A 70,769-nucleotide genomic window follows, 5' to 3' on the forward strand; every position below is an offset into this window, starting at 1 on the left:
TAAAGACATTAATTGTCATTCCAATTCAGCAATTGGAAAAAGGACATGTATTTTCAATGACTTCTCCATAAACTGAAAAGTAGAAGATATTTATTTCCAAAGTTGTACATTTCCTGAATTGAATGCCTTCAAATTGAATGGACCCCAACCACCCCTGTTATATCTCATTAAATCGTAATTCTAGTCAAATTATTGAGCTTTTTGAATGTGAATTCTGACATCTGTGATATATCTTACATAAATAATTAAACATCCAAATTATTGTTTGATTTAAGGTTACATTACAGAGAATTCAGCTTGGCTTAAATCCAACCAGTCCACTTTTAGAGTAGTTTTTTGCTTTTGTGGATTTGGAAAGAACAAGTGGGTCTAGTCTCTTTTGGGTCTTTCTATATGAGTTCAATGACTTTCTGATTGCAGCCCTTTTGATTGATACAAAACCTTTCATCCATGTTTGCCCGTGGTAGAAGTGGTCAGAAAAGGACTTTTTCAACCTGAATACCAACACATTCAGGAGATAGGTCTAGATGTACTCAAAGTTGACCCATTTTGCACACCTTACCATGAGACATCCTTGTCTTCATCACTGATATCGTGAGCCCCCCTCCCCCCCAGCCGTAGTGCCTTATGAGTGGTAGGATGTGATTGGCTGACACTAATAACAGCCTGCCACATAATTGCGAGGACATCTATATGATTCCAGCTAATATGTTTTTGCTGAGTAAAAGTTCATTTTTTACAGGGACAGTGCACATTAATCAACGTTTCAGTAAAAGTGCCGGTTTTAGCCAGCCGGCTAATTTTCAACCGCAGTCCCTGGGCAGGTTATTAAAAACAATCACAATATAGACAATAGCAACATAGGACAAGCAAGACATAGCATACAGACAGAGCAACATAGGACAAGCAAGACATAGCATACAGACAGAGCAACATTGGACAAGCAAGACATATCATACAGACAGAGCAACATTGGACAAGCAAGACATAGCATACAGACAGAGCAACATTGGACAAGCAAGACATATCATACAGACAGAGCAACATTGGACAAGCAAGACGTAACATGCAGACAGAGCAACATTGGACAAGCAAGACGTAGCATACAGACAGAGCAACATAGAACAAAAAGCAGCAAGACAAAATTCATAAAAGCAACAAAGTGTTTCCACACCTCACAAGCTACAGACAACAGACAACATGGAAAGCGGCAACACACAGCTAGGGACCATGTTCACAAATCTGATTGACCTTAAGCCATGTCTTCAAGCATTTTGTGAAAGTGTGATATGTGGTGCAGTTATGTGTGTCTGATTGCAGTGTATTCCAGACATGAGAAGCTCTCACAGAGAAAACGGATTTACTAAAGGTGCTTTTCCTTAAGGGAACTATACAGTCACCTCTCATGGCAGACCTTGTGGATCTGCTGCCATATGTTTGGGTTTTCTGTTTAACAAAACTACTGAGTGGAGGGAGAGCCAGGCCATTTAGGATCTTGAATACAAGACATGCGTCGGTGTATTGCACAAGATTTTCCCAACTCAGGAGCTCATGCTTTCAAAGGATGTAACAATGATGATGGCTATTGGGCTTCCTATCAAGCACTTTGAGAGCCTGTTTGTAGACAGACTGAATAGGTCTTAATGTTGTACAGCAAGCTTGGGCCCAACTAGTCAAGCAGTATGTTAAGTGCTAAGGAGTATCATAGATTTGAAGTACAGTTTTGCTACCTCTGTAGTCAAACAATTTCGTATATATCGGAAATTAGCTAGGTTGAATTTGGTTATTTGAATGACCTTTTTCCACATGCTTTTTAAAAGTATGATGCCAAGGTACTTAAAGGTACTTAAGATCAGATGATACCACCTGGAGCTTCTCCCCTGACACATAGACATCTGGCTCAGTAGCATCTGTTGCCCTCTCTGTGAAGAACATGCAAACAGTTTTTTTCACATTGAGATGCAAACACGAGTCACTGAGCCACTTTGTAACCTGGACCATTACAGTAGTGAGTTCTTGTGCAGCTTGTTGTTTGCTCTTTGCATGCACATATATCACTGTATCATCTGCATACATTTGAACTTTAGACCCAGTACAGACAGAAGGCAGATCATTAATGTACAGGCTGAACAGGAGGTGCCCCAGTATTGACCCTTGGGGCACGCCCACATCATAGCTAAGAGTGGGCGACAGCTCATTGCTCACTCTGACACACTGAGTACAAATCAAATCAAATGTATTGGTCACATACACATGGTTAGCAGATGTTAATGCGAGTGTAGCGAAATGCTTGTACTTCTAGTTCCGACAATGCAGTAATAACCAACAAGTAATCTAACCTAACAATTCCAAAACTACTACCTTATACACACAAGTGTAAAGGGATAAAGAATATGTACATAAAGATATATGAATGAGTGATGGTACAGAATGGCATAGGCAAGATGCAGTAGATGGTATCGAGTACAGTATATACTGTACATATGAGATGAGTATGTAAATAAAGTGGCATAGTTTAAAGTGGCTAATGATACATGTATTACATAAAGATGCAGTAGATGATATAGAGTACAGTATATACATATACATATGAGATGAGTAATGTAGGGTATGTAAACATTATATTAAGTAGCATTGTTTAAAGTGGCTAGTGATATATTTTACATCAATTCCCATTATTAAAGTGGCTGGAGTTGAGTCAGTGTGTTGGCAGCAGCCACTCAATGTTAGTGGTGGCTGTTTAACAGTCTGATGGCCTTGAGATAGAAGCTGTTTTTCAGTCTCTCGGGCCCTGCTTTGATGCACCTGTACTGACCTCGCCTTCTGGATGATCGCGGGGTGAACAGGCAGTGGCTCGGGTGGTTGTTGTCCTTGAGGATCTTTATGGCCTTCCTGTGACATCGGGTGGTGTAGGTGTCCTGGAGGGTAGGTCGTTTGCCTTCAAGGTAGGATTTCATCCATCTCAAGGCATCAGGGGAAAAGTTGAACTTGGACAATTTTGTAATGAGAATCTCATGGTTAACAGTATCAAAAGCCTTCCTTAGGTCCAGAAACACAGCCCCAACAACGCCCCCTTTGTCCATCTTGGACTTCACATTTTCCAGAAGAAAGCAGTTGGCCGTTTCTGTGGAGAGTTTCGCTCTGAAGCCAAACTGCATGGAGTGTAATGTGAAGGGGCTGTTGTTGAGGTGGGCAATCAGTTGTTCTGCTACACACTTTTCAACAACTTTTGACACCACAGGTAGTATACTAATGGGCCTGTAGTTACTCACGTCAGCAGGGTCGCCTGATTTAAAGATGGCCGTTATTATGGCCGACTTCCATACCCTTGGAAACACCCCGAGACCAATAGATGTGTTGGGGACCTTAGTAATGTGGCCAATGAGTGACTCTTTGTAGTTTTTAAGAAAGGTAGAGTCCAGCCCAAACACATCTTTGGCTTTAGAGTTTTTTAGTGAGCTAATCACCTTGTTCACCTTTGACTCAGAAACCTCCCTTATGAAGACAGGTTGAGTGTCATTCACTAGCACTGAGCCCAAGAATCCAGTGGAGGGGTTCTGTGTCAGTACCCTGACAGAGTCAATAAAGTAGGAATTGAAAGCCTCTCCTATTGTCTATAGCATTAGACAGCTCTGTACAACCCATGGGTTTCTTTAGGATTCTGACACTTAAGATGCCTCTCAAAACAAAATCATAATTCAGTGATTATTCCCCATAGTCCGCACTTTAACCTCAGTCGTTGTATCACTTCCAATCCAAAGTGCCGGAATACAGAGCCAAAACAACAAAAAATGTGCCGCTGTCCCAATACTTTTGGAGCTCACTGTATATGAATATTGTGGCCACTCGAATTTAGTCTTCCGCCTCGCTCTGACATGAGGAACTGAAAATAGAAAAGTGCTCCACTTATCCTGTCTGGGTTGGCCTATTGTTTGTCGGCCATTGTTGTTTCAGGTGCTGGAGCCATTCACTTGTGGTCTGATCCAGAACAGGGCCATGTCTCAACGTGACCTGTGCTCCCTCATCAAGTACCAGGTCATCCTGGCCCGAGAACAGTTCAGTAACAACCCTCCGCCCCCAAGTCATAGTGCGGTATACACACAGACACGCATATATATATCAATATAGACACAGACAGGCATATATATATCAATACAGACACACACACACAGACACGCATATATATATCAATACAGACACACACAGACACACACACACGCATATATATATATATATATCAATACACACACAGACACACAGACACGCATATATATATACACAGACACGCATATATATATATATATATATATATATATATATATATATATATATATCAATACACACAGACATGCATATATATATCAATACAGACACACAGACACGCATATATATATCAATACACACACATACACACAGACATGCATATATATATCAATACAGACACACAGACACGCATATATATATCAATACAGACACACACACAGACACGCATATATATATCAATATACACACAGACACACAGACACGCATATATATATATCAATACAGACACACACACACAGACACGCATATATATATATATCAATACAGACACACGCACAGACACACATATATATATATATATCAATACAGACACACACACACAGACACGCATATATATATATCAATACAGACACACACAGACACGCGCATATATATATATATATAAATACACACACACACGCGCGCACGTACACACATACACACAGACACGCATATATATATATCAATACACACACACACAGACACACATATATATATCAATACAGACACACGCATGCACATACACACATACACACGCGCACACGCGCACTGGCACCACGCATGCACATACACACACACACGCACATTGTCATGGAAATGTCCTGTATTACCAAATCATGAGAGAGCAAACCACACACAAGTCAGAGTATATTATAAAGTCCCATCTTTAATTATATATGAGCTTCACGATAGCCCTGTGACTCTCAGATCAATTCAGTGTCTATAAATGAGTTCTCTGAGAGTGCTTACAAAACAGTTCTTAGTATCATTTATAGCCAAGACACACCCATCTCAACTCACATGACGAATAACAGATCTTAGGAACATTACACAAAGAAAGATTTTACTTGAGAGAGGAGTATTCCATAGCCAGACAGCATTGGCTATACATTATCGTTCAGTTTGGTTTCCTAAACGAAGTTCCTATCTAGTTCTTGGTACCACTTAGGACCAAAACATTACCTCATCCAATGGCATATATCAATTGTCAATTATAGATACTCCCATCTCAAATATAACCCCTCCTGGACAAGATCACGGAGAGGAGTGACTGGCACACAGACATTGTGTAGCCAACTTACTGATTCCACATTAATCACGTCATCCCTTCACATGGTTTAGGAATAGTTACAGACACATTCACAGATAAGACTAACCTGACCTCTCCCCTCTCTGGGCCCCAAGTAACTGAGCCCTAGCAGAGAAGGGATAACTGCAAACTGCAAACTGCCAACAGTATTATTCAAAAAGAAGACATTCTAATGACAATAAATAAGATAAAACATCTTCTTTATCTGTTACCTAACTAATTCTGATTCCGCTACCACAACATACACAGACACACACTGCCACCACGCATGCACACACGCACACGCACTGGCACCACACATGCACATACACACACACACGCACGTACAGACACACACTGACATCACGCATGCACATATACACACACACACACACACACTGCCACCAAGCATTTGCATGCACGTACACACACACATACACACAAACACACACACTGCCACCACGCATTCATGTACACACACACACACACACACACTGCCACCACACTCAGATCGAAAGGTATGCCTTGTTACACTATATATTTCGAACCTATGTGATCATTTTGTACTTTAGTCAATTAATGCTCTTTTTCGGAGCAGAAATGTCCTCAGGATAACCCCTATTCATTTTCTGTGATCAATCAACACATTACCACGTTGCATGGAAATATAATGTCAAATGTCAAATTATGTCAAGGAGCACGTCTTGGTGATCCTTGGTGTTGACAGGGGTCTCAGCACAGGTTGTTTCCCAGTACCATGACTACAAGCTGCTGCTTCAGCTGGGCCTTCACTTCCTCTTCCTCCAGGGAACCAAAGGCAGGAGGCACGAGGCACCCCCCCCCCCCCATTACTCTAACGTAATGTAGAATGTGTGTCTTGCTAATCGCACCCTTAAACGGTTATTTTCAGGTCTTGAGAAAGCAAAGCGTATTCTGTAGGATTCTCACAAAAGCTCCAGGAAACCGAAGAGGGTACCTCAAAGATTCTCCCACCATTGGTAACTACCTCGTACCAAATAGTGCATAGTGATGCTTGTGTCAATGAATCTCAAAGATACTGACGGTAATTACAGTTGTAACAAGTCATTTTCAAATTACCTGTTCAACTGTGGGCTGTAAAATTAACCTTTTAGACTCTTCTCCTAATTGTGAATGCTGCTTATTATGAAGGGTGTCTTGGGCCCTGATTGGCTGGATTGGCCTGTATTAACCTGATTGCCCTTTGCTTCCAGGCCGAGGGGAGCCCTTCATCTACAGCCACTCCAAACTACAGAAGCTGGAGGAGGAGGTGCTAGGACATTTTAAAATGTGGGCTGAGAGCTCTGGCACCAGTATTTCACTCTCTCTTATTAGTAGCAGCTAACTGCACTCGGTCCTTTAGCCATGAATCATCCTTTTAAGATATTTAACTAAAGCCGAGGACAACAGCAACAGCGAATGGCACAGTTGAAGCCACAGCTTGCTCCAGATCTTGTTTTTCCATATTTGTTTGAGTAGGGGTGTATGCATTAAATAAGCAGTTGATTGGTTGTAAGTACACACATGTACCAAGGAAGGTGCAAACCATGTTACCAAAAGTGAAAACTGACTTAATTTGCAACTATATGAAGTGAGTGCTGCTTGTCGCCTTTTTTCATTAGTTAGAAGTACCTTCTCTCTCTCGCTCTTCTTTGAATGGTCCAGGTTCTGGGTCCCTAAAAGTGAGAATGCATGTGATGATATTTTCATCATTCCACGAGGGCATGCAGGAGATCGCCGCCATGTTGAACCACCATCTGCCCTGGTCAAGCTCATGACCTTTATGGGCCTCGGCAGGATACACCCAGAAGGAGCAGCTGGAGGTAAAAATACAACATCTATAGTCCTGGGGTGGTCTACTGGTTAACACCACCGCCAGCAGCACATGTAGGTCTATGGTCCTGGGGTGGTCTACTGGTTAACACCACCGCCAGCAGCACATGTAGGTCTATGGTCCTGGGGTGGTCTACTGGTTAACACCACTGCCAGCAGCACATGTAGGTCTATGGTCCTGGGGTGGTCTCCTTTGGCAAACAAACTTGTGGCAAACATTCTACTGTTTGCTGCAAACTCAATATGAATATGCAAATTAGATCCGGTTTTTGGATACTGTGTTAAAATTGAAATGTTGTATATACATAAATCAAATCACATATAACTTTAAATAACTTGCTTCTCACAGAGAACTAATCATACTAAATGTATTACATTTACTAAACAACGTATTCAGTGTCTTAACAGATCAAAATAAATCCAATACAATGTTCTGATCCATCTCACAATGAAAACATTATGCAGAGTCCCACAATATTAACCTTAAAATCATCAGCATGCTAATGAAGAAAAGAGCAAAGACCCACATTTTTCCCAAATAAATAGTTTATTATATATTTTTTATCTTCCTACAACATTTACATGAGAGAAATGTGAACACTATGGAGATGTTGACCGTAGGATGTTTTAAAGGGGCAACTACAGAATTTACATGAACCAAGTGATAAGTGATGACTGAGCAATGAGCTTTCAACCAGTGGAAGTTTAAAAGATAATTAACAACATTTTAATATTTAAACCTATATATGTGAACCTTCACCCCAGTCTGAGGTCCTGAGTGCTCTGGAGTAAGTTTTCATCAAGGATCTCTCTGAACTTTGCTCCATTCATCTCTCCCTCGATCCTGACTAGTCTCCCAGTCCCTGTCGCTGAAAAACATCCCCACAGCATGATACTGCCACCACCATGATACACCGTAGGGATGGTGCCAGGTTTCTTCTAGACGTGACGCTTGGCATTCAGGCCAAAGAGTTCAATCTTTGTTTCATCAGACCAGAGAAACTTGTTTCTCATGGTCTGAGAGTTTTTAGGTGCCTTTCGGCAAACTCCAAGCAGACTGTCATGTGCCTTTTACTGAGGAGCGGCTTCTGTCTGGCTCTACCATAAAGGCCTGATTGGTGGAGTGCTGCAGAGATTGTTGTCCATCTGGAAGGTTCTCCCATCTCTACAGAGGAGCTCTGGAGCTCTGTCAGAGTGACCATCGGGTTCTTGGTCACCTCCCTGACCAAGGCCTTTCTCCCCGATTTCTCAATTTGGCTGGGCGGCCAGCTCTAGGAAGAATCTTGATGTTTCTAAACTTTTTCCATTTAAGAATGATGGAGGCCACTGTGTTCTTGGGGACCTTCAATACTGCAGAAATGTTTTGTTACCCTTCACCGAGATCGGTGCCTCGACACAATCCTGTCTTAGAGTTTAATGGACAATTCCTTCAACCTTATGGCTTTGTTTTTGGTCTGACATGCACTGTCAACTGTGGGACCTTATATAGACAGGTGTGTGCCTTTCCAAATCATGTCCAATCAATTGCATTTACCACAGGTGGACTCCAATCAAGTTGTAGAAACATCTCAATGATGATCAATGGAAACAGGATGCATCTGAGCTCAATTTCGAGTCTCATAGTAAAGGGTCTGAATATTTATTTAAATAAGGTAATTCTGTTTTAAATGTTTTATTAATTATCAAACATTTCTTTACATGTATTCGCTTTCACATTATTGGTTATTGTGTGTAGATTACTGAGGATTTTTTTGTTTTTATCCATTTTAGAATAGGTCTGTAACAAAATGTGGAAAAAGTTAATGGGTCTGAATACTTTCTGAAGGCTCTTTATACATCACATGACCAAAAGTATGTGGACACCTGCTCGTCGAGTATCTCATTCCAAAATCTTGGGCATTAATATGGAGTTGCCCCCCCCTTTGCTGCTATAATAGCCTCCGCTCCTCTGGAAGGCTTTCCACTAGATGATGGAACATTGCTGCGGGACTTGCTTCCATTCAGCCACAAGAGCATTAGTGAGGTCGGGCACTGATGTTGGGCAATTAGACCTGGCTTGCAGTCAGCGTTCCAATTCATCCCAAAGGTGTTCGATGGTGTTGAGGTCAGGGCTCTGTGCAGTCCAGTCAAGTTCTTCCGAACCGATTTTGACAAATAATTTCTGTATGGACCTCGCTTGGTGCACAGGGCATTGTCATGCAGACACAGAAAAGGGTATTCTCCAAACTGTTGCAACAAACTTGGAAGCACAGAGTCGTCTGGAATGTCATTGTATGATGTAGTATTAAGATTTCCCTTCACTGAAACTAAGGGGCCAAATCAAATTTTATTAGTCACATGCGCCGAATACAACAGGTGTAGGTTACAGGTTCACCTTACAGTGAAATGCTTACTTATGAGCCCCAAACCAACAATGCAGTAAAAAAAAAAAAAGAAGTGCAGCAGTAAATTAAAAATAGCGAGACGATATACAGGGGTACAGTACAGAGTCAATGTGCAGGGGCTCCGGTTAGTCTAGGTATTTGAGGTAGTATGTACATGTCGGTGGAGTTATTAAAGTGACTATGCATAGATGATAACAACAGAGAGTAGCAGCGGTGTAAAGGTGAGGTGGGGGGGGGGGGGGGGGGCAATTCAAATAGTCTGGGTAGTCATTTGATTAGAAGTTTAGGAGTCTTATGGCTTGGGGGTAGAAGCTGTTTAGAAGCCTCTTGGACCTAGACTTGGCACTCCGGTACCGCTTGCCGTGTGGGAGCAGAGAGAACAGTCTATGAATAGGGTGGCTGAAGTCTTTGACAATTTTTAGGGCCTTCCTCTGACACCGCCTGGTATAGAGGTCTTGGATGACAGGAAGCTTGGCCCCAGTGATGTACTGGGCCGCACGCACCACCCCCTGTAGTGCCTTGTGGTCGGAGCAGTGATGCATCCAGGCAGTGATGCAACCAGGATGCTCTCGATGGTGCAGCTGTAAAACCTTTTGAGGATCTGAGAACCCATGCCAAATATTTTCAGTCTCCTGAGGGGGAATAGGTTTTGTTGTGCTCCTTTCACTGCTGTCTTGGTTTGCTTGGGCCATGTTAGTTTGTTCATTATTTTTATTTTTTTTAACCAGGCAAGTCAGTTAAGAACAAATTCTTATTTTCAATGACGGCCTAGGAACAGTGGGTTAACTGCCTGTTCAGGGGCAGAACGACAGATTTGTACCTTGTCAGCTCGGGGGTTTGAACTTGCAACCTTCCGGTTACTAGTCCAACGCTCTAACCAGTAGGCTACCCTGCCGCCCCAATGATGTGGACACCAAGGAACTTGAAGCTCTCAACCTGCTCCACTACAGCCCCGTCGATGAGAACGGGGGCATGCTCGTTCCTCTTTTTCCTGTAGTACACAAACATCTCCTTTGTCTTGGTCACGTTGAGGGAGAGGTTGTTGTCCTGGCACCACATGGCCAGGTCTCTGACCTCCCTATAGGCTTTTTTTTTGAGAATAGCAAAATAGAAAAAGATGTTCCTTTTATCCAGGTGGGAAAGGTGAGTGTGGAGTGCAATAGAGATTGCATCATCTGTGGATCTGGGTCTAGGGTTCCTGGGATAATGGTGTTGATGTGAGCCATGACCAGCCTTTCAATGCAATTCATGGCTACAGACGTGCTACGGGTCGGTAGTCATTTAGGCATGTTACCTTAGTCCCTGTGCCCAAGAACACTATGGTGGTCTGCTTAAAACATGTTGGTATTACTGACTCGGACAGGGAGAGGTTGAAAATGTCAGTGAAGACACTTGCCAGTTGGTCAGCACATGCTCGTAGTACACGTTCTTGTAATCCGTCTGGCCCTGCGGCCTTTTGCATGTTGACCTGTTTAAAGGTCTTACTCACATCAGCTGCAGAGAGCGTGATCACACCAGCTGGAGCAGCTGGTGCTCTCGTGCATGTTTCAGTGTTATTTGCCTCGAAGCGAGCATAGAAGTAGTTTAGCTCGTCTGGTAGGGTTGTGTCACTGGGCAGCTCTCGGCTGGGCTTCCCTTTGTAGTCTGTAATGGTTTGCAAGCCCTGCCACATCCGACGAGCGTCAGAGCCGTAGTGCGATTCGATCTTAGTCCTGTATCGACTCTTTGCCTGTTTGATGGTTCATCGGAGGGCATAGTGGGATTTCTTATAAGCTTCCGGGTTAGAGTCCCTCTCCTTGAAAGTGGCAGCTCTAGCCTTTAGCTTAGTGTTGCTGGTAATCCATGGCTTCTGGTTGGGGTATGTACGTATGGTCACTGTTGGGACGATGTCATTGATGCACATATTGATGAAGCCAATGACCGATGTGGCGTATTCCTCAATGCTTTATGAGGAATCCCGAAACATATTCCAGTCTGTGCTACCAAAACAGTCCTGTTTCGCATCTGCTTCATCTGACCACTTTTTATTGATCGAGTCACTGGTGCTTCCTACTTTAATTTTTGCTTGTAAGCAGGAATTAGGAGGATATACTCATTAGTGATGCACCGATATTACATCTTTGGCTGATACTGATATCCAATATTTTCTTTTCCCCAAAAAACGATACAGATAACCAATATTTAACATTTTAGCGGCCTTTTAAGCATTCTAGTAAACACAGCGGTCTAAGGGACTACATCTCAGTGCAAGAGGTGTCACTACAGTCCCTGGTTCGAATCCAGGCTGTATCACATCCGGTCGTGATTGGGAGTCCCATAGGGCAGCGCACAATTGGCCCAGCATCGTCCGGGTTTGGCCAGGGTAGGCCGTAAATAAGAATATGTTCTTAACTGACTTGCCAAGTTAAATAAAGGTTACACACACACACACCACACCACACCACACGGACCAAAAAGTTATTTTGCTGGCATTTACGTGTGTCCCCATTACCAGTAAAACATATTCAAAACCTATTTCTTTCACTTACTTGCTGTGCTGTTTCGTTGTTCCTTTGTTCAGTCGTTTCATTCTCAACCAGGATTTCTATGGAACGCTGTTTGAAATAACACTATTTGATGTGTCAAATAAGCTTGTTGACCAATCAGGACATGAATATGACTGCACGTCACATAACAATTGAACACGTTCATACATTTTTTTGCGTAGTTATTACACATTGATTACACTATCACTCGTATTTCATATGTCACAACGATTCATCAATGTGCATGCTATGATGCTGGTAAAGTTGTCTCGCGTACCTACAGTGCTGGTCATTAAAAAAAAAGCTAGCTAGCTCATGGACGCAAACAATGGTCTTCCCCAAAAACATAGCTACACGATCTGTTTCAGTTGCTATAGTTAGCTATATAGCTAGGTGTCATCATCTAAAATAACCTTCATTTATAAGACAGTTTTTATTTGATTAATGGTCGGACCCATTTATGTGAAGTTAGCCACAATAAGGATTAGCCACAATAGTGGACTTTGCAGTTAGCCTTCAAAATACAAGTATGGCATAATTCTACTATTTGTATTCATTTGCATCACTGTCAATGAAATACTTTTATTTTGAAGGCAAACCGCAAATTCCCCAATTGTGCCTAATCCTTATTGTGGCTAGTTTCACAACACATAACCCAGTCCGGTCGAGCATCACTAGCCTCACTAGCCAGATAGTTTCATCTGGCTGCTTATAACATTAGCTTTGGGCAACAGGGTTAAGTAGCTGGCTAGCTATTTATTTTCATGAACTGAAGTTCAATTTCAATAGGTGAACAACAAGTGGCAACCTAGCTAATACTTACTCACAAGGATTCCTAAATCATTGCTAAGAATAATGAAAATGACTGCAGTTTCCACTGGTCATTATTTTCAGGCTGGTTGTATTGGTGCTAGCTAGGTACCAAGCTAAAGCTCACTACCCCAGAAGTTGCGGTCAAACAAATTATGCTTTATTACCAACGCAGTATTGTAAACACATCGTTCGTGGCCGGTGTTTGCTTGTTTGCATACTTTTTTTGTACAGCTTTGACAGTGCTACTATATTTTCTTTGACACGCAAAGACCCAAACGGCATTCCATAGTATGTATGTCGTGAAGCTAATAGCAGTGACGCTATTACTGTGTAACTCCAGTAGGGCAACATCTGAAAAATAGCGCACTTGATAGTGTGTACCGGTGCTCAACCAGTCGGCGAAAGCCAACATCACCCACGACAGAGAACGGTTGATTGTCAAGAGCAATGAATTCCATTATCTTGGCTTTAATGGGTTTCGCCTTTGAGTTGTCTTGTTGAAATGTTGTTATTTTTTCAAATGACTGCTCGTCTTATTGACTGCTCGATCCACACACACTAGTTTAGGAATGCTGTGTTGCACGTACAGCGCAACATTTTACATGGTGTCATTACGTCATGTACTTATGTTATATAGGTATGCACGTCAGCTTTGACATCAGTTTTGCACATCGGCTTTAAACTAGACATCAGCTGATACCGATAATGGCATTTTTTGCTAATATCGGACAATTCCGATATGTTCATCAGATATATCATATATCCCTAATAATTATGGTCAGATTTGTCAAATGGAGGGCGAGGGAGAGCTTTGTATGCATCTCTGTGTGTGGACTGAAAGTGGTCCAGTTTTTTCCCCCTCTGGTTGCACATTTAACATGCTGATAGAATTTTGGTAAGGTTCCCTGCATTATAGTCCCCGGCCACTAGGAGCGCTGCCTCTGGGTGAGCATTTTCCTGTTTGCTTATGGTGGAATTGAGTGCGTTCTTAGTGCCAGCATCAGTCTGTGGTGGTATGTAGACAGCTATGAAAAATAGAGATAAAAACTCTCTAGGTAGATAGTGTGGTCTACAGCTTATCATGATATACTCTACCTCAGACGAGCAAAACCTTGAGATTTCTTTAGATATCGTGCACCAGCTGTTATTTACAAAAATACATAGTCCGCTGCCCCTTGTCTTACCAGAGGCTGCTGTTCTATCCTGCTGATACGGCGTTTAACCAGCCAGCTGAATGTTGATAATGTTGTCGTTCAGCCACGACTCCATGAAGCATAAGATATTACAGTTTTGAATGTCTTGTTGGTAGATTCATTTTCCACATATGTCATTGATTTTATTGTCCAAAGATTGCTTGTTTTCTGGCAGAATGGAAGGAAGTTGGGGTTTATTAGATCGCCTATGATTTCTCAGAAGGCAGCCCCGCCCTCTGGCCCCGTTTTCTCCGCCTTCTCTTCACGCAAATGACCGGGATCTGGGCCTGTTCCCGGGAAAGCAGTATATCATTCGCGTTGGACTCGTTAAAGGAAAAAAAATGTATTCTGCCAGTTGGTGGTGAGTAATCGCAGTTCTGATGTCCAGAAGTTATTTTCGGTCATAAGAGACGGTAGCAGCAACATTATGTACAAAATAAGTAAAAAAAAACAAGTTACAAATAACGCAAAGAAACGAACAAGAAAAACACAATCGGTTAGGAACACGTAAAACGCTGCCTTCGGTGATCTCCAGATCATTATTCCTCCTCTACTAAACTTGGCACTATGCATTCAGGCAGGTAGCGTTCTCCTGGGATCCGCCAAACCCAGATTCGGAATGCCAGATGGTGAATCCTTTTTACATGCTACGCGCTTCTGCACTCGGCGGTCTCGTTCTGTGAGCTTGTGTAGCCTACCACTTTGCGGTTGAGCCATTGTTGCTCCTAGACGTTTCCACTTCACAAAAACAGAACTTACAGGTCTAGCAGGGCAAAAATTTGACGAACTGACTTGTTGGTAAGGTGGCATCCTATGAGGGTGCCACGCTGAAGGTCACTGAGCTCTTCAGTAAGGCCATTCTACTGCCAATGTCTGTCTATGGAGATGTGCTCAATTTTATTCACCTGTCAGCAATGGGTCTGGCTGAAATTGCTGAATGCACTCATTTGAAGGCGTGTCCACATACCATTCATACTGCCAATGTCTGTCTATGGAGATTGCATGGCTGTGTGCTCGATTTTATTCACTTTTCAGCAACCGGTGTGGCTGAAATAGCTGAATCCACCAATTTGAAGGCGTATCCACATACTGCTGGAGATACACTATATCTTTCTGCTGACCTAGTAGAAATGGCTTTTGTGGGCTTAGTCGACAGTGCAGTAATAAAGAAATGTGTTTTCTGTCAGCTCAAAAGGATTTGGGTATCTCTTCTTCCACGGGATCTGATCCTCATTGACAGAAGGTAGAAAAGGTACACAGAGGGTCAGCCTTGTGTGTCACACACCTGGGTCGTAGCCTAGTCATTAGGAGCAAAATGGAGCAAAACTGACTTGAGCCACGGGGCGGGACTACTTGAACTTGTTCAGTAGGAAACACTCATTTCGTTTTCCATTGCAAAATGTTGTGCTACGCTGTGCCCTATTGAATAAGACTGTGAATGGAGCAGGAACAAAGCGCTGTAGCGATGGTTGGTGTACTAGTATACTTGCTTCCTCTATTATCAAGGGCTAAACGCTCAATGGCACCAGCATGTTTTGATTTGTCATGTCGCTTTGAGGCAACTAAGGTCCCCATGAGATGCCTAGTTTGTTTTACCAGTACAAGATCCAATTCACACAGAGCACAAAACATCTGATTCCGTACAGCAGTATGTTATAATACTAATTTCAGTAAAAGGTAACTGGAAAATATTTGTACCATTTGCTACCACTTGCTCAACACCTCTGACGCTGTCCAAATCCCGGGAATTGGGTCGAAGATTAGTGTGGAAAGACGGAAAGTCCTGTGCTTAGGCTACTGGGTCAGTTTTCGACACATAAGGGAGAATTTAGGCTACAGTGCCATGATCGGATGACTGTACTTGTATAAAGAAAGAACTAGACCACCTGCTGAAACAAACCTAGCGCTCTTAAGGGCTGAATATCAGCTATTGTCTTTGAATGAAAGGTAAATGTCAGCATGTGCTTATCTCTCTGATTATCATATTTTACTAATGATACAAATTATCCTTAGCATGGTGGGGAAATAGACGTTGGTACATTGTTGTAGGAAACGTTGTTTTCCGTTGTTGCTAAGGATCTATTTCATGCGAAACATCACAGCTATTTCAGAGCGTTTCCTCCACAGGTTAACAAGACGACGTGCCAGCCGGTTCTCTTGTTTGATACTGAATCACCATGGAGATTTGGGCCAACAAATAAGCCCCCATGTTCTGTGGGCTTGTTCCCTGTCACATTGTCAACATCACAAACAGGTACATTTAGACGTATTTGTGGTCATCCATCTCACCAAAGTGTTATTCACAAACAACTTCACAATAGGCCTTGCGTTTATAGCTCACAATGAACTGCTGTTTCAACTGTTTGAAATGGAAATGATCTGAATGGGGGGTACCTTGATTTCACCACCGTTTATATTTCCCTCAGACCAATCCGCTATCCTTATAATCAATTTTCCAACGGGGGGCTTTCATAAGAGGAGCTTGACTGCCCTATTCTCTCTCTCTCTCTCTCTCTCTCGGCCGATTGACTCTCAGCACATTCAGAGGTCCGATGACATTATCCAGGGCTTAGTTACATGGCCTAAATCGTAAAGGCCTTTGCGTTCGTTCGTTCGCCTGCCCTGCTCTTCTCTCCCCTCCTGCCGCCACCTTTGAAACCAATGACGATGGCAAGGTGAACCTCACCTTTAAAAATAATGACGAGGGCAGGATGAACCTCACCTTTAAAACCAATGACGAGGTGCAGTGGTCTAAGGCACTGCATCGCAGTGCTAGCTGTGCCACTAGATTCTGGGTACAAGTCCGGGCTCTGTCGCAGCTGGCCGAGCCTGGGAGACCCATGAAGCGGCGCACAATTGGCCTAGCATTGTCCGGGTTAGGGGAGGGTTTGGCCGGCATGGATGTCTTTGTCCCATCGCTCACAAGCGACTACTACGGCGGGCCGGGCACATTGCACGCTGACACGGTCGCCAGGTATACGGTGTTTCCTCCGACACATTAGTGCGGCTGGCTTCTGGGTTAAGTGGATATTGTGCCAAGAAGTAGTACGGCTTGGTTGGCTCTCGAAGGGAGCCGGGAGTTGCAGCGATGAGACAAGACTGTAACTACCAATTGGATGCCACAAAATTGGGGAGAAAAAGGGGTAAAAACATTTTTTTTTTACAATTATAGAAATACTTTTTTTTTAAAAATTTTTACTATGACGAAGGCAGGGCGAACCTCTCCATTAAAACCATAGACGAGGGCAAGGCACAACTCCCCATTAAAACCAATGACGAGGGCAGGTGAACCTCTCCTTTAAAACCAATGAAGAGGGCAGGCAAACGTCTCCTTATAAACCAATGATGAGGGCAAGGTGAACCTCTCCTTTAAAACCAATGATGAGGGCAGGGTGAACCTCTCCTTTAAAACCAATGACGAGGGCAGGGTGAACCTCTCCTTTAAAACCAATGACGAGGGCAGGGTGAACCTCTCCTTTTAAACCAATGACGAGGGCATGGTGAACCTCTCCTTTAAAACCAATGACGAGGGCAGGGTGAACCTCTCCTTTAAAACCAATGAAGAGGGCAGGAGAAAAAAAAAAACATGTCAAAGGCAAAGTAACCCTTTTCATTTGAAGCCCTCTCTCTCTCTCTGTGGCTCGGTGCACCAACACGCTACATTTTTCATCCCCCCCCTTTTCTTTTATGATGGAGAAAGAGAGAGACACACACAGGGCAGGCAGGCAGGCTTTCTCTCCCCCGCTTATGTAACGTTTCTCTGAATTATTACATAAGTCTAGGAAGCTCTAAGTAGGCTAGGCCTGGGTGACCTAGATATGCACGAACAGGCTGAGCTAGAGAGAGGAGAGGAGAAGAGTAGAATGGAAGAGATGGGAGCCTGACACCTTGTTGCATCTGTGATGAGCATAGAGGGGCCTCTCTTCTCCTAACATGATCTTTTTGCTTTGTTTCCCCCTTACCAATGAACGCCAGAGATCGTTGTTTCCCCTTACCAATGAACACCTGTCACGTTGTATAAATGATTGGAGACAGGCGCAGGAATACGTAGTAAGAGGTTTTTAATACTCTACCCAAAAATACAACATGCCATGAAAAGGTACAGGGACGAAACCCAAAACAAACACGTATACAAAAATAATACAGGGATGTAACCCAAACAAAAGAGCGAGGAGAAACCTCTTATTACAGGTCTCGTCCCGTGTAGTATTGTGCAATTGTTACTATGGGTCTCGTCCGGTGCATTGTTTACGGGTCTCGTCCGGTACATTGTTTACGGGTCTCATCCGGTGCATTGTTTACAGGTCTCATCCGGTGCATTGTTTACAGGTCTCGTCCGGTGCATTGTTTACGGGTCTCGTCCGGTGCATTGTTTACGGGTCTCGTCCGGTGCATTGTTTACGGGTCTCGTCCGGTGCATTGTTTACGGGTCTCGTCCGGTGCATTGTTTACGGGTCTCGTCCTGTGCATTGTTTACGGGTCTCGTCCGGTGCACCGGGTCTCGTCCGGTGCATTGTTTACGGGTCTCGTCCGGTGCATTGTTTACGGGTCTCGTCCGGTGCATTGTTTACGGGTCTCGTCCGGTGCATTGTTTACTGGGTCTCGTCCTGTGCATTGTTTACGGGTCTCGTCCGGTGCACCGGGTCTTGTCCGGTGCATTGTTTACGGGTCTCGTCCTGTGCATTGTTTACGGGTCTCGTCCGGTGCATTGTTGACGGGTCTCGTCCTGTGCATTGTTATTACGTCTCTCATCCAGTCTATTTATTAATGCACAGGATGAGACCCGTAGTAACAATTGCACAATAATACACAGGACGAGACCCGTAATAGCGAGTACACAATACACACAGCAAGAAAGCCAAATCAACAAAGCACAGGTACTCACAAGACCAATGGACATGGGAACAATAACCGATAAGACAATGGTGAACAGATGGCACGTAATACAATTACTAATCAGGGAATTGGAATCAGGTGTGTGTAATGAGACAGTTCAGTGACTCCTAGAGGCCGGTGACGTAGACCTCTGGAACTGGTGCACAGAAGGGCAGCAGCACCGCGGGAATCCGTAACAACACCAGAGATCTTTGTTTCCTCTTACCAATGAACACCAGAGATCTTTGTTTCCTCTTACCAATGAACACCAGAGATCTTTGTTTCCTCTTACCAATGAACACCAGAGATCTTTGTTTTCTCTTACCAATGAACACCAGAGATCTTTGTTTCCTCTTACCAATGAACACCAGAGATCTTTGTTTCCTCTTACCAATGAACACCAGAGATCTTTGTTTTCTCTTACCAATGAACACCAGAGATCTTTGTTTCCTCTTACCAATGAACACCAGAGACCTTTGTTTCATCTTACCAATGAACACCAGAGATCTTTGTTTCCTCTTACCAATGAACACCAGAGATCTTTGTTTCCTCTTACCAATGAACACCAGAAATCTTTGTTTCCTCTTACCAATGAACACCAGAAATCTTTGTTTCCTCTTACCAATGAACACCAGAGATCTTTGTTTCCTCTTACCAATGAACACCAGAGATCTTTGTTTCCTCTTACCAATGAACACCAGAGATCTTTGTTTTCTCTTACCAATGAACACCAGAGATCTTTGTTTCCTCTTACCAATGAACACCAGAAATCTTTGTTTCCTCTTACCAATGAATCAAATCAAATGTATTTATATAGCCCTTCTTACATCAGCTGATATATCAAAGTGCTGTACAGAAACCCAGCCTAAAACCCCATAAAGCAAGCAATGCAGGTGTAGAAGTACGGTGGCTAGGAAAAACTCCCTAGTAAGGCCACAACCTTGGAAGAAACCTAGAGAGGAACCAGGCTATGAGGGGTGGCCAGTCCTCTTCTGGCTGTGCCGGGTGGAGATTATAACAGAACATGGCCAAGATGTTCAAATGTTCATAAATGACCGGCATGGTCAAATAATAATAATCACAGTAGTTGTCAAGGGTGCAACAAGTCAGCACCTCAGGAGTAAATGTCAGTTGGCTTTTCATAGCCGATCATTTAGAGTATCTCTACCGCTCCTGCTGTCTCTAGACAGTTGAAAACAGCAGGTCTTGGACAGGTAGCACGTCCGGTGAACAGGTCAGGGTTCCATAGCCGCAGGCAGAACAGTTGAAACTGGAGCAGCAGCACGGCCAGGTGGACTGGGAACAGCAAGGAGGCATCATGCCAGGTAGTCTTGAGGCATGGTGCTAGGGCTCAGGTCCTCCGAGAGAGAATTAGAAAGAGCATACTTAAATTCACACAGGACACCGGATAAGACAGGAGAAATACTCCAGATATAACAGACTGACCCTAGCCCCCGACATATAAACTACTGCAGCATAAATACTGGAGGCTGAGACAGGAGGGGTCAGGAGACACTGTGGCCCCATCCGATGAACACCAGAGACGTTTGTTTCCTCCTACCAATGAACACCGGAGACTTTTGTTTCCCCTTACGTGTTTTATCACATCATCTGCATCTGTCATTTTAATTGGCCTATAGATTTGAGTAGGTTAGGCAGATCCAAGGTAGGACTTGAATTTAAAGGGAAATTAAGAATCCAATTGACTAAGCCTTTGCGCAAGTAAATATGGGGCAAATAGGAATAAGACATTGAAGAGACATTAAATTCCCAAATATAATTTTGTCAGATGTTTTCAGACCTCAAAGTATTTACATGTCAAGGTGAATCCACGTCTCAGATCCAGCTAAATCAACAATGGAGAAGATTGGCACTATAACATTTCCAGATTTGTGGTGCTATTATTTTCCATTAATTTGGGGTGAAGGCATAAAGAGTGGGATATGGACTCATATTGACCTTAGACTGCTGGAGTGGGATATGGACTCATATTGACACTAGACTACGGGAGTGGGATATGGACTCATATTGACACTAGACTGCTGGGGTGGAATATGGACTCATATTGACACTAGACTACTGGAGTGGGATATGGACTCATATTGACACTAGACTGCTGGGGTGGGATATGGACTCATATTGACACTAGACTACTGGAGTGGGATATGGACTCATATTGACCTTAGACTGCTGGGGTGGGATATGGACTCATATTGACCTTAGACTGCTGGGGTGGGATATGGACTCATATTGACCTTAGACTGCTGGGGTGGAATATGGACTCATATTGACACTAGATTGCTGGGGTGGGATATGGACTCATATTGGCCTTAGACTGCTGGGGTGGAATATGGACTCATATTGACACTAGACTACTGGAGTGGGATATGGACTCATATTGACACTAGACTGCTGGGGTGGAATATGGACTCATATTGACACTAGACTACTGGAGTGGGATATGGACTCATATTGACACTAGACTGCTGGGGTGGGATATGGACTCATATTGACACTAGACTACTGGAGTGGGATATGGACTCATATTGACCTTAGACTGCTGGGGTGGGATATGGACTCATATTGACCTTAGACTGCTGGGGTGGGATATGGACTCATATTGACCTTAGACTGCTGGGGTGGAATATGGACTCATATTGACACTAGATTGCTGGGGTGGGATATGGACTCATATTGGCCTTAGACTGCTGGGGTGGAATATGGACTCATATTGACACTAGACTACTGGAGTGGGATATGGACTCATATTGACACTAGACTACTGGAGTGGGATATGGACTCATATTGACACTAGACTACTGGAGTGGGATATGGACTCATATTGACACTAGACTACTGGAGTGGGATATGGACTCATATTGACACTAGACTACTGGAGTGGGATATGGACTCATATTGACACTAGACTGCTGGGGTGGAATATGGACTCATATTGACACTAGACTGCTGGGGTGGGATATGGACTCATATTGACACTAGACTACTGGAGTGGGATATGGACTCATATTGACACTAGACTGCTGGGGTGGAATATGGACTCATATTGACACTAGACTACTGGAGTGGGATATGGACTCATATTGACACTAGACTACTGGAGTGGGATATGGACTCATATTGACATTAGACCAATTGAGTGCAGTGGTGTAATTAAAAAATATATATATTTCACCTTTTACCCAGGTAGGCTAGTTGAGAACAAGTTCTCATTTGCAACTGCGACTTGGCCAAGATAAAGCATAGCAGTTCGACACATACAACAACACAGAGTTACACATGGAATAAACAAAACATACAGTCAATAATACAGTAGAAAATAAGAAAATAAGGGAGTTAAGGCAATAAATAGGCCATGGTGGCGAAGTAATTACAATATAGAAATTAAACACTGGAATGGTAGATGTGCAGAAGATGAATGTGCAAGTAGAGATACTGGGGTGTAAAGGAGCAAGATAAATAAATAAATAAATACAGTATGGGGATGAGGTAGGTAGATAGATGGGCTGTTTACAGATTGGCTATGTACAGGTGCAGTGATCTGTGAGCTGCTCTGACAGCTGGTGCTTAAAGCTAGTGAGGGAGATATGAGTCTCCAGCTTCAGTGATTATTGCAGTTCGTTCCAGTCATTGGCAGCAGAGAACTGGAAGGAAAGGTGGCCAAAGTATGAATTGGCTTTGGGGGTGACCAGTGAGATATACCTGCTTGGGCGCGTGCTACGAGTGGGTGCTTCTATGGTGACCAGTGAGTTGAGATAAGGCGAGGCTTTACCTAGCAGAGACTTGTAGATGACCTGGAGCCAGTGTGTTTGGCGACGAGAGTGAAGCGAGGGCCAGCCAACGAGAATGTACAGGTCGTAGTGGTGGGTAGTATATGGGGCTTTGGTGACAAAACGGATGGCACTGTGATAGACTGCATCCAATTTGTTGAGTAGAGTGTTGGAGGCTATTTTATAAAGGACATCACCGAAGTCGAGGATCGGTAGGATGGTCAGTTTTACGAGGGTATGTTTGGGAGCAATGAGTGAAGGATGCTTTCTTTGCGAAATAGGAGGCCGATTCTAGATTTCATTTTGGATTGGAGATGCTTAATGTGAGTCTGGAAGGAGAGTTTACAGTCTAACCAGACACCTAGGTATTCGTAGTTATCCACATATTCTAAGTCAGAGCCGTCCCGAGTAGTGATGCTGGACGGGCGGCCAGGTGCGGGTAGTGATCGGTTGAAGAGCATGCATTTAGTTTTACTAGCATTTAAGAGCAGTTGGAGGCCACGGAAGGAGAGTTGTATGGCATTGAAGCTCGTCTGGAGGTTAGTTAACACAGTGTCCAACAAAGGGCCAGAAGTATACAGAATGGTGTCGTCTGCGTAGAGGTGGATCAGAGAATCACCAGCAGCAAGAGCGACATCATTGATGTATACAGAGAAGAGAGTCGGCCCAAATTGAGCCCTGTAAATACTTAAGTAAAAATATTTTAAAGTACTACTTAAGTTGGGGGTATCTGTATTTTACTATTTATATTTCTGACTACTTTTACTTTTATTCCACTACATTCCTAAATAAAAGAATGTACTTCTTATTCCATACTTGTTCCATTACACCCAAAAGTGCTTAGTAAGACAGGAAAATGGTCCAATTCACACACTTATATAGAGAACATCCCTGGTCAACACTACTGCCTCTGATCTGGAGGACTCATTAAACATGAGTGTTGGAGTGTGCCCCTGTCTATCCGCAAATACATTTTAAAAAACTAGAAAATTGTGACATCTGGTTTGCTTCATATGAGGAATGTTTTGATTATTTATATTTGTTCTTTTGATACTTAAGTATATTTTTGCAATTACATTTACTTTTGATACTTTAAGTATATTTAAAATAAATACTTTTAGACTTTTACTCAAGTAGTATTTTATTGGGTGACTCACTTTTATTTGAGTCATTTTCTATGAAGTTATCTTTTAATCAAGGATGACAATTGGGCACTTTTTAAACCCTTGACGGGGTGGGACATAGACTCATATTGACATTAAACTACTTTGGAGATTTGAACATTTCTGAGAAATTGAAATTCTGGTGTATAATGTCTCTTTCAGGCAGTTGTAAACAAACCGTTTAGTGGATTAGCTTTGTTTTTCTCTGTTTTATCCCCTTCTGTAAATAAGCAGTGTGATTGCTTAGGATATTATTAAATCAGTCAAACACAATGTCTGATTGTGCTGCATGAATGCACAATATGATTAATCTCCCCAGCAAAACAAAGATTTGAAGTGTGAAACAGAAACAAACTAAGCTGAACTTCATGATTATTTTACAGGAAGTAATGGTTTTTATGACGTATTCTAGCAAAGCATTTACCTGTTATGATTGAATCAGTCCTTCAAGGGGCAATCTGGGATTGGTACACCCATTTTTTGTGTTTTTAATTAATCATATACACTGAGTATACGAGACATTAGGAACACCTGTTTGTTCCATTACATCTGACCAGGTGAATCCAGGTGAAAGCTATGATCCCTTACTGATGTCACTTGTTAAATCCAACTCAATATTAGGAAGGTGTTTCTGATGATTGGTATACTCATTGAGTAATAGTATGATCTTAGTTCTGCTGTCCTACCCCATCAGAACCAAAAATATAAGCTTGTTTTGCTCCATTGTTTGTAAACACTGTAATTGTAAACAACCATCAAATATCCTTGAAGCATGGTTAAAACTATAATTTTAAACTCATTGATGGTCAGTCCTTGCATCCATAGCTCTGTCTATAAAATGTAGTGGTTCCATTTCTCAAGCCCTATCCCTCAGCTGTTTACCAAGACAGTGGCGTGGTGTTGGCTTTGTTGTTTGAACATACCTGTTGCCTCATACTTCAATTAAAACAGAATGGTGAGCATATCAATCAGGCTGTTTTACAAGGCTAGTTTATTGGGGCCTCATGTTGACAAACACTAAAATGTCCTGTATATTGTGTTCTCTAACCATAGCCACGTTTTGTGTCTCCCTTAGTGTAGTTCACGGCTATATCATTAAATGTGTTTGCCAAGAGGTGATCTACGATGACTCATGACTAAGCCACTTCCCCTATTGAGCTCACTCTACACCAGGGGTCCCCAATTACATTCAGCAGTGGGCAGATTTTCCCTTGACCAGATGGTCTGTGGGCGGGAGCATAGTAATAAATCATTTCTACACTGCAAAGAATCCCAAACAGATTTAGTATTTGACAAAAACAGCATAATTTCAAACCTTGATAATATTGGGATACGATCCCATACAGTGTGCATATCTATTTATGCGTGGGAATACTTGAGCAGTATTCCGAAATAAAAATTACTTTGAGCTCATTTCCTGGTACTATTACAGTCTTTTTTATTTCCAAGAACGAAAAAACTTGGGAAGCCAAATACAATGACCTGTGGGCCACCTATTGGGGAGCCCTGCTCAAGACGCTCTCTGTGTCAGCTGTACTAATACGGCTTGTTTTAACTAGAGTGGAAGGGGAGGCAACACTCCCACTACTGCTGTGCTCTGCTGTGCTCTACCAAGCATCAGGTGAATGCTCTTGATCCATTAGTGAGGCACCACAGTGGGATACTGTCCTGGCTGTCTTATCCATCCTCCATCACATGGATGTTGACATGTTGATTAAAGGACCAGTGTTGGCTGGCTAGTCAATTTTTCTCCATCCGTCCGTCCGTCCGTCCGTCCGGATGACCAGTCCAGACATCCCTAAACCAGAGAACATCACTGTCCAGACAGCATGCCCCAGATAGTGTTCAGAGAGGAAGGAGTCAATAGTGTCAAGGGAAAGTTTTACAGAAACAAATATGGCGGACCAGGTAAAACCAGTAGTGCTGCAGGAGTCTGCTCAGGTGACTTGGTTGAAAATCTCTGGCTCGTTCACTCCCTCCTTTAGTTTCCAGGGGAAGAGCATGTTCACACCCCTGGCCGCCGATCCGGAAGGGAAGAGGACGAAGATCTCGGCTCTGACTTCACCTTTGACCTCCAAGGGTCTCACCAATCCTAACATTGAGAACGAGGTGAGCTCCCCTGCCTGCTCCTTCCACCACCATGTCCCCTTCGTTCTCTGTCTTAAAGAGGGAATGCCAGGAGGCCTTACAGAAGGCCCGGACTCCCAAAGCTCAGGCAGGGGACCTAGGAAATGGTTCAATCCAAATGGGACACCGTTTGTGTCTTGACTCCATGTTGAACCCCCCTCATCCAGGTTCACTCCAACTAAATGTGTCCCCTACATACATTGCTTCTTGTAGCCATAAATGAGCTTGCTGCACCTTTTTTCAATATTTCAGGGGTGCCCTCCACCAGCTGCTGTCTTCAGATCTCGCCATAGGTTTTTGGTTGTGATTCAGATCTGGACTCTTTGCTGGCCACTCCAGAACAGTTCAGCATCTCTTCTTAAACATCGCCAAATTAAGATTTAAAAGAAAATAACACCCTCCCTACAATCAATTATGGGGGGAGGATCAATAATGCTGTGGGGTTGCTTTGCTGCCTCTGGTACTTGGGGAATTGAATGTGTGCAAGAAATCAACAGATTATCAAGGTGTTTTGAAATGCAATGTTCAACCCAAAATCTGTCTCTCTTTTGAAGGTTGTGGGTCATCCAGTTGGACAACAACTACAAACACATCAAAAGCACCCTGGAAAGGTTCAAGAAGAAACGTTCTGGAGTGTTCTGGAGAGTTCTGGAGAGTTCTGGAGTGTTCTGGAGAGTTCTGGAGTGTTCTGGAGAGTTCTGGAGTGTTCTGGAGTGGCCAGTGAAGAGTCCAGATGTGAATCACATCCATAACCTATGGAAAGGGCTGAAAAAAGCAGTTGCGTCGTGCCTAAGAACAGCCCATAGCCGTGGTATATCGGCCATATAACACACGCCCTCGTAGCTTATTGCTTAATGATACCATACGGAGTCAGAATATTGAGAGGTGTAATATAATCTACATATATAAGCCTTGAACCATAGTCTGTCTCCTAGCTACCTGTTGTCGGCATGGCAACATGCTCGCAGACTGCTTGTATAATATCGATTTTATTTTCATTTCCCATTCAGACTGGCCTCTTTTAGGACAGCACCTGTTTTCTCTGAGACACCTCAGGTCAGTCAGGAAAGCCACGTGTTTGATGAACCATTTATTAGAAAAGATTACAATACATGCAATATATGATAGTCTTGGAGTTGGGCTCTGCTCCTTTGGCGTAGCTCACTGCCAGAGCATGCATCATAAGATAAGATAATAATAATAATTAAAGGCAGAGAGCAAGGAATGCTATACCAATCCCCCTGTAGGAACCAAACACAGAACCAAACAGGTGGCTGATGGAAAAGCAGAAAACACAGATATGATTGGCTCCCTAGAGGTGCAGCGGTCTAAGACACTGCATCTCAGTGCTAGACTCATCACTACAGACGCCCTGTTTTGAATCCAGGCTGTATCACAACCGGCTGTGATTGGGAGTCCCATAGGGTGGCGCACATTTGGCTGGTGTAGGCCGTCATTGTAAATAAAATAAAAAATTCCCCCTAACTTTTCTTAACTGACTTGCCTAGTTCTAAACGAAGGTTACCTGGTGACATGGTGAGTAACACATTACTGCCACAGCATGGCATCAAGAACACCAGGGCAGCCATCAGAGTGTGTGCAGAGCCTAGCGGACTATATAGACTGCCGTATTAACGTAGAGGGATGATCTAACTGGTGCAATATCAACTGATGCTATCAGCTGATGCATCACTCAGGTTTCCTGTCTGAACCAGCTGCGTTTTTTGTTGTTGTTGTTGACAAACAAGACTATTCATCACACAATTGTATACATGGCTTTGCCCGAGACAAAGGAAAACTTGTGGAAAGTGCTTAAGGGTTCAGAATGGTCAGAGTGGTCTTCTAACTAAAGGTTTAGACTCATGTAGAATACCAATGATACAAATGCAAAAGTGTCTGAAAAATATTTATTTGTTTGAGAGATCATCCCCTGTGTTACCGAAGGTTAACATCTATTCAAATGATGATGAGGATGATTCTGTTGATTCATTGTTAGTTATATTTCCTCTCACAGTCAATGCTCCTCTGTGATGTCGATTTTACCGGTAACAAGTTACCAGGAATCTGAAGTAACAAGTTACCAGGAATCTGAAGTAACAAGTTACCAGGAATCTGAAGTAACAAGTTACCAGGAAGCTAAAGTAACAAGTTACCAGGAAGCTGAAGTAACAAGTTACCAGGAAGGTGAAGTAACAAGTTACCAGGAAGCTAAAGTAACAAGTTACCAGGAAGCTGAAGCATGCAGTGCATTGTTAGATAATTGCTGTAACCTCCTATCACCATTTTACGTGTGTGGATCTCTTCACCTCAGAATAAGGTGTGTGAACTTTAATACCTCAATTCTCTTTTACACTTTTACAGATCAAGCTAAGCATCAAACAGTCATTACAATGACTGTTGAACACGGTTTCTTCTGACCGTCAAAATAAAGTTTATATGGCTTTGACGATGTCTTCCCATTCTCTGTTCCAGTCCGATGATGTCCAACGATGTCCCTGCTCGGCTACCTTCTCTGTTTGTTGACGCCCTAGTATGGTGACCCTCTGCTCCAGCCTCTCTGACCTCTGTCTGTCTTTCGGAGGGTTCTGGAAACAGCAGGTAGAAGTAGTCATATAGTACATGACTAGGATAGTGTTCACTGAGCACGTAACAGAAGAAAAGCGTTTCTGGAACAGGGAGATACTATCTGACCTTGTTGAATAAGAATGCTCAGTTTCATTTCCTGTTGCGCAACGTGTTGACGACGTGTTTTGTTTTGGTGAGCCTGACCCAGCACTCAAGCGTTTTGATTTGGTCAAAGAGGCCACTGCTGGATCAAGAGGCTTGGGCATAACTGACACACACACACTCATTGTATCTCCCTGTGTGACAGGTTCTGAGGTCGTGGGAAGCCTTGCTGTGGCTGGCAATTTTAAAACGGTCTACAAGCAAAACCACAACATGGACGTCTTCTCTCAGGTACAGTTGTTTATCAGGATTTCAGTGGTTCCTATGAATCTTAGGGCCGGATTCCCGGACAGAGGTTAAACTTGTCCTTGACTAAGATGCACTTTCAATGGAGCTGATCAAAGATGCACAAAGAAACGGAGGGGCGAGAAACGTCCCCATCCACACTGAGCTTCAAGTTCCTCGGTGTCCACATTAGTAGTACGCGAGTCAGCTGTTTCTTCACCTGCACCCACCTGCAATTGCTAATAACCCATCCGCAACCGCCCAACTATGAAAGTGATCATTTGAGGCCTTGCAACCGACCCTGACACGCTTATATAGAAAATGAGCTGTGGGCTACAGTTTGAGATGGCGGAACGATTTTTTGACAGGGGGTACAGGACTTTTTTTTGTTGCCTGATTTAGATATGTTTCTGCTTATAATTTCCAAAATTTTGGAAGGCTATTTGTTAGTCAATTTACATGTAACTTCTCTTCTTTCACTATACAGAGCCTTAACTCTTTCCACATTTTGTTAGGTTACAGCCTTATTCTAAAATGTGTTTAAATCTTTAAATCTACACGCAATACCCCATAATGAAAAAAAATTATAATAATTGACATTTTTGCTAATTTATAAAAAGAAAAAAAAGGAAAATTACACATACGTATTCAGACCCTTTACTCAGTACTTTGTTGAAGCACCTTTGGCAGCGATTACAGCCTTGAGTTTTCTTGGGTATGACGCTAAGCGTGGCACACCTATATTTGGGGAGTTTCTCCCATTCTTCTCTGCAAATTCTCTCAAGCTGTCTGATTGGATGGGGAGCGTTGCTGCACAGCTATTTTCAGGTCTCTCCAGAGATGTTCGATCGGGTTCAGGTCTGGGCTCTAGATGGGCCCCTCAAGGAGACTTTTCCCAAAGCCACTCCTGCTTTGTCTTGGCTGTATGCTTAGGGTCGTTGTCCTGTTGGAAGGAGAACCTTCACCCCAGTCTGAGGTCCTGAGTGCTCTGGAGCAGGTTTTCATCTCGGAGCTCTAAGGACAATTCCTTCAACCTCATGGCTTAGTTTTTGCTCTGACATGCACTGTCAACTGTGGGACCTGTATATAGACAGGTGTATCTTTCCATATCATGTCCAATCAATTGAATTTACCACATGTGGACTCCAATCAAGTTGTAGAAACATCTCAAGGATGATCAATGGAAACAAGATGCCCCTGAGCTTATTTTTGAGTCTTATGGCAAAGGGTCTGAATACTTTTATTTTTAATACATTTTCAAAAATGTCTAAAAACCTGTTTTCACTTTGTCATTATTGGTTATTATGTGTAGATTGCTGAGAATTTAATCCATTTTAGAATAAGGCTGTAACGTAACAAAATGTGGAAAAAGTCAAGGGGCTGAATACCTTCCCAATGCATTGTATGTTGACCTAGAAGACTAAATAAACTGCTCACCAGAATAATGTCATAAAGTGATTCAATCTAGTTGACATCGTAAAGTTTTTTTCTGTCATCTCTGCTACTTTCGCAGAGCATTGACGTGTAGGGACCGGGGATAAAATTCAATAATTCAAAAAAAAGTTGAAAGATGTTCTATGCAAAATTGAAAACTGGTGAAAACAACCCAACATATTTCTGATAAGATTTCAGTTCGGCTTGAATGCATATTTTATGTGATTGAAATACTATCAGTTTTGATGATGCTGATAAATATAGCACCTCGCATTCTCTCAAGAGGCTGAAAGAAATAAATCATATTTTTCGACTAGGGTTGGGCTGTATCCAGATTTTCATACCGTCATACCATTTCTGTACCATACCAGGCTATACAGTATAACCAAATGTGCACCCAAGGGGAGCTATTTAAACAACAACAAAAATTATACTATTTGTTTGTTCTTTTTTTTTTAAAGGGTATTGAAAATCAAACCACCGGTATATGGTATAAAAGGTATAAAAGGTATATCGCCCAAGCCTTTTCTCCACTCCCTTTCCCAAGTCAAAATGTTGCCTACATTTGGTGAATCATTTTACTGCAAGAAATGCTTAATTCCAGAGGAGTTATTATTAAGGCTATGTGAGAGGTTATAGATCTACAGTCAGTGTCCAGATTTCAGTTTCCATTTAATCCATCTGAACGGTAAGCTACAGTTCCTTTGACGTGCCATAGGGCCTATTTGAAGTCCCTGTCTTGTGACACTAGAATTTCTAGTCAATCATCACCAAATCTTTCCCAAACATTACTATCAGGAATCAAGGTAAGACCCAGATGCAGACTGTCGAAGTATCAATGTTTATTGTGGCAACAGGGGCAGGCAAGGACTGGTCAAGGCAGGCAGGGGTCGAAAATCCAGGGTAAGGCAAAGGTACAGGACGGCAGGCAGGCTCAGGGGCAGGCAGAGAGGTCAGGCGGGCATGTACAGGGTCAGGACAGGAGGTCAAAAACCAGGAGGAAACGATAGGAGCTGACAGGAAAACGCTGGTTCGCTTGAATGAACAAGACGAACTGGCAACAAACAGACAGAGAACACAGGTATAACTACACGGGGGATAATAGGGAAGATGGGCAACGTCTGGGGGGGGGGGGGGGGGGGTTGGAGACAAGCACAAGGACAGGTGAAACAGATCAGGGTGTGACAGTACCCCCCCTCTAGGGACTCCACCTGGTGTTCCACCTGGGCAGATACCTGGTTGAATGGGGTGCTGGGAGTGAAAGTCGGCGATGAGGGCCGGGTCCAAGATGTCTTGAGCGGGAACCCAGCACCTCTCCTCCGGGCCATAACCCTCCCAGTCAACCGGGTGCTGGAAACTCCTGCCCCGTGTTCGAACCCTCAGGAGGCATCTCACCGTGTACCATCAATGACACAAGGGGGAGGGACGGGCCTAGAAACAGAAGACAAGGTGCAGTCACCGCTTGGTACGGCATCTGCAAGGCGCTTCACAGGGTGGTGAGTACGGCCCAGTACATCACTAGGACCGAGCTCCCTGCTATCCTGGACCTCTATACCAGGCAGTGTCAGAGGAAGGCCCAACATTTTTTCAAAGACTCCAGCGACACAAGCCATAGATTGTTCTCTCTGCTATCTCATGGTAAAGTGATTCCAGTGCACCAAGTCTGGAACACACAGGACCCTGAACAGCTTCTACCCCCAAGACATAATACTGCTGACCCTCTCTACTCTATGCACACACACACACAAACTGACACCCCAACACACACACACACACACACAAACTGACACCCCAACACACACACACACACACACACCAGTGGCGGTCATTGACATTTAAGATGAGGGATGATGATGAGGATTTTTTTAATGAGCATGGCCTTATTTCTATTACAGCATATTGGATGACTGTTGTTCATATTCCATTCACCCAGCTCAATGTAACATTGATTAGTTTTAGGCTACTACATGATACTCTAATTTCCCCTGTATAATTTTGTGTTTATTTCACCTTTATTTAACCAGGTAGGCAAGTTGAGAACAAGTTCTCATTTACAATTGCGACCTGGTAAAGATAAAGCAAAGCAGTTCGAGACATACAACAACAGACTTACACATGGAGTAAAACAAACATACAGTCAATAATACAGTAGAAACAAGTCTATATACGATGTGAGCAAATGAGGTGAGATAAGGGAGCTAAAGGCAATAAATAGGCCATGGTGACAAAGTAAATACAATACAGAAAGTAAAACACTGGAATGGTAGATTTGCAGTGGAAGAATGTGCAACGTAGAGATACAAATAATGGGGTGCAAAGGAGCAATATAAATAAATACAGTAGGGGGAGAGGTTGTTTGGGCTAAATTATAGATGGGCTATGTACAGGTGCAGTAATCTGTGAGCTGCTCTGACAGCTGCTCTGACAGCTGGTGCTTAAAGCTAGTGAGGGAGATAAGTGTTTCCAGTTTCAGAGATTTTTGTAGTTCGTTCCAGTCATTGGCAAAAGAGAACAGAAAGGAGAGGCGGCCAAAGGAAGAATTGGTTTTGGGGGTGACCAGAGAGATATACCTGCTGGAGTGCGTGCTACAGGTGAGTGCTGCTATGGTGACCAGCGAGCTGAGAAAAGGGGGGACTTTACCAATCAGGGTCTTGTAGATGACCTGGAGCCAGTGGGTTTGGCGACGAGTATGAAGCGAGGGCCAGCCAACGAGAGCGTACAGGTCGCAGTGGTGGGTAGTTTATGGGGCTTTGGTGACAAAACGGATTGCACTGTGATAGACTGCATCCAATTTATTGAGTAGGGTATTGGAGGCTATTTTGTAAATGACATCGCCGAAGTCGAGGATCGGTAGGATGGTCAGTTTTACAAGAGTATGTTTGACAGCATGAGTGATGATGAGGTGGCTACTACCGCTGATGATATCTGGAAATATAAACTTGATCAATTGAAAGTTTGGGTTCACAGCTCCAATCCAGATGTGTTGGTCATTACTGAGATGTGATTCAGAAAGAGTGTTTTGAACATTGATGTTGACCTTTCTGGTTATAATCTTTTTCAGCAAGACAGATCTTCCAAATGTGGTGGAGTGGCAATCTTTATCTAGGAACATCTTCATTGCTCGGTTGTCTCCACCAAATTTGTCCCCAAATAATTTGATTTGTTGGTTTTAAGCATTACACTTTCAAATAGATCGTTGTTGGCTGTTGCTTGGTGTTATTGTCCTACATCAGCACCGGCCTGTACCCTACATTTTCTAAGCTCTCTCCTGGCCCCTTACACTAAATCTGAATTTGTCCTTCTAGGTGACCTAAACTGGGACATGCTTAAACCATCTGACCAAGTCCTAAAGCAATGGGACTCCCTAAATCTACATAATCTTAGATTATTACCAATCCCAGAAGGTATGACTCCAAACAACCAGAAAAGGCTACTCTCCTTGATGTTATCCTCACAAATAATCCTGATAGGTATCAGTCAGGTGTTTCTGTAATGTGATCACTGTTTTACAGCCTGTGTTTGTAATGGCTGCTCAGTGAAACAACCTGTCCTGATTTTGTCAAAGACGCTTGCTAAAACCCTTTAATGAGTAAGCCTTCCTTCATGACATGGCCTCTGTAAATTGGTGTCGAAGACGCTTGGACCTTCTTTTTTTCTATTTTCAGTGGTATTGTTAACAAACACACCCCCATAAAGAAATTTAGAATTAAAAACAGGTTCAGCCCCTGGTTCGACCGTGATCTGGCAGAGTTATTCCACCTCAAGAATTGCATTTGGCGAAAGGCTCGGCACACACATACTTAGACTGACTGGCTCTCGTTCAGGCAAATGGGAAATAAGTGCACTCACGTCATCTGGAAGGCCAGTTCTCTCTCTGTGGGTCTAACCTCAAGAAGTTCTGGAAAACAGTTAAAGACCTGGAGAATAAACCCTCCTCCTCAGCTGCTCATATCCCTTAATGTTGATGATGTGGTTGTTACTGACAAGGAGCACATGGCTGAGCTCTTTTAATCACCACTTCATTAAGTCAGGATTCCTATTTGACGCAGCAATGCCTCATTGCCCATCCAACATTTCCTCATCTCCCACCCCTTCTAATGCGACTAATCCTGATGTTCCTCCCTCTTTTTCCCCTGCCCGTTACAAAGTTTCTCCCTGCAGGCAGTCACTTTGTCTGAGGTGCTAAAGGAGCTCCTAAAACTTGACTCCAAAAAAACATCTGGGTCAGATGGTTTCGAGCCTTATTTAAGGCTGCTGTCCCTATCATTGCCAAGCCTATCTCTGACCTTTTTAACCTGTCTCTCCTCTCTGGGGAGGTTCCCATTGCTTGGAAGGCAGCCACGGTGTGTCCTTTATTTAAAGGTGGCAATCAAGCTGATCTAAAATGTTATAGGCCAATTTCTATTTTGCCCTGTTTATCAAAAGTGTAGGAAAAACTTGTCAATAATCAACTGACTGGCTTTCTTGATGTCTATAGTATTATCTCTGGTATGCAACCTGGTTTCCGCTCAGGTTGTGGATGTGTCACTGCAACCTTAAAGGTCCTAAATTATGTTACCATTGCCCTTGATTCTAAGAAATCAATTCAATCAACAACAAAAATGTGCGGGCCTCCCGGGTGGCGCAGTGGTTAAGGGCGCTGTACTGCAGCGCCAGCTGTGCCATCAGAGTCCCTGGGTTCGCGCCCAGGCTCTGTCGTAACCGGCCGCGACCGGGAGGTCTGTGGGGCGACGCACAATTGGCCTTGCGTCGTCCGGGTTAGGGAGGGCTTGGTCGGTAGGGATGTCCTTGTCTCATCGCACACCAGCGATACAGTCTTATACTCAACTGGCCTCTCCCTGGATTTTGTGTTAAGCGCTCTACAACAAAGCTTTCTTAGTGTCCAACAAGCTTTAACCTTGTCCAAAACAAAGGTCATGTTGTTTGGTAAGAAGACCGGTGTGATTACTACCTCTGAGGGTTTAGAGCTTGAGCTTGTCACCTCATACAAGTACTTGGGAGTATGGCTAGATGGTACACTGTCTTTCTCTCAGCACATATCGAAGTTGCAGGCTAAGGTTACATCTAACCTTGGATTCCTCTATCGTAATCGCTCCTCTTCACCCCAGCTGCCAAACTAACCCTGATTCAGATTACCATCCTACCAATGCTAGATTACGGAGACGTAATTTATAGATCGACATTTATAGAGCGGCTAGAGGTTCTTTACCATTCGGCCATCAGATTTTCCACCAATGCTCCTGATAGGACAGACCATAGCACTCTTGTTACAGGAATTAAACTCCTCTGTTTTAATACCCAATTAAAATTAAACTCTCTATCAATTCATAATATTTGTATGACTCTTATTTGTATAAAATGGACAGAGACCAGTCTTAAAGTCAAACAGCAGCTTTTATTCACAAGAGTACTGCCCATTACACATTTTACCACAGGTTATAAACTGAAAATGACGTCATTAGTTTCAGTACTAGCCCATGTCATCTCCGCTGTAGTACAATGGCTGTATGGTTTTCACATGTCTCTCCCTATTTAAGATAATATATGACCGAGCCAAGGCCAGCTTGTGTAGATAAGCCTTCTAGCCAGTCTGGCTATAAGTTCATTCATTTCTACCATGGTACAGACAGTCATTGTTCTAATTCTTGATTATATTTACACACATTATATTCAGTACTAGGATTAAAAATAAAATTCATACTGTGGAAGGACCACTAGAGGGCAGGCTGGGCTCACGGATAGTAGCCCAACAAGGCATGGGAGACAATCTCGTCATGATGTGTGTTTTTTGTCCTATTTTTTTATTTTTAATCCCAGCCCCCCTCCCTGCAGGAGGCACTTTGCCTTTTGGTAGGCCGTCATTGTTAATCAAATTGGTTCTCAACTGACTTGCCTAGTAAAATAAAGGTTAAATAAATGATTTAATTTTTAAACCTAGCCTATGAATTAAAGTTTACAACAGGTGCACAGGTCGAGATGCTATTTTTTTTGTAATCAAGGTGACACATTCAATATTTCCTTGCACACTTCAAATGAAATCAAATTGTATTGGTCACAAACACATGGTTAGTAAATGTTAATGCGAGTGTAGCGATGCTCGTACTTCTAGTTCCGACCGTGCAGTAATATTTAACAAGTAATCTAACAATTTCACAACTACTCCCTAATACACACAAGTGTAAAGGAATGAATAAGAATATGTACATATAAATATATGGATGGCCGAATAGGCAAGATGCAGTGGATGGTATAGTGTACAGTATATACATTTGAGATGAGTAATGTAGGGTATGTAAACAATATATAAAGTAGCATTGTTTAAAGTGACTAGTGATACATTTATTACATCCAATGTTTTATTCTTAAAGTGGCTGGAGTTGAGTCAGTATGTTGGCAGCAGCCACTCAATGTTAGTGATGGCTGTTTAACAGTCTGATGTCCTTGAGATAGAAGCTGTTTTCAGTTTCTCGGTCCCAGCTTTGATGCACCTGTACTGACCTCGCCTTCTGGATGATAGCGGGGTGAACAGGCAGTGGCTCGGGTGGTAGTTGTCCTTGATGATCTTATTGGCCTTCCTGTGACATCAGGTAATGTAGGTGTCCTGGAGGGCAGGTAGTTTGCCCCCGGTGATGCGCTGTGGGCGGAGCAGTTGCCGTACCAGGCGGTGATACAACCCGACAGGATGCTCTCGATTGTGCATCTGTAGAAGTTTGTGAGTGTTTTTGGTGACAAGCCACATTTCTTCAGCCTCCTGAGGTTGAAGAGGCGCTGTTGCGCCTTCTTCACCACGCTGTCTGTGTGGGTGGACCATTTCAGTTTGTCCGTGATGTGTATGTCGAGGAACTTAAAACTTTACACCTTCTCCACTACTGTCCCGTCGATGTGGATGCGGGGTGCTCCCTCTGCTGTTTCCTGAAGTCCACGATCATCTCCTTTGTTTTGTTGACGTTGAGTGTGAGGTTATATTCCTGACACCATGCTCCGAGGGCCCTCACCTCCTCCCTGTAGGCCGTCTCGTCGTTGTTGGTAATCAAGCCTACTACTGTGGTGTTGTCTGCAAACTTGATGATTGAGTTGGAGGCATGCATGGCCACGCAGTCATGGGTGAACAGGGAGTACCGGAGAGGGCTGAGAACGCACCAATCATTAGGGTGTAATCATTAGTCCAAAAGTTGCACATTAGTTTCTGTTGGACAAATGTGTGTATGTTTATCCCCATTTTAAAAATATAACTTTTTAAATGTTTCACTATTTAGATTTTTATGAAATTCACTGAGGAGGACACACACACACACACACACTGACTTTCACAATGACCACATAAAAACAGAGGTGTTTTCTTCCCTCTGCAGGCCAACTGAGGCACAGCAACAGAATGACTGTGTTTAAAGGTCCACAGCAGCAGGCGCCCCCTAGTGGAGCTACCAGAGCCTCCTCCGCGAGCTCTGTGGTGGGGCCTAGAGACCCTAATGGAACCTGCAGGACCTTTTCGGCGAGCTCCGTGAGGGGGCCTAGAGAGAAGCAGCAGGAAGAGAGTGTCACCAGAGGCTCCCCCAGCAGGCCTTCCTGTCTGAGGAGCTGGACTTTGAGCAGTCAGTCTCTGTAGTCCTCAAGTAAATAGCCTCAGATAATGTGATAATGTACTGATAAGACATAGGTCACATGATATAGCCCAGATGATACATCTCAGATTCACTCAGATGATATAGCTCCGATAGAGCTCAGATATAGCAAATATTATATAGCTCAGATAGAGCTCAGATATAGCAAATATTATATAGCTCTGATATAGCAAAGATGATATACAATTGAAGTTGGAAGTTTACATACACTTAGGTTGGAGTCATTAAAACTAGTTTTTCAACCACTCCACAAATTTCTTGTTAACAAACTAGTTTTGGCAAGTTGGTTGTGTCATGTACAAAGTAGATGTCCTAAGTAATTTTTCCAACAATTGTTTACAGACAGATTATTTCACTTATAATTCACTGCATCACAATTCCAGTGGGTCAGAAGTTTATATACACTAAATTGACTGTGCCTTTAAACAACTTGGTCACGTTTGGTGGTGCACTTCACAAAATACAGTGGGGCAAAAAAGTTTTTAGTCAGCCACCAATTGTGCAAGTTCTCCCACTTAAAAATATGAGAGAGGCCTGTAATTTTCATCAAAGGTACACTTCAACTATGACAGACAAAATGAGGAGAAAGAAATCCAGAAAATCACATTGTAGGATTTTTAATGAATTTATTTGCAAATTATGGTGGAAAATAAGTATTTGGTCACCTACAAACAAGCAAGATTTCTGGCTCTCACAGACCTGTAACAAGGCTTCTTCTTTAAGAGGCTCCTCTGTCTTCCACTCGTTACCTGTATTAATGGCACCTGTTTGAACTTGTTATCAGTATAAAAGACACCTGTCCACAACCTCAAACAGTCACATTCCAAACTCCACTATGGCCAAGACTAAAGAGCTGTCAAAATTGTAGACCTGCACCAGGCTGTGAAGACTGAATCTGCAATCAGTAAGCAGCTTGGTTTGAAGAAATCAACTGTGGGAGCAATTATTAGGAAATGGAAGACATACAAGACCACTGATAATCTCCCTCAATCTGGGGCTCCATGCAAGATCTCACCCCGTGGGTAGTGCCCGTGGGCAGTGCCAGACGTGCCCCCCTGCTTAAGCCAGTACATGTCCAGGCCTGTCTGAAGTTTGCTAGAGAGCATTTGGATGATCCAGAAGAAGATTGGGAGAATGTCATATGGTCAGATGAAACCAAAATATAACTTTTTGGTAAAAACTCAACTCGTCGTGTTTGGAGGACAAAGAATGCTGAGTTGCATCCAAAGAACACCATACCTACTGTGAAGCATGGGGGTGGAAACATCATGCTTTGGGGCTTTTTCTGCAAAGGGACTAAGACGACTGATCCGTGTAAAGGAAAGAATGAATGGGGCCATGTATCGTGAGATCTTGAGTGAAAACCTCCTTCCATCAGCAAGGGCATTGAAGATGAAACGTGGCTGGGTCTTTCAGCATGACAATGATCCCAAACACACCGCCCGGGCAACGAAGGAGTGGCTTCGTAAGAAGCATTTCAAGGTCCTGGAGTGGCCTAGCCAGTCTCCAGATCTCAACCCCATAGAAAATCTTTGGAGGGAGTTGAAAGTCCGTGTTGCCCAGCAACAGCCCCAAAACATCACTGCTCTAGAGGAGATCTGCATGGAGGAATGGGCCAAAATACCAGCAACAGTGTGTGAAAACCTTGTGAAGACTTACAGAAAACGTTTGACCTCTGTCATTGCCAACAAAGGGTATATAACAAAGTATTGATAAACTTTTGTTATTGACCAAATACTTATTTTCCAGTAGACTGTCAAATAAATTCATGAAAAATCCTACAATGTGATTTTCTGGATTTTTTTTCTCATTTTGTCTGTCATAGTTGAAGTGTACCTATGATGAAAATTACAGGCCTCTCATCTTTTTAAGTTGCACAATTTAACTTGCACAATTGGTGGCTGACTAAATACTTTTTTCCCCCACTGTAGATGGCATCATGAGGGTGGGAAAATTATGTGGATATATTGAAGCAACATCTCAAGACATCAGTCAGGAAGTTGAAGCTTGGTCGCAAATGGGTCTTCCAAATGGACAAAGACACCAAGCATACTTCTGAAGTTGTGGAAAATGGCTTAAAGACAACAAAGTCAAGGTATTGGAGTGGCCGTCACAAAGCCCTGACCTCAATCCTATAGGAAATTTGTGGGCAGAACTGAAAAAGCGTGTGCAAGCAAGGAGGTCTACAAACCTGACTTAGGTTTCTACCACTGCCTACGCTACTCCTGTTACACCACTACTGACACAGCCAGGAAGTGCAGCCTTTAACCAGCCATCACTGCCCATCATGTCCCATTGGCACTGATCTTAGGTACACTAAGAAAAGGACAGAGTAAACAGTTCCTTGCTGGCAGAACTCAAGGTCCTTGTGTAAAGGAACATGTGGGTTCATGGCCTCACTGAATTCCCCAAACACCAACTTCCCAATGTCCCACTCACATATTAAACCAGCTCTGTCAGGAGAATGGGCCAAAATTCACCCAACTTATGTGGGAAGTTTGTGGAAGGCTACCCGAAACGTTTGACCTAAGTTAAACATTTTAATGGCAATGCTACCAAATACTAATTGAGGGTATGTAAACTTCTGACCCAATGGCAATGTGATGAAAGAAATAAAATCTGAAATAAATAATTCTCTTTACTATTATTCTGACATTTCACATTCTTCAAATAAAGTGGTGTTCCTAACTGACCCAAGACAGGGAATTTCTACGAGGATTAAATGCCCGGAATTGTGAAAAACTGAGTTTAAATGTATTTGGCTAAGGTGTATGTAAACTTCCGACTTCAACTGTAGCTCAGATGTTATAGCAAAGATGATATAGCTCAAATGATATAGCTCAGATGATATAGCTCAGATGATATAGCTCAGATATTATAGCTCAGATGATATAGTTCAGATGATATAGCTCAGATATTATGGCTCAGATATGGCTCAGATCATACAGCTCAGAGGATAGAGGTCAGATGCTAATCCAATTACTAAACTGGTATTAAACGGCAATAGATTCACTTAGTATCATGTACCAATGGATATTGAGTTACTGTAAACAGCAGATGTTTGAATCAGTACACAGTTTAATAAACAACTGTTGTTCTACCATTTTCATCACCCTAGGCTACACTTAGATTTCAATAGAAGAATAGAATCTTCCAGATTCTGTATTTCAGAAGTAGTACTATTTCACAGTATCTTATTAATTTGATTTATCCCTAAATGTCTATGTTGTGTCTTTCCCCAGGCTACCTCCTTCACCTCCTCAGAAACACAGGCTCAGAGCTCCATCTGTCAGGATGCCTCCTCCACCTCCTCAGAAACACAGGCTCAGAGCTCCATCTGTCAGGCTACCTCCTCCACCTCCTCAGAAACACAGGCTCAGAGCTCCATCTGTCAGGCTACCTCCTCCACCTCCTCAGAAACACAGGCTCAGAGCTCCATCTGTCAGGCTGCCTCCTCCACCTCCTCAGAAACACAGGCTCAGAGCTCCATCTGTCAGGCTGCCTCCTCCACCTCCTCAGAAACACAGGCTCAGAGCTCCATCTGTCAGGCTACCTCCTCCACCTCCTCAGAAACACAGGCTCAGAGCTCCATCTGTCAGACTGCCTCCTCCACCTCCTCAGAAACACAGGCTCAGAGCTCCATCTGTCAGGCTACCTCCTCCACCTCCTCAGAAACACAGGCTCAGAGCTCCATCTGTCAGGCTGCCGCTCTAAGCGAGCCCCTTGCCTCGTCGTCGGGGCCGTCGGACCTTGTCTCTGTACTGGTGTCCAGTCTACGCCAACGCCACGCCATTACAGCCCACGTGTGCTCGCTGGATGGCGTCGACTTTGTGGTCAGTAACCGCAGTGGTGGATAGGCAGAGTCAATCGGAGCTGGCCGGGATGGCAAACAGCAAACAGTTGGTGGAGAGAGTAACCAGCCTGCAGGGCCTTTTTGATCTCATCGTAGAGAAGGACTGCACCAAACAAAGTGAGGGAGGGCACACATTCACTTTTGAACAGAACCAGTTGGCTGGAATACTTCCTGTGGGTTCAATTCCTGATTTTCTAGATTTCTAAAGTATGCTCACTTTTGTTTGAATGTGACAGTTTGTGATTGTGACAGTATCACAAAAATGTTCAAGGAAGTTTGATAAAATAATACATGTAAGAGAAGAAAGATCAGACAGGGTTCAACATGACCTTTCTACTATGAGTCAAAAGATCACAGGCAGCAGATGCTGCTCTTCTACCAGACGCTGCCCTGCGTCAGCTGTCAAAACCTTCAACAAATAAAATAAAATGTTATTTGTGACGTGCGCCGAATACAACATGAGCCATAGGTTCAGATTGGTGGGCCACCTGGTAAGCAGGTAGGGGCAGTCAAATTAATTGGGCATCTCTGTAAGCTTTCATTTACAATACATTTGACAACAAAAAAAGTAAACAAAAGACACATTGAGATTGACCTCTCTTTTTCAAATAAGCCCTGGCCAAGAAAAGCAGCATACCACAATACAAACAATACAAACATATCGCTGGTACATCAGTGCATTGACACGTCCAAGCAGCAGGGGATTCAAGTACACTTTTGTTGAAGTGGAAAGACCATTCAACCAACAGGATAGTCATTCAGCCACGGTCAAGGAACACTGCCCCTCCCCTCGACTTGTAGCTCCGTCGAGGAACACTGCCCCTCCCCTCGACTTGTAGCTCCGTCGAGGAACACTGCCCCTCCCCTCGACTAGTAGCTCCGTCGAGGAACACTTCCCTCCCCTCGACTTGTAGCTCCGTCGAGGAACACTGCCCCTACTCTACTTGTAGCTCGGTCGAGGAACACTGCCCCTCCCCTCGACTTGTAGCTCCGTCGAGGAACACTGCCCCTCCCCTCGACTTGTAGCTCCGTCGAGGAACACTGCCCCTCCTCTACTTGAAGCTCGGTCGAGGAACACTGCCCCTCCCCTCGACTTGTAGCTCCGTCGAGGAACACTGCCCCTCCCCTCGACTTGTAGCTCCGTCGAGGAACACTGCCCCTCCCCTCGACTTGTAGCTCCGTCGAGGAACACTGCCGCTCCCCTCGACTTGTAGCTCCGTCGAGGAACACTGCCCCTCCTCTACTTGTAGCTCGGTCGAGGAACACTGCCCCTCCCCTCGACTTGTAGCTCCGTCGAGGAACACTGCCCCTCCCCTCGACTTGTAGCTCCATCGAGGAACACTGCCCCTCCTCTACTTGTAGCTCGGTCGAGGAACACTGCCCCTCCCCTCGACTTGTAGCTCCGTCGAGGAACACTGCCCCTCCCCTTGACTTGTAGCTCCGTCGAGGAACACTGCCCCTCCTCTACTTGTAGCTCGGTCGAGGAACACTGCCCCTCCCCTCGACTTGTAGCTCCGTCGAGGAACACTGCCCCTCCCCTCGACTTGTAGCTCTGTCGAGGAACACTGCCCCTTCCCTCGACTAGTAGCTCCGTCGAGGAACACTTCGTCGAGGAACACTTCCCCTCCCCTCGACTTGTAGCTCCGTCGAGGAACACTGCCCCTCCTCTACTTGTAGCTCGGTCGAGGAACACTGCCCCTCCCCTCGACTTGTAGCTCCGTCGAGGAACACTGCCCCTCCCCTCGACTTGTAGCTCCGTCGAGGAACACTGCCCCTCCTCTACTTGTAGCTCGGTCGAGGAACACTGCCCTTCCCCTCTACTTGTAGCTCCGTCGAGGAACACTGCCCCTCCCCTTGACTTGTAGCTCCGTCGAGGAACACTGCCCCTCCCCTCGACTTGTAGCTCCGTCAAGGAACACTGCCCCTCCTCTACTTGTAGCTCGGTCGAGGAACACTGCCCCTCCCCTCGACTTGTAACTCTGTCGAGGAACACTGCCCCTCCCCTTGACTTGTAGCTCCGTCGAGGAACACTGCCCCTCCTCTACTTGTAACTCCCTTGAGGAACACTGCCCCTCCCCTCTACTTGTAGCTCCGTCGAGGAACACTGCCCCTCCTCTACTTGTAGCTCCGTCGAGGAACACTGCCCCTCCCCTCGACTTGTAACTCTGTCGAGAAACACTGCCCCTTCCCTCGACTTGTAGCTCCGTCGAGGAACACTGCCCCTCCCCTTGACTTGTAGCTCCGTCGAGGAACACTGCCCCTTCCCTCGACTTGTAGCTCCGTCGAGGAACACTGCCCCTCCCCTTGACTTGTAGCTCCGTCGAGGAACACTGCCCCTCCTCTACTTGTAGCTCGGTCGTGGAACACTGCCCCTCCCCTCGACTGGTAGCTATGTCGGGGCTCTCCAAAAGGGGGCATATGTGAGCTGCCCCAGAGCCGAGGAGATCTACCACTGCCTACGCTACTCCTGTTACACCAACACTGACACAGCCAGGAAGTGCAGCCTTTAGCCAGCCATCACTGCCTAGTTCCTCATTGGCACTGATCTAAGGTCAGTTGCCCTTTTTCTTCCCTAATGGTTACTGGTTAGGATTTGGGGAGAGTGAGATGATCCTACAACTGACCCCGAAGGACAATTTCCCTCAAATGGGACCTCTAACGGCATCATGGCCTGCAATTGTGGCACCAAATGGAATAAAACAGACTGAAACAGGGAGGGATTACCTGGACTTGTCCAATAAGAAAGGGACTGAAACAGGGAGGGATTATCTGGACTTGCCCAATAAGAAAGTCATTTTCATTCCCAATTGCAAAATGTTTTCAGTTGTGTTCCCTAATGAACAAGGCCCAGCCTTACTGTAAATATTTATTGCACATTGAAATAAGACTTGACAGACACTAAGGTGAATGTACAGTATGGTGGATGCATATTGGGAGTGCAATGTGTCACTGCGTTTGTTTTGTTGAACAAATTATTGAAGTTATTACCATTTCTGTTCAAATAAAAGTTTTATTTTTGTGTTCATATTTTGTAGAAAATAAACAAATATATGGTTTCGATTGCAGGAATAAAAATTCACTATTTTTCTATAACTAAATTGCTTTATTACAAAACAAATTCACAAAAGTATTTGACATGATTCAGTCAAAACACATTGACAGATATAAGTACACAAAATGAAGTTCATACTCCTAGATTTCTTAGTGTTAGATTCATATCCTCTTTGTTCAATATTTGACTGTAGCAGATAACATGCAATTTCAACCTTGTCTGTAGTGTCTTCGCACAGCCGCTGTCTTTCCCACACTCTGGGGGTGGAATTCCAGGAGTCTGGCCAGCGAGATGAGTAGTCTGTCTGAACCACACGAAGTCACCACAAGAAGTGACTCTAGGACACGTCATTGGTCGACTGCTGTTATCTGCACTTACACTGGTTGCATTCCAGTCTTTATAACAATTGCATATAAGTACACAATCACATTGCATAAGATGACTCTGGGAACGAGCATGCACTATGGATTGATATACCCATTACTCTGTCACGGTCTGAATATAACAGTGCTGTGTTTGAGAAAGGGATTGTACTTCAACTTGTTGATGGTAACAAAGCCCTATCCACGTACACACACACGACCCCTTTCTCAAAACCAAACCAGCATTTCAGAAATCATTTCCTTGTTTTGCCCTTGAATAAAAAAACACATTTGTTATGCCTTCAAAATCTTGTTCTAGAGTCATGCCTGTCCCCTTCAGTTTGAGGGGTACCTATACTATGACTTAACATATGGTAGCTGGATACTGATATGCACTGATCAACAAGGTATCACATTTAGCCGACGCTCTAATCCAGAACGACTTAAATTAAGGCATTCATCTTTAATTTAAAAAATGTAGCTAGGTGGGACAACCACATATCACAATATAGTGGGGAGAACAAGTATTTGATACACTGCCGATTTTGCAGGTTTTCCTACTTACAAAGCATTTAGAGGTCTGTCATTTTTTATCATAGGTACACTTCAACTGTGAGAATCGGAATCTAAAACAAAAATCCAGAAAATCACATTGTATGATTAAGTAATTTGAATTTTATTGCATGACATAAGTATTTGATCACCTACCAACCAGTAAAAAATCCAGCTCTCACAGACCTGTTAGTTTTTCCTTTAATCCCTCCTGTTCTCCACTCATTACCTGTTAACTGCACCCGTTTGGACTCGTTACCTGTATAAAAGACACCTGTCCACACACTCAAAATCGGCAGTGTATCAAATACTTGTTCTCCCCACTGTAGGTGAGTTTTTCCAGACTATGAATATGATTTCCTAGCTTCTGTGGGAAGCTGGATCCACCATTGGGGTGCCTGGGAAAGAGAAGAGCGTTGACTGGGCTGTAAATTACGAGCAACGAGTTGTGGCTTCAAATGCTTTAAACACGTTGAGAATGCCAATTGGCTAATGTCAACCATAGCTGTACTTTCACTCTATCACGCTCAAACAAATAATGGTGTTCCAAAACTATATTAAAAGATTCGTGAAGAATATATTTGTTTCTGCTGTTAAGGGCATTTCTTTAGCAGAGGTCAGCATGTGGGAGGAGTAGGGGCTCGGGATAAGACTAGTTTCCCCAATAGTTACCAGTTAGGGACGTTCAAGTTGATTTTTTCCCAGTCCGTATGCTGCCATTTACTAGGAGGTTATGAAACACAGCATCAGGCTTAGCCTTACATACATTACGATCGCGTTGTTGACGACAACGCACCTTTTTAAAAGCAATGTTCAGTAGACCCACCGCTATATGTCAGCTCAAAATCAGAAATGACCTTAAAATGGCGATCGTATTGAATCCTGGACTTAGGCAGAAATACAGACACTGCTACTCTTTCAGTTAGCGTGGCTTGAAAAGACATGACAAAGACTCATATGGTTTTATTCTGACATGTTTTTTCCACATATTGCTTTGGTTTAAAGACATTACGACCGATACAGAACAAATATGACAGGTACAAATTAAGAGTAACTGGCCTCGTCAAGCACTTGTGCTCTTCTGACCAAATATCTAGCTCCGATTGGTCGTATTACGTCACAGTAAAACAGAAAGGAAGCAGCATTCCATTTAGTCGAGTTGCCCTCGAATGTCTAGGTGCTATAAAAGAAACAAGACGAGGGAGCGAAAGCACTGACCCAAATTCACAGTATAAATACATCATGAGTAACACATCTCTCTCTGTACAAGCAGTGTCATCCATCATATAGAAACTAGTTAAGTAACACGTTCTTGTGAACCACACTGTTGCAATTCAAGGTCTGTACGTGAAAAGATGCAATATTCAAGAGATTACTTTACACATCATACTTGTAGAATAATTTATAAAATAAAAATCATGAGATGTATAGTCAAATATCAAATTGTACCACTTTTGCCCAAAGTGTAACAATCAGGCTGTAGATTTATACTGCCTCAAATAAAGTACAATTCCATTGTACTAACAAAAGATGTTTTAGTCAAAACAATTATCATTTTTGCTCTGCACTTCGCTCATGACATTTCATGCAGTCATTTCAGCACACGAGCAAATATTTCAGTTAATGCTGAATCTTTCAGTAAAATGAGAAATAATGTGTCACCTTTACAAGGTCTGAGACAAGACGGAGTTGAAATCCATGACTGTTTAACTTTTGGATTATCAAGAAGAACGAAGGCTGCTTTTACCCAGGCAGCCCCATTGATCTATTTGGCAACAACTGGTATTTTGAACAAACAGATCAGCTCTTTCCCCAACAATTGGGCAAAAAAATCAGAATTGGGCTACCGGTGTAAATTCAGCCAAGAGTAATTTAAAATCAGGAACCAGGTAATGCAGACCTCACACCAGACTCTGAAATATCCAGTGGCATTCGAACAGGGGAGATACATTTTTTTTTTTTTTATTAAAAAAAAAAGTTACGAGAGAATCTTCACTCTGACCTATTGGTGCATTCACACTGCTCGCCGTAAAAATCCATGCAAGGAAGTAATTTCATTGGTCCTAGCCGGCAGAATCATTGATTAGAACCAATGAAATGGCTTCCTTTCTGGATGAGTCGCCCCCCCCCCCCCCCCCCCCCTCAAGCTGTGTGAATAGACCCTTAGTTTGGAATTCCTGGCTAGGACTCTACTAAATGAGTATTTTAATAGGAAAGCTTCATGTACAGTAGAGTATATGTACATACCTTCAGACCAGTGGAGGCTGCTGAGGGGAAAACGTCTCATAATAAATGGCCGGAACGGAACAAATGGAACAGTGTCAAACGCCTGGAAACCATGCGTTTGATACTACTCTACACAGATTCCACTCCAGTCATTACCACAAGCCCTTCAGACATACATAAATATACTCAGCTGTGCACACATATACAGTGGGGCAAAAAAGTATTTAGTCAGCCACCAATTGTGCAAGTTCTCCCACTTAAAGATGAGAGGCCTGTAATTTATCATTGGTACACTTCAACTATGACAGACAAAATGAGAGAAAAAAAATCCAGAAAATCTCATTGTAGGATTTTTAATGAATTTATTTGCAAATGGTGGAAAATAAGTATTTGGTCACCTACAAAAAAGCAATATTTCTGGCTCACAGACCTGTAACTTCTTTAAGAGGCTCCTCTGTCCTCCACTCGTTACCTTGTATTAATGGCACCTGTTTGAACTTGTTATCAGTATAAAAAGACACCTGTCCACAACCTCAAACAGTCACACTCCAAACTCCACTATGGCCAAGACCAAAGAGCTGTCAAAGGACACCAGAAACAAAATTGTAGACCTGCACCAGGCTGGGAAGACTGAATCTGCAATAGGTAAGCAGCTTGGTTTGAATAAATCAACTGTGGGAGGAATTATTAGGAAATGGAAGACATACAAGACCACTGATAATCTCCCTCGATCTGGGTCTCCACGCAAGATCTCACCCAGGGTAGGGGTCAAAATGATCACAAGAACGGTGAGCAAAAATCCCAGAACCACACGGGGGGACCTAGTGAATGACCTGCGGAGAGCTGGGACCAAAGTGACAAAGCCTACCATCAGTAACACACTATGCCGCCAGGGACTCAAAATCCTGCAGTGCCAGACGTGTCCCCCTGCTTAAGCCAGTACATGTCCAGGCCCGTCTGAAGTTTGCTAGAGAGCATTTGGATGATCCAGAAGAAGATTGAGAGAATGTCATATGGTCAGATGAAACCAAAATATTACTTTTTGGTAAAAACTCAACTCGTTGTGTTTGGAGGACAAAGAATGCTGAGTTGCATCAAAAGAACACCATACCTACTGTGAAGCATGGGGGTGGAAACCTCATGCTTTGGGGCTTTTTCTGCAAAGGGACTAAGACGACTGATCCGTGTAAAGGAAAGAATGAATGGGGCCATGTATCGTGAGATTGAGTGAAAACCTCCTTCCATCAGCAAGGGCATTGAAGATGAAACATGGCTGGGTCTTTCAGCATGACAATGATCCCAAACACACCGCCCGGGCAATGAAGGAGTGGCTTCGTAAGAAGCATTTCAAGGTCCTGGAGTGGCCTAGCCAGTCTCCAGATCTCAACCCCATAGAAAATCTTTGGAGGGAGTTGAAAGTCCGTGTTGCCCAGCAACAGTCCCAAAACATCACTGCTCTAGAGGAGATCTGCATGGAGGAATGGGCCAAAATACCAGCAACAGTGTGTGAAAACCTTGTCAAATGTTTTCTGTAAGTCTTCACCTCTGTCATTGCCAACAAAGGGTATATAACAAAAGTATTGAGATAAACATTTGTTATTGACCAAATACTTATTTTCCACCATAATTTGCAAATAAATTCATAAAAAAATCCTACAATGTAATTTTCTGAATTTTCTTTCTCATTTTGTCTGTCATAGTTGAAGTGTACCTATGATGAAAATTACAGGCCTCTCATCTTTTTAAGTGGGAGAACTTGCACAATTGGTGGCTGACAATACTTTTTTGCCCCACTGTATATGCATAAGGGATGACTAGGTCAGACATTTGTGCTTTTTCACTGCTAGTTTCTTTCCCCAATTAGTTCTCAAAAAGACTAAATTATATAAAACATTTAAAAAAGTGTACTCTGTACAAAACCAGGGGTCAAAATTGGACAAGTATTTACAAGCGCGGTTTACCATCTAAACATACATACATCTTGTAAAAATAGTCTTCGTGAAGCTGACGTTGAGCGGTCAAGTCACATCAGCTTATTAGCTGGTGCATTGTGGGACCATTTCCAACCCAATAAGGGTCGCCAGAGCAGAAACACCACCTTCTCCCATTCACAAGCTTGAGGGCTGGGCCTGCTGTGGGCTCACAGTGAGAGAGGAGTGGGCAGGCTGGGGCTCGCAGTCATTGACGGCGCCCTCATCGTCTCGCATGTACATGAGAAACAGAGTCACGGTGGCGAAGGTTGTGGCGTTGACGGGGAACGCCCGGAGCAGCGTGGAGGTGAGGCCGTGCGTGAACACCCGCCAGCCCTCGCGCTTCAGGCTCTGACGCACACAGTCAGCGATGCCATTGTACTTGTTGTGGCCGCCCACGCCGTCCGCCTGGAGCCGGGACTTTATGACGTCCACAGGGTAGGTGGAGAGCCACGAGGTGATGCCCGACATGCCTCCGGCAAACAGCAACTTGAGGATCATGTAGGGGTCATCGGGTTCGCAGCCCAGAGAGCGTGTCAGTACATCGTAGGTCAGGAAGTAGATCCCGAAACCCGGTGTCTCGCGGACTAGCGTGGTCACCATACCCCGGTTGATACCGCGGAAGCCCTCCTTCCGGTAGATGCGCACCAGGCAGTCCAGAGAGTTCTTGTACAGCTTCTGCTTGGACTTCCTCTCACCCAACCCCTGCAGCTGCATGCGCGTCTTGGCCAGCTCCATGGGGCAGCAAATGACGCTCTGCAACGCGCCCGCCGACGCCCCGGCCAGGAACTGGTTGAGCGGCGTGTCGTGGCCCAGCCTGCGCATGGCGTTGCCCTGGACACCGAACACGATGGCGTTGATGAAGGTCAGACCCATCATGGGGGAGCCAATGCCTTTGTACAGACCCGTCATCTGTGGAGACAGAAAGAGCGAGAGACAGAAAGAGCGAGAGACAGAAAGAGCGAGAGACAGAAAGAGCGAGAGACAGAAAGAGCGAGAGACAGAAAGAGCGAGAGACAGAAAGAGCGAGAGACAGAAAGAGCGAGAGACAGAAAGAGCGAGAGACAGAAAGAGCGAGAGACAGAAAGAGCGAGAGACAGAAAGAGCGAGAGACAGAAAGAGCGAGAGACAGAAAGAGCGAGAGACAGAAAGAGCGAGAGACAGAAAGAGCGAGAGACAGAAAGAGCGAGAGACAGAAAGAGCGAGAGACAGAAAGAGCGAGAGACAGAAAGAGCGAGAGACAGAAAGAGCGAGAGACAGAAAGAGCGAGAGACAGAAAGAGCGAGAGACAGAAAGAGCGAGAGACAGAAAGAGCGAGAGACGTAACATGGTAACTTAAATTGAATGAAGCTGAAGAACTTGGCACAAACACACAGTAGTAGTTTGCCACAGCCAAATCACACTTTCACCACAACAAATGTTGCTTCAGGACATACTCTTCATAAGGCAATACTATAAGGCTAAAATACAAAGCTGCTATTCCACTATAATACTGACAGCCTTAACCTAATACTTAACCGGCTCAAGTGACAAGGTGGTCCTCTTAATTTAGCCACGCAGCAGGCGTAACACCCCGATTGACCTTAGCTACTGATATGTCTTTCCCAACCTCCTCCCCCCCAGACTGGCCAATAGGCTCTCTGCTAGACTGACCTCTGTATTGAAGCCATAGAGATAGATAGCGGACTCATCTTTACATACAGTATGTGCCATTATAGCGTCTGTGACAGCATTAGCAGCACCATGGAGGTTTACAACCCATAGGAATTCCCACCCAGTTGACAACTTTAAAATGGTGGAAGCCCTCAATGGAGCTGCCCATGCTAAAATCAGCCTTTTGGCCACTATCATTCTCTATGATTGAAGCACAAGACTAATGAGAAACTCTTCTGAGTAGAGCCCTGTTCTAACCAATGGTACAACAGCAGTTGGCACTGCACAGAGCACATGGCAATGCCTCATGGGCTGCAGTGCCAACTACCTCCCAAAACACATCAATCAATTTGAATAAAAGGATTTCACCACTGGTGACTACCCACACAACAGGGTTTCCGTTAGCCGGTAATTGCCGGCTTTTGACCAAAATAAATTATATGAACAGACGATTTAAAAACACACTAGCCGGCCAAATTGGCCGGGATAAAAAAGAAAATACAATCCCATTGCGAAAATACCGCTTTTAATTAATTGATGGAAATATCAGTCAACGTCAACACATTTGACCATCATGCTTATAGGTCTATTTTCATTCAATCTTCATTTTTTCCATGTATAACACGTGCACAAGATACCTAGACTATTTTGAGCGGAATATCACTTGTCAGACAATGCTAGAGATGGTGCACCTTCTCAGCTCGTTGTTGATGGAGTGAAACATGCTTTTATAAAGCCAACAATTCTAAAAACGCAATCCCAATGTCAACCGTTTCTGACTTGATTCCGTAACAGTAGCGGTCGTACTCACCGACTCTTGCCTTACGATAGACTGGAAGCAATGATATGTGCCGCGGTACAGAGGTCTGTCCACACTCTGAACTTGGAGTCGTACCTGAAAATGGAATCTTCAATGTTAGCGAAAAAGCTCAGAAGGCAATATCGCCACATTTAATAACAATAAAAGACAATCACACATGAAACGCATAGGAAAAGAGAATATACAACAACAAAAGACTAATGTACTACAATATAAGAGTAGATTTGGGTGACAAGAGTAAAATGATTTTTGTAAAGTATTTTGTGCTACTTATTTAAAAGTCTGGAACACAAAAACAAAAGGGAGAAAAAGAAGACCTAGACCGTACTTACTAGCTAGGTCACACCCGTGCAGAGGTTGTATATCCCTCATCTAAAACACAGTGACACTTATGCTGTTAAAGACAGCCATCCCTGTTCAGGGATAAAAACAAAGTGTCCCTCCACATGTCTGTACTCAGAATATATATATATTTTTTTTAAATAAAAAACGTTTGACTCAAATTGTCAAAATATCAAGTACAAATATCCTGATACATGTGTTGTAACTTGTACACTTAGAGATTATTACGAGTACATAGCAAAACATTAAGATTCAGTGTCTGCAAATTACAGCTCTTAGAAGACTAACCGTATGAGAAGATAAACATTTCAGTATAAACCTCATAAATTGCATCATTAAAACAATTAAACCTGATTATTAGGCTCAAAAATAGCCTCTCATGCAAACTGTATTGCCATGATTGGTATAACTTTACTAGAAATGTACTTAAAATACCTTGCACACTGCCTTAAAAATATATGTTTACCGGCAGGTTGGAAGTAGAATCTTGTATACAGGGGGATCCATAGCATTCAAAAATGCAAACCCCTAAAATGTGAAACGGAAAAACAAACAGAAAAACACCTGCAGATACACTGAGTGTACAAAACAACCTGACCAGGTGAATCCAGGTGAAAGCTATGATCCCTTGTTAAAAGGGGAGGAGACAGGTTAAATAATCATTTGTAAGCCTTGAGATAATTGAGACATGGATTGTGTATGTGTGACATTCAGAGGGTGAATGCGCAAGACAAAATATTTAAGTGCCTTTGAACAGGGTATGGTAGTAGGTGCCAGGCACACCAGTTTGTGTCAAGAACTGCAACACTGCTGGGTTTTTCACGCTGAACAGTTCTTTCAGTCGACATCTCACTATGGGACACGGCCCCTTTTGCGGGTCATTATTTGAAGCCTTATTCAAGCCCGCCTAACAGGCCAATCAGAGCAGTGTGTGTACGCCCCGAGTGTCTTATAACACACTGCACTAGTTTCCTCATTCTTAGCCTCGAGTCCATCTGGTTATTAGCCCGATAAGCAGCTTTATTCAGTAAACTAGCTCTCAATTTAACAGTTCCTTTCGGTTTGGGTTACTACCCCAACACATAGCATTGAGTGGCTTGTTTTCAATTTTTCAGGAATGCTGCTAACTTCAGCTTCACTTTACAGAGTGAAGTTACCTCAGTTAGCATAACTTTTTGTCATCGGCTAAATACTGTACACCTGTTGCCTGGCATACAAACAATTGGCATCGTTAGCTAGCTAGCTGCACTGCTTTAGCATCCTGCTAATCGCAGGTTCCCACAAACTTTAGCTACTTCTACCCGGGGTCTCTAGCTCTGTCGGTTCCCACTTTCGGAGTTAGCTTGCTGAACTTTCGTGTATCTTGGCTAGCTAGTGGGCTAACCGCACCACTGATGTTTTAGCTAGCAATCTCGTGGTTTGTTTGGCTAGCATGAGCGTTTGTGTTTCTTCAGTGTGTTACCCCACCATTGAATCACCTTTTTTCATTCCCCTGTGAAAGATAACCCAGCTGTTCGTTCTACCTCAAGTTACTTGGTTTACAGACCGAGTCGGCACTTTGTATCCCACGCGACGGCTCGGCTAGCTGGCTTTCTAAACTCAGGTAAAGAAAGCCAGCTAATTCACTGCACTGAAAGTTTAAAGACGGCATTTATTTCTCACCACCCTGCTAAATAAAGCTGTCCGTTTCTGCTTACCCAGTGTCTCTCCCAAATTCCCATTGTAGGAGCAGCGCGTGGAGTGGCTAGCTAGCCCCCCGGTAATTCCATTTGCTTTTGTCCGTCCTGTCGAAACGCAATGTCCAACAGGCTTACCGGCCAAGTCGTCAGGGAAAGGGGAGAAAAAGCAGCAAAAGCCTAGCAACGCTCACCCTGGCAACTGCAGTCATTACACGTCCGGGACGCTATGGAGGCTCCCATCGACCCCGCTAGTTGTGTGCATTGCGCTCAGCTGGACTCGTGTCCTTAGACATGAAGTACATGGAAAGTATTGCCCAGGCCTCATACCTGCGCGAGGACAACTCAGTTGACAACGAAGTCCCAGAGGGAGAAGCTACTTTAGGCATCCCCTCAGTCTGCGCTTCAGGCTGATTCGGAGAATCCCCACTTTTACCAGGGGGTGGACATTAATGCCGACGAATCCGGATGTGAGAACGACGGCATGTCTCTTGCCACATTAGGCAGCACCCTTTGACCAGCAGATGGATTACACCACAGAAGAATTTCTCCTCTGCTCAGTTTGTGCTACCCAGCCAGACTGAAGAGGTAGGGCAGGAGTCAATAACTGACCTTTCTTCGAAGGCAATCAGATGCGCTGCCCTACCTGAATGGACAGATCAATCCCACCAGGCCAGGTTAAATTCTAAGAAAAGGAGAGTGAGGCGCTGGGCTCCCTGTTACCACAGAAGCAAGCCCCGAATCCCCAGAAGCAAGCCCTGAAGCCCACATTCACCCAGGTCGTCACTAGGAGTCCTCCCTCACAGAACTGGAGGATCCCCAAGAAGTCTCAGCCTTCTCCTGCAGCTCCGACCCTGGGACAGACAATCCGCTCACCAGCAACGCGGTGCCTCAGGGCATCACTCCAAGCAATTAGCAGTGGATACCCCCTTGGCGCCATCTGTTGGGAAGAATCAGCACACCTAGCGCAAGGCACAGGGCCTCTAAGCTGGCAGAACGCCTGACCTCAACAACCATAGTCTCCTCTGGAGTCCTGCCTCAAGTCACACGTTTGTTTACACACAGCATACGTGTAGCACAGGAGCCAGCCCCCCCAGCCCTCACCATGGAGTGACATTTTCACCATTGCCTGTTTTGCACGGCAACATCAGCCACATACTAGATGTGTCTGAAGCTTTCTGGGCTACATGATTGTAGTGGTTCTGCTTGGTCTCCTTAACTCAGCTATCCAGCTGTGGGTGACCTCACTCTGCTTGAACTAGTCTATCCACAGGTACGTGCTTCTCTCAGCAAAGTGTCTATCGGCACTTCAATCCCTGCTGACGCGGGGCTGCCCTACTGGGACAGTCTTCACATGCAAAGTAGTGACAAATAGATGCATCACTATAGGGCTGGGAGGAGGGGGGGCAGTTCACGAAGTGAACGGCGTATGGTCAGACTGAGTACAGCCCATATCCACGTTCTAGCGCTAAACTGTTATTATCCCTCAGGCACTTTTGTCCATTCCTACAGGGCCAACATGTCCTTGTCAGGTCAGACAATAGGTCAACGGTGACATACGTCAGCCCCGTTTCTCACCTTGGCCAAGCGCGCTAGCGACCTTCACGAATGCTCGGTCCATCCTTCATGCACTCAGTTTGCTGCCCCCCCCCCCCCAAACTACTTCAAGGTTATGATACGTCCTAACGTTGCGTTAATTTCTAAAGATCATTCAAGCCACTGACCTCTTCCCCTTCCACCCTCCGCCGTGCTCTTCTCCAGAGCAGCGGCACCTTAACACAGTGTCCGGTGCGCGCCCAGCGCATCTACATGGACAGGACTAGGCCATTCTGAAACTATGACCAACTGTTTGCTTTGCCAACCCTGCTTTGTCCAAACACCTCTCCCATTGGAGGCTATCGCCAAGGTGTACAGTTGTTGGGGATTGCAGTCTCCGAGAACATTCCACTAGAGGAATTGCCACATAAGGGGCACTGTGAACATTATGTTCCCTGACTTGTGTAAGAGGTAGTTCTTAGAATGAGGAAACCAGAGCAGTGCAGGGTGTTATACACACAGGGCATACACCCACAAAGCTCTGATTGGTGTGATTGAATAAGGCTTCAACCAATGACCCGTAAAGAAGGCGTGTCCCATAGTGAGAGGTCTCCCTCATCTCCTTCAGAGAACCGGGGTAACATACCGTAATCCCACGTTTCCTGTGTGTATTAATGGTCCACCACCCAACGGACATCCTGACAACTTGACAACTGTGGGAAGCAGTGGACTCAACATGGGTCAGAATCCCTGTAGAACTTGACACCTTGTAGAGTCCATGACCCAATGAAGTGTAATGTTTATTCAGAGCTTTCCAATGACCTATGCTGTCACAGCTCCAACATATGTGGCTTAGGTGTTAATCAAAACTATATTTGGGTAATGCATATGATGAGTGTAGGGGTCAGCTGAGCTTAAGGCTATACACTCACACACAAAAAAAAGGGCATATTTTGAAATGTCAACTATAACAGACAGAAACCTGTCATGCTTCTAGATAAGTACATTTTTTGTTGTGTACTTGTGTTGTGCTCAGCAAGCTTCAACATGCACTGCCAACATGCCATACAGAGACAACAGCTCCATCTCTGGTTCATGAGCTAACTAGGAGGAGATGTCTGTTCCGTTCCAAGAACAGATTGTGTTGCAGTAAGACACTGGGTTAAGAATGTCATGTGCTCTACTTTTTAAACAGCAGTGTGTAGATATGACTCTAGGTCAGAAAACCAGGCAAAATACCCACGTTTGTGGTCTGGGGGAAAAAAGTGCAGTTTGTTATATGTAAGTAATAGCTGAGAAATGCAGTTCTGAAACGTTTTGATTGGGAGAGAGCATGAATATTTCATACTTTATCAAACACTTTGGGTCATCTAATCTATACTCAAATGTGCCCTTTTGAGGAGCATTGATGAACCCCCACAGTAGCTAAATAGGAATTACATTTCAGTGAGATTTCTAAAAATATATGACACGTGCCAGGCACTTGCCAACCAGATAAAACAAACCCACCTTTACAGTGTCAAAAGGATGCCCGACCAAGACACCGGCAGCACCTGGAAGTGACAAAGATGAACAATGAATCAGCACTTTGCTTGTTGGAGGAAGTCGATATGTAATGTGGTCTAAAGCCATGTGAAACAATTACAAACCCTGACAACTTGAAGAGTGGTAACTAAGTACAAGTATAGGTACAGTAAACAGCATAGAGACACTGTTTAATACTCAGTCTTTGAGCCTAGACCTGATGCAAGTTATTACACGTTCAGTGGTGGTGGGTGCATGTTTGAATATCAAGTGCATTACACAAGAACAAACAGTCTTCTCTGGACTGCCCATCAGCTGTTCACTGTACTGAACACGTGTCCTTGACATTGTTAGCGAGAAGAAAACGCAATACTGTGTGACACCACCTGTACATCACAGGATAAAACCATAACTAGGGCCGTTTCAGGTTAGGGGCACTTGTATGTGTTCTGGCTTGGTGTTTGAGTGAGTGAAGCAGTGGTGCATTCATGTGATTCTCATGAAACCAGTTTTAAAACATGAGTTACAAAACCCATCTGCAAAAATCAATTTTCCTTCTGTGTGTGTTGTGTACAAACAAGCATTTCACTGCACCTGCACAATTTCATATGCAACCAATACAATTTTAGATTTTTAAAGTCAATTTTTTTTAATACTTTTGCCTGAATTATTTTACATTTTCCCCCAAATGTACATTACTGAAATTCATCCAGACGCAATTCACAGGTCATTTTACTTCAGAAAAAACAAACTTATTTGAATAAAACAAAATATGTTGCTGTAGTTTGTCCAGAAATATATATATATTTTTAAATGGTATACTAGTTGAAGTGTTACTATAATATTTATGTACAAACAGTTTCTGGACATCTCATTTTGGTAACACTAAGTTACTGTAAACATGCCAGTTTTTAAATAAAAATGTATTCACCCATGATGCATCATTTAGGAGTAGTCATCTTTAGATGAGCACAAGTTCATTTATTTGCCTTCAGAAGGAGGTTCTTATTCTCAAACTCTGCCTTCACCCCACTTGGTCTTCTCAACAAAACGGCTAAAAAGCTCAAATTGGGGTTCTGAGGAGTATTTCTGTCTGTAATAAAGCTCATTCTGATTGGCTGGGCCGGGCTCCCTAGTGAGTTGGCCTGGCTGCCTATTGGAGGGCATAGGCCCACCCATCACTGCCCAGTCATGTCAAATCCATAGATTAGGGAATTTATTTCAATTGAATGATTTCCTTAAATGAGTTCAGTATAAATATTTTTTTCCCCAGTGTTGTTTAACTCAGGCCTTTTCATTAGGGGAGCAATGTTTAAAAAAAAAATGGTTTATTACTTTGTTGGACTGTTGCAGTAATGAGAATTGTGGAAATTGTAGTAGAATAAAATCGAATCAAAATGCATTAAATTGATCAGTACAGATCCCAATCTCAGTGACTCAAAAGGACATGAAAAATTACACTTGATAATTGTTTCGTAGGAATGACCCATTGCAGAAAGATGACCCTAGAGAACATTTGTCTGACCCCCACTTTCAAGACATTATTAGTAGCCGAGACAGTATCGCAATAAGGCCCAATCATAGACTTATTGATACACTTTCTGGCTGAGCTGGCATTCATTTAGAATTGAGATGGGGTTAACTAAAGCAATGATCCATATTGATAGGAAGTTAGGAATTGACTTTCTGTGGATAAGAATTTTAACAATGTAGTAAAAATCAAATTAACCGGTAAAATGCTACTGAGGTCCAATTTCACAACGCCCAAGGGTTAAAACTACACCTGGTTTAGTTTAGGGGTATTCTGTGAACCCTGATAAATCTGAAGAATGTACCAAGTTCGCTCGTTATAGTCACCATTTTTGACTGTGAAGTTGAATTTGTATGTCGCTAATGTAATTGGTGCTTGAGAGGGACTGCCCATTTAACACTCACAGCACATGGTTTGGAATGAATGGAATTGTCTAGCTGCGAGTATAAAGTTGCACAAAGATATATTTTGTGATTCTAAGAAAACAAAAACAGGTTTAGCCAGCAAAGCACAATTAATATAGGAATTTTCACAACAATAGGGGCAAGAAATTGTACTAGACAATGAACAGTACTCTGTAATTTTCCATTCATGAAATGTAAATTTGTGGGCAAACTTGCGCCATCACTAGGCACACTTCTGCATTGGCTAACTAGCTTTGCTAGCCAAACTCATGAATCATTTATTCAAAGCGTTTCCAACCTGATACATTTTGCAAACATGACTCCGTGCTGCCACATAGCAAGCATTGAAGCAATCTATCCACGGGTATGCTTTCTAACTAACGTTAATTAACTTACCTCCTATGCATCCTGCTGCAAAGTCCAATGTAAAGTCCATTCCCTCAAGGAGTCGTTGAATTAGTCAAACGCTAGCTCTCAATAAGTCTGTATTTCTCCGTAGCACACGGGGCTAATTCAAAGGTCTGGCTTGGTGCAAAAGCTAGTTACAATCTTGTATTGCTTCAAATACGAATAATTTAGTTAACTATCAGTTTCGACCTGTAGTTTGATAGCTGCATCTGTAACGTTAAAGGATAGCTGAATTGCTAGATACAGTAACGTAAAGTAGCTAGTTCTCGTCTCCTCTTGAATAAAAGCGAGTTTGCGAAGGGCTGTTAATGACAGTACCCAGGTGAGCTCGGGAATATGACAGATCGCTAAGTAGCTTAATGTGTATGATTTGATTATTGAATTGAGGCGCTCCCACAGTTCACTACCTAGCTACCCCCACCAGCTGTCTTGTTCCTTCCGCACGCTGTTTCTATTTCTGACTGTATCCCGTGAGATTCAAAGCCCCTTTTAACCAAGCATTTAGCCCAATCAGATCACTGTGATTAAGACAACACCCCTACCGCCCCGCACGCTGATTGGCTCGAGTTGATTTTCCACGGGTTGTGATCAATAGCACCGACCACAATACTTTCTGATCCAAACAACTGATTTATGATCAGCTCTCCCCAACCTAGTCTAACCATTTACTCCTAGTACTCTATAGTACCCAAGTATCAAAACAGATCATAGACCAGATGTTACGGGGAAAATATGGTAAAATATTAACCAAGACAAATGACACTCAAGATTGCAACATCTGTAGCATTTTAGACATTCTGAAAAAACAATCTGGAAAAAAACCTAACTGTATGTTAACATTAAAAAATATATATGGTTATTGTTGCACTTTTCTTTCTTGAGCTGCACAAATATTTACATTGTAGCTAGTGTATATTTGCATATTCAGCTGTATTCTTAAAAGTGACCAAAGGTACTTCATTTTTTTTAGGTTTAATACTATAGTTTCTTTATACTTCTGTGAATATTTGTTGGTGTATTTTATCCATTGGGATGTTGAGTCATTGGGGCATTTCAACAGTGCTTGTTTGTTTTCCTACCAGACGTGTCATCCTTTTGGCTTATACACCGACAATAAGACTTCTTGAGTCACTGATACCTGACCCTCCCCTGCTTGCCATGCCCATGTTTTCATAACTGGTATCCAATTTTATCACTTGAGAGAGAGGAAGAGGGGGGGGGGGGGGGCAGAGAGAGAGAGGAAGAGAGGGGGGGGCAGAGAGACAGAGAGAGAGAGAGGGGGTGGCAGAGAGAGCGAGAGAGAGAGAGAGAGAGAGAGAGGAAGAGAGAGGGGGGCAGAGAGACAGAGAGAGGGGGGGGACAGAGAGACAGAGAGAGAGGGGGGGGGACAGAGAGACAGAGAGAGAGGGGGGGGCAGAGAGAGAGAGGTGGGGGGACAGAGAGACAGAGAGAGGGGGGGACAGAGAGACAGAGAGAGAGGGGGGGACAGAGAGACAGAGAGAGAGATAATGTATTTTAAATTATATTGTTTATTTCACTTTAGTTTATTATCTATTTCAATTGCTTTGGCAATGTAAATATATGTTTCCCATGCCAATAAAGCTGTTTGAATTTAATTTAATTGAGAGAGTGAGAGAGAGACCCACTGGGAAAACCCTGATTGAATCAATGTTGTTTCCATGTAATTTCAACAACAACATTTAATGTGAAGTTTGTATTTGTATTTGTTATGGATCCCCATTAGCTGCTGCCTAAGCAGCAAAATTAAGGCAGTTTATACAATTTTAAAAACATTAAAATACATTCACAGATTTCACAACACACTGTGTGCCCTCAGGCCCCTACACCACCACTACCACATATGTACAGTACTAAATCCATGTGTATGTATAGTGCATATGTTATCGTGTATGTGTGTATGCATGTGTCTGTGCCAATGTTTGTGTTGCTTCACAGTCTCCGTTTTGAATCAATGTGGAAAACTGATTGGATTCACACATATCACAAGGCCGCGGGGCAAGACGAATTATCAGGACGCGTAGGCAGAGCATGCACTGACTGCCTTGCAAGTCTCTTCACTGACATTTTCAACCTCTCCCTGACCAAGTCTGTAATAACTACATGTTTCAAGCAGACCACCATAGTTCCTGTGCCCAAAAACACCAAGGTAACCTGTCTAAATGACTTTCGCCCCATAACAATCAGATCTGTAGTCATGAAATGCTTCGAAAGGCTGGTCATTGGCTCACATCAACACCATCATCTCGGACACCCTGGACCCACTCAAATTCACATACCTCCCCAACAGATCCACAGATGAAGCAAGCTCTATTACACTCCACATGGCCCTCTCCCGTGGACAAGAGTAACACCTATGTGAGAATGCTGTTCATTGACTATGGCTCAGCGTTCAACACCATAGTGCCCTCCAAGCTCACCAGTAAGCTCAGGATTTCCTGACGGGCAGCCCCCAGGTAGCTAGGGTAGGCAACAACATATCCGCCACGCTGTCCCTCAACACGGGTTGCCCTTCAGAGGTGTACTCCATGTTCACCCACGAATGTGTGGTCGCGCATGACTCCAACACATCATTAAGTTTGCTGACGACACGATGGTGGTAGGCCTGATCACCGACGACAATGAGACAGCCTACAGGGAGGAGGTCAGTGACCTGGCAGTGTGGTGCCTGGACAACAACTTCTCTCTCAATGTCAACAAGCCAACGGAGCTGATCATAGACTACAGGAAGTCCGAGCACACCCTGATCCATAATGATGGGGCTCCAGTGGAGCTTATCGAGAGCTTCGTTCCTCTGTGTTCACATCACTAAGGAATTAACATGGTCCACAGACAACAACACAGTCACGAAGAAGGCATTACAAAGCCTCTTCCTCCTCAGGAAGGTGAACAGATTTGGCATGACCCCTCAGAACCTCAAAAAGTTCTACAGCTGCACCATTGAGAGGATCTTGACTGGCTCCATCACCGCTTGGTATGGCAACTGCTTGGCATCCAACAGCAAGGCACTGCAGCCACCCCCAAGGCATAGACTGTTCTCTCTGCTTCCGCACGGCAAGCGGTACCCATGCACCACGTCTGGAACCAACAGGACCCTGAACTGCTTTTACCACCCAAACCATATTAAGACTGCTAAACATTTGACCAAATAGCTACCAGGACAATTTGCATTGAACCCCTTTTTTTGTTGCATTAACTCTTTTGACTCATCACATACGCTGCTGCTACTGCTTATTATCTATCCTGTTGTCTAGTCACTTAACCCCTACCTACATGTACATATCTACCTCAATTACTTTGTACCATTGAACGTCGATTCCGGTGCCCTGTATATTTAGCCAAGTTATTGTTACTCATTGTGTATTTATTCCTCCTGTTACTCTCTCTCTACATTGTTGGGAAGGACCTGTAAATAAGCATTTCACTGTTAGTTTACACCTGTTGTTTACTCTCTCTCTACATTGTTGGGAAGGACCTGTAAATAAGCATTTCACTGTTAGTTTACACCTGTTGTTTACTCTCTCTCTACATTGTTGGGAAGGGCCCGTAAATAAGCATTTCACTGTTAGTTTACACCTGTTGTTTACTCTCTCTCTACATTGTTGGGAAGGGCCCGTAAATAAGCATTTCACTGTTAGTTTACACCTGTTGTTTACTCTCTCTCTACATTGTTGGGAAGGGCCCGTAAATAAGCATTTCACTGTTAGTTTACACCTGTTGTTTATGTAGCAGGTGACAAATACAATTTAATATGATACTTATAAAATGACAATACTGCGTACATTTATTTTCCAACATACAATATTGCAATTGTTTGGTCTACTGTTACGATTGCTTTGTCTAAGCAGGTCCTGATATCCTAACTCATAGCATCCTTGAATCCTGCTAGCCTAAACTCAAAGCACCAGTTGTTCTTTAAATATTTTGTAAAGTTAGTGTGGGAGAGGTGGAAAAATTATTGTTATCGATCAATAATGACAAACTTTGTCAACTTAGATGGAAAGCTACTGAGGATGGTAGCTGACTCTATAGACACTCCTGACATTCATATCTTTAATCTGAGCTGAGAGTAAGGTCTTTGTCCTCAGGCCTGGAGGGAAGCTAAAGTCATTCCTCTACCCAAGAGGGGTAAAGCAGCCTTTACTGGCTCTAACAGCAGACCTATCAGCTTGCTGCCAGCTCTTAACAAACTGTTGGAAAAAAATGTTTTTGACCAAATACAATGCTACTTCTCTGTAAACAAATTAACAACAGACTTTCAGCATGCTCATAGAGAAGGGCACTCAACATGTACTGCACTGAAACAAATGACTGATGATTTGTTTAAATAAATTGATAATAAGAGGATTGTGGGAGCTGCACTGCTAGATTTCATTGCAGCCATAGAGAAAGCGTATGTGTTATGACGTCTGCCATATCGTGGATTCAGAGCTACATCTGAAGTCGGAAGTTTACATGTATTTCAGGGCCTACCTTCAAACTCAGTGCCTCTTTGTCTGGATCATCCTTGGGAGCAATTTCTAAACGCCCGAAGGTACCACGTTCATCTGTACAAACAATAGTACGCAAGTATAAACACCATGGGACCACGTAGCCGTCATACCGCACAGGAAGGAGTCATGTTCTGTCTCCTAGAGATTAATGTACTTTGGTGCGAAAAGCGCAAATCAATCCCAGAACAACAGCAAATAACCATTTGAAGATGCAGGAGGAAACAGGTACAAAAGTATCTATATCCACAGTAAAACGAGTCCTATATCAACATAACCTGAAAGGCTGCTCAGCAAGGAAGAAGACTGCTCCAAAACCGCCATAAAAAAAGCCAGACTATGGTTTGCAACTGCACATGGGGACAAACTTCGTACCTTTTGGAGAAATGTCCTCTGGTCTGATGAAACAAAATAGGACTGTTTGGCCATAATGTTCATCATTATGTTTGGAGGAAAAAGGTCGAGGCTTGCCAGCCGAAGAACACCATCCCAACCGTGAAGCACGGTGGTGGCAGCATCATTTTGTGGGGGTGCTTTGCTGCAGGAGGACTGATGAACTTCACAAAATATATGGAATCATGAAGATGGAAAATTCTGTGGATATATTGAAGCAACATCTCAAGACATCAATCAGGAAGTTAAAACTTGGTCGCAAATTGGTCTTCCAAATGGACAATGACCCCAAGCATACTTCCAAAGTTGTGGCAAAATGGCTTAAGGACATCAAAGTCAAGATATTGGAGTGTCCATCACAAAGGCCTGACCTCAAGCCTATCGGAAATTTGTGGGCAGAACTGAAAAAGCGTGTGCGAGCAATTAGGCCTACAAACCTGACTCAGTTATACCAGCACTGTCAGGAGAAATGGGCCAAAATTCACCCAACTTATTGTGGGAAGCTTGTGGAAGGCTACCCGAAACGTTTGACCCAAGTTAAACAATTTAAAAGCAATACTACCAAATACTAATTGAATGTATGTAAACTTCTGACCCATTGGGAATGTGATGAAAGAAATAAAAGCTGAAATAAATCATTCTCCCTACTATTATTCTGACATTTCACATTCTCAAAATAAAGTGGTTATCCTAACTGACCTAAGACAGGGAATTTCTACTAGGATTAAATGTCAGGAATTGTGAAAAACTGAGTTTAATTGCATTTGCAATTGCAGGTATATGTAAACTTCCGACTTAAACTGTACTCGGTTTCAAAAAGAAAGAAAATATCTCATTACAATACATTTTAATAGAAATATTTTGCTACCCTGGAAAGGAAAATACCTGTCGATGTGTGGAAAAATCACCCAGATTAACTGTTTAGTCATATCACAGTCTAGCTAGTTGCTTATGACCTTGCCTACACCTTGCGACTTGTTTTTTAAAATTATATGAGCAAAAAATATTCAATTTTATTTGGAACGGCAAACCTGACAAAGTGGGCCTATTCATATCATTTTCAACCTCTCCCTGACTGAGTCTGTAATAGCAACATGTTTCAAGCAGACCATCATAGTTCCTGTGCCCAAAAACACTAAGGTAACCTGCCTATATGACTACCGACCCGCAGCACTCACGTCTGTAGCCACGAATTGCTTTGAAAGGCTTGTCATGGCTCACATCAACAACATTACCCCAGAAACCCTAGACCCACTCCAATTTGCATATCGCTCCAACAGATGAAATCTCTTTTGCACTCTACACCGCCTTTTCCACCTAGACAAAAGGAACACCTATGTGAGAATGCTATTCATTGACTACAGCTCAGTGTTCAACACCATCGTGCCCTCCAAGCTCATCACTAAGCTAAGGACCCTGGGACTAAACACCTCCCTCTGCAACTGGATCCTGGACTTCCTGGTGGGCTGCCCCCAGGTGTTAAGGGTAGGTAACAACACATCCGCCACGCTGATCCTCAACACAGCGCCCCCTCAGGGGTACAGGCTTAATCCCCTCCTGTACTCCTTGTTCACTCATGACCACACGGCCAAGCACGACTCCAACAGCATCATTAAGTTTGCTGATGACAACAGTGGTAGGCCTGATCACCGACAACGATGAGACAGCCTATAGGGAGGAGGTCAGAGACCTGACCGTTTGGTGCAAGGACAACTTCCTCTCCCTCAATGTGATCAAGACAAAGGAGTTGATTGTGGACTACAGAAAAAGGAGGACCGAGCACGCCCCCAATCTCATCGATGTGGCTGTAGTGGAGCAGGTTGAGAGCTTCAAGTACCTTGGTGTCCACATCACCAACAAACTATCATGGTCCAAGCACACCAAGATTGTCGTGAAGAGGGCATAACAAAACCAATTCCCCCTCAGGAGACTGAAAATATTTGGCATGGGTCCTCAGATCCTCAAAAAGTTCTACAGCTGCTCCATTGAGAGGATCTTGACTGGTTGCATCACTGCCTGGTATGGCAACTGCTTGGCCTCCGACCGCAAGGCACTACGGAGGGTAATGCGTACCTCTATTTCAGGCGGTGTCAGAGGAAGGCCCTAAGAATTGTCAAAGACTCCAGCCACCCTAGTCATAGACTGTTCTCTCTGCTATCGCATGGCAGTACCAGAGCGCCAAGTCTAGGTCCAAGAGGCTTCTAAACAGCTTCTACTCCCAAGCCATAAGACTCCTGAACATCTAATCAAATGGCTAGCCAGACTATTTGCAAATGGCTACGCAGACTATTTGTATTGCCCCCCCCCCCCCTCTTCTACACTTCTGCTACTCTCTGTTATTATCTGTGCATAGTCACTTTAATAACTACACCTACATGTATATATTACCTCAATTACCTCGACACCCGGTGCCTCCACACATTGACTCTGTACCAGTACCCCCTGTAAATACCCTCGCTATTGTTATTTTACTGCTTATCTTTAATTATTTTTTACTTTTATCTCATACTTCTTTTTAGGTATTTTCTTAAAACTCCATTGTTGGTTAAGGGCTTGTAAAGTAAGCATTTTACTGTAAGGCTGTTGTATTCGGTGCGTGTGACAAATAACATTTGATTTTATTTCATCAATATGAATTCGGAGGGTAGAAATGATTAAATATTAAAGCATTAGACCTCTCAGTAAAGGCTTCAAGTCATACAAAAGTTATACTTAAATCCGAACTGGTTCTCTAGCACCCCATGTTCAAGAATGGCCTTTTCCCCTGTATTCAGATTACAACCTCTCACTTTCGGTTATTTGAAAATCAAATAATCTCCAAAATATTTTTTTTTAAACAAGCCATAGAAAGTTGGTTGAGCATTTCATTTGAATCCACCAGAAAGACAGAACAAAATTGGCAAGTGTGCAAAGCTGTCATCAAGACAACGGTGGGCTACTTTGAAGTATCTCAAATATATAATATATCTTGATTTGTTTAACACTTTTTTGGTTACTAAATGACTCCATATGTGTTATTTCATAGTTGTATGTATTCACTATTATTCTACAATGCAGAAAATAGTTTTTTTTTTTAAATAATTAAACTTGAATGAGTGGCTGTGTCCAAACTTTTGACTGGTACTGTGTCCAAACTTTTGACTGGTACTGTGTCCAAACTTTTGACTGGTACTGTGTCCAAACTTTTGACTGGTACTGTGTACAGTGCATTCGGAAAGTATTCAGACCCTTTGACTTTTTCATTATTCTCAAATTGATTAAAAACCTTTCTTCCTCATCAATTTACACACAATAACCCATAATGACAAAGCAAAAACAGTGTCTTTGACATTTTTGCTAATTTATAGGGAAAAAAAAGCTGAAATATCACATATACTTAAGTTTTCAGACCCTTTACTCAGTACTTTGTTGAAGCACTTTTTGCAGCCTTGAATCTCTTTGGGTAAGATGCTACAAGCTTGGCACACCTGTATTTGGGGAGAATCTCTCATTTTCCTCTGCAGACCCTCTCAAGCTCTGTCAGGTTGGATGGGGAGTGTTGTTGTGCAGCTATTTTCAGGTCTCTGGAGATGTTCGATTGGGTGTAAGTCTCGTCTCTGGCTGGGCCACTCAAGGACATTCAGAGGCTTGTCCCGAAGCCACTCCTGCATTGTCTTGGCTGTGTGCTTAGTGTCGTTGTCCTGTTGGATGATGAACCTTCACCCCAGTCTGAGGTCCTGAGCTCACTGGAGTAGGTTTTCATCAGGGATCTCTCTGTACATTGCTCCGTTCATCTTTACCTCAATCCTGAATGGTCTTCCTGTCCCTACCACTGAAAAACATCCCCACAGCATGATGCTGCCACCACCATACTTCACCGTAGGGATGGTGCCAGGTTTCCTCCAGACGTGACACTTGGCATTCAGGCCAAAGAGTTGAATCTTGGTTTCATCAGACCAGAGAATCTTGTTTCTCATGGTCTGAGAGTCTTTAGGTGCCTTTTGGCAAATTCCAAATGTGTGGTCATGTGCTTTTTACTGAGGAGTGGCTTTCATCTGGCCACTCTATCATTAAGGCCTAATTGTTGGAGTGCTGTAGAGATGGTAATCCTTCTGGAAAGTTCTCCCATCTCCACAGAGGAACTCTGGAGCTCTGTCAGAGTGACCATCGTGTTCTTGATCACCTCCCTGACCAAGGCCTTTCTCCCCCGATTGCTCAGTTTGGCCAGTGGCCAGCTCTAGAGAGAGTCTTGGTGGTTTCAAACTTCTTCCATTCAAGAATGATGGAGGCCACTGTGTTCTTGGCGAACTTTAATGCTGCACACATTCTTTGTTACCATTCCCCAGATATGTGCCTCGACACATTAGGAATCACAGTTTTGAGATAAATATTATTTAAAGTCACAGAGGGCTATTGCAAGAAACTACATGAGATCCCTTTTTAGTTAATATCCATGATTACATTTTTTTTTTGTAAACACTTTTTTGGAGAGTTTGAAATTGGGATCCTTTGCTCCTGACAGGGCATTTCCAGACAAAGACTCGACATGGAAATTAATCACATTGAAAGTATTTAGAAAATTCCAAAAACGTATCTTTCCCTCGTAAAATTCCCCTAAATGTAATTTGTAAGCTCAAGTTTGACGGACAAGTATTGTCTCGTTTTTACCAGAATCCCTGAAAAGAGACCTGGGAAAATGAAGGTAACATAAAAAATATATATGGATCTACAAACAATCTCTAATTCATACAAAATTATTCTTTATGTTTAAATAATATACTACATTTATATTTTCCAATTAACTCAATATGCCCGTTACAGCTCGGTGATGTTTACTCAAACCCAGAAATTGGCTCAGACTGTTTGTTGCACAACGAGTCATAATTCAATGTGACACAATGCCGGTGTAGCATTTTGATGTTTGACAGTAGCTAGCTACCATAGCTGTGTAGGTCGTCTATGGTCACGTTAGATCTCTATGTAGAAAGCTTTAGTAAACATTTTCTGATGCGATGTATACCTAATTCACCTGACAGTGAATCGTTGAGGAGAATAATATTAAATGATATTTAGATCAAAATTGAAGGTCGTGACTCGTGTTATCTAGAAAAACATCATAGCTTGGCTAACTAGCTTAGCAGGCAGCCATCTAAATGAATTGAGTTGACCCCCCCAAGGAGGAAAATATGCATTTGGCAGATTTCGTTGCTGGTTCCGTTGGAGGTGAGCTAAATAACGTTACTGTAATGTGTTTTTGTCTTTTTTTTTTAAACCATCTAAATAATTTAACTTATCATAGTTGTATTGCTGGGAAATTTGGCAGCATGCAACTACACAGGCAAGCGAGGCTATAGGCCAGCTTATAATGTGAAATAGGTTAAAACATTTTCAGTGAATTCGTTACATAATGTGATGAATATGACTTGTTCCTTCAGGAGCCTTTGGAGTGGCTGTGGGGTATCCTTTGGACACAGTGAAGGTAAGTATATTTTTATGTGAGCGAGCTTCATTAGTTGTCTGTGCTTATTTCACTAATGTTTAACAGTGTGCAATTATCAAACTTAACTTTTGACTCAATTACCTTTTTGCAGGTGAGAATACAGACACAAAGGAGATTCACAGGAGTTTGGCAATGTATTCATACTACATGGAAGAAAGAAGGGGTGAGTGTCTAAGTGACATGTTAAAACCCCCATATGAAGCGCTGTAGTTTGGACTTGGGGCTGAAAGCTGTGTCTCTTCCACAGGTGAATGGATTCTACAGGGGCATGTCCATGCCAGTCACCACTGTGTCCATCAGCTCCTCTGTAGTGTTTGGCGTCTACAGGAATGTCCTGCAGTGTTTACATCAACTACGATCCACCTCCACAGGTTTGGATTTT

The 70,769-nt window shown here is 43.4% G+C and overlaps 2 protein-coding genes across 12 annotated transcripts in view; one reads left to right on the forward strand and one right to left on the reverse strand.

Annotated features, from left to right (window-relative positions):
* Positions 1 to 49,850: 49,850 nt before the first annotated feature.
* LOC110498176 (mitochondrial basic amino acids transporter) lies at positions 49,851 to 60,470 on the reverse strand. Of its 8 annotated transcripts, none has more exons than XM_021574788.2 (6): positions 59,996 to 60,470; positions 57,650 to 57,693; positions 53,395 to 53,456; positions 52,919 to 52,958; positions 52,578 to 52,661; positions 49,851 to 51,025 (listed from the first exon to the last, which is right to left on the reverse strand). In XM_021574788.2, the coding sequence occupies exon 6, from the start codon at positions 51,023 to 51,025 to the stop codon at positions 50,252 to 50,254; it is 774 nt and encodes a 257-aa protein (XP_021430463.1). In that variant the 5' UTR covers positions 52,578 to 52,661; positions 52,919 to 52,958; positions 53,395 to 53,456; positions 57,650 to 57,693; positions 59,996 to 60,470; the 3' UTR covers positions 49,851 to 50,251. The 8 variants fall into 8 exon arrangements, with proteins under 8 accessions (XP_021430463.1, XP_036811054.1, XP_021430465.1 ...); XM_036955159.1 differs by having other exon boundaries at positions 52,919 to 52,999; positions 59,996 to 60,093; XM_021574790.2 differs by having other exon boundaries at positions 53,364 to 53,456; positions 59,996 to 60,093.
* A 9,280-nt stretch (positions 60,471 to 69,750) lies between these two features.
* The window catches only part of slc25a47b (solute carrier family 25 member 47b), a 3,810-nt gene continuing 2,791 nt past the window's right edge, over positions 69,751 to 70,769 (forward strand). For 3 of the 4 annotated variants that reach the window (XR_005037806.1, XR_005037805.1, XM_036955166.1), the window contains exons 1-4: positions 69,751 to 70,110; positions 70,323 to 70,366; positions 70,479 to 70,550; positions 70,635 to 70,769. The exon at positions 70,635 to 70,769 is cut by the window's right edge and continues 54 nt beyond it. Coding sequence is in view for 2 of the 4 variants with exons in the window: in XM_036955166.1 (XP_036811061.1) it covers positions 70,074 to 70,110; positions 70,323 to 70,366; positions 70,479 to 70,550; positions 70,635 to 70,769 (288 nt within the window). In the remaining 2 variants the exon portion in view is untranslated. The remainder of the gene's footprint in view (positions 70,111 to 70,322; positions 70,367 to 70,478; positions 70,551 to 70,634) is intronic. The other variant, XM_036955167.1, reaches the window with a different exon arrangement.

The sequence above is a fragment of the Oncorhynchus mykiss genome, chromosome 19 (assembly GCF_013265735.2).
Source record: "Oncorhynchus mykiss isolate Arlee chromosome 19, USDA_OmykA_1.1, whole genome shotgun sequence".
Lineage (NCBI taxonomy): Eukaryota > Metazoa > Chordata > Actinopteri > Salmoniformes > Salmonidae > Oncorhynchus > Oncorhynchus mykiss.

Excerpts from the sequence above, each read along its gene's own strand:
- LOC110498176 (XM_021574786.2), bottom strand. The coding sequence starts at position 60,035 with ATGGACTTTACATTGGACTTTGCAGCAGGATGCATAGGAG. Across the intron at positions 57,694-59,995 it reads TGCAGCAGGATGCATAGGAG|GTGCTGCCGGTGTCTTGGTC; the intron begins GTAAGTTAATTA and ends TGTCACTTCCAG. Across the intron at positions 51,026-52,577 it reads CTATCGTAAGGCAAGAGTCG|ATGACGGGTCTGTACAAAGG; the intron begins GTGAGTACGACC and ends CTGTCTCCACAG.